At 39.4% G+C, this 72,089-nt stretch overlaps 2 protein-coding genes across 2 annotated transcripts; both read left to right on the forward strand.

Moving 5' to 3' along the window:
- The first annotated feature begins 1,111 nt into the window (after positions 1 to 1,111).
- bmp15 (bone morphogenetic protein 15) lies at positions 1,112 to 4,667 on the forward strand. Its single transcript, XM_043704698.1, has 2 exons — positions 1,112 to 1,562; positions 2,341 to 4,667. Exons 1-2 carry the CDS (start codon positions 1,226 to 1,228, stop codon positions 3,210 to 3,212), a joined length of 1,209 nt encoding a protein of 402 aa, XP_043560633.1. The 5' UTR covers positions 1,112 to 1,225; the 3' UTR covers positions 3,213 to 4,667.
- Positions 4,668 to 9,769: 5,102 nt separating this feature from the next.
- On the forward strand, positions 9,770 to 30,816 carry nek12 (NIMA-related kinase 12). Its single transcript, XM_043704697.1, has 4 exons — positions 9,770 to 9,781; positions 15,600 to 16,769; positions 25,108 to 25,308; positions 29,500 to 30,816. Exons 2-4 carry the CDS (start codon positions 15,629 to 15,631, stop codon positions 29,652 to 29,654), a joined length of 1,497 nt encoding a protein of 498 aa, XP_043560632.1. The 5' UTR covers positions 9,770 to 9,781; positions 15,600 to 15,628; the 3' UTR covers positions 29,655 to 30,816.
- The last annotated feature ends 41,273 nt before the right edge of the window (positions 30,817 to 72,089 follow it).

Below are 72,089 nucleotides of genomic sequence, written 5' to 3' on the forward strand. Positions count from 1 at the left end.
GGTAGTATGTGTATGGAATGAGCTGCCAGAGGATGTGGTGGAGGCTGGTACAATTGCAACATTTAAGAGGCATTTGGATGGGTATATGAATAGGAAGGGTTTGGAGGGATATGGGCCTGGTGCTGACAGGTGGGACTAGATTGGTTGGGATATCTGGTCGGCATGGACGGGTTGGACCGAAGGGTCTGTTTCCATGCTGTACATCTCTATTACTCTATGACCCGAAACGTTAACTCTGATTTCTCCCCACAGATGCTGTTAGACCTGCTGAGTTTTTCCAGCAATCGCTGTTTTTGACTCTGATTTACAGCATCCATAGTTCTTTCAGTTTTTATTTAGAATGCTGATGGTGTTGAGGAAATAAACTGTACAATATGTAATAGGATGAGGAATTAAACAGAATTCTTTCTACAAATACTTTAAGTACCCTTTTATCAAAGTAATGTATATAAATTGTTCCCATTGAAATTATAATTTACAATATTTAAATGTTAGATTTGTTATTGATGAGATAAATAATCAATATCAACTGACCAGCACCCAGCCAATAAACATCATCCAACCCTTCAGTCGGGATTTCAAACTGGTTTTATAGCGGAAATTAATTATCGATATTTAACATGTTTAAAGACAAGATTTCCTCGTTTGAAATATAGATCCTGGACCCAATACGGTTGGTGAAGGTGCAAAGGAAAATTCAACTAATAATACTGGAATCAATGGCCATTAATTTGTTTGGGATATATCGACAAATTTTAGAATGGTCAATAACATCGCACGTGAAAGTAACTTTGTCCCAAACTGATGCTCCAATGTAGGGAACCGCTAGGCGTTGTTGAAATGCCTCTTTTTAGATAATTAAGAATGTAATTATCTCTTAACTGAATACTTTCTGGCATCTGGGCACAGTAAATAATAAAATATTCAATACCGAACATATAACTGCTTTACAATTAAAAAAAAAACTCGCCTCACATTGAACAAAGATAATAGTGTCACCAATCTGATCAAACAATCATTAAATTTTGTTAAATGGAAATTAAATACGTCATGGACAATGGATCGGTTCAATCACATCACATGAGATTTCCCCTTAATGAGGAACTAATTTGCACAAACTGCTTTATGGGGGCTTCGGGTAGTCTGTTAGAGTTTAGTAGTGCCTTAGAGCTATGGTCTTACTTGATTTGCAGAAACTTGTACGGTGATACCGTTAGCAGCTAACATGTGCTGGGTGATGATTCGGAATCGTAACGTACTCCGAGTTTTGATCTGTTTCCTGGAGCTTGTAGCTTTACATGGAGGTGCTGGGGAGAAACAAGAGCCTGGCAAGAGGGAGACCGGGAATCTGGGTCCCCTCGTCGAGATGTTGGCCGGGAAAGTTAGCCCCCGTCCTTCACTGATTTCTAAACCGGGGATGGATGATCAACACATGGCATATATGGCCAATCTCTACAAGCAGTTAGCCGATAGAGATGGGAAGCCTAAAGTTAACCGGACCATTATGACTAACACCATTCGGCTGGTGAAACCCAGTGCAAGCGTCCTGCTCGCTGACTCTGGTAAATCAACAGCTAGCAACTTGGCTTTGAGCGTAATGAAAATATCATGAGCAATGTTTTTCATCGTGGGCAGCGGGTTTAGCTATTACATAATCAACTGCTTTTGGAAAACTTAGTTTTGATTTTAAACCCAGGCTTTGTAAAAGCACTTTGTAATTCAAGTTTAAAGCTGATATCAAACCAATACCACCAACTAAATGTCACTAGTGCAACAATGTTTCCTTGAGGATTAACAAATATTTTTTTTGGCACGGTAGTGTGGGTCCCACAAAGCTCTCCCCAATTGGATACTGCCTCTCTAGTGTCCTTTAATGTACACGCACATTCTGCCTTCAAAGTAGTGGACTGTTTTATTGTAATGTGGTCATTGGAAGTGAAATGAATCTTTGACATGTAGCCATCTTGATTGGTAGTTATATCTCTTTAGGAATAGCTAGTAATAGTTGACTCCTGGTGGCTACCACTGGAACTAAAATTTTAAGGTTTTGTGTCAATTCTTTTAAGAATGGGTGGTATTAAAGTGAACTTCTCAGACATTAATTCATTGCCTTGTAGTAGTGTGTAATCTATCTTGTGTTGCAATTAAATATCCTTTTTAGACTTTAATTTTGAATACTGAAGCAACTTGTTTAGTCTTAGAGTGCTAGCCTCTGGCTTAGACTTAGTCTGCAGTAGAAAGACTCTCTTCCACTCTATTAGAAAATAGTTAAGGTAATTTATCTTGCTGATAAGATGTAAACTTTCCATGCTAACACTTCAATACCTTTTTTCTCTTTAGGTCATTGGCATATGCATCATGTTCAATACAATCTGCACTATCTTCCGGAGCTAGAGCATTTGATTAAAGTTGCTGTTGTCTATTTACACAGTCCTCTTGCCAATCAACTTTTAGCTTCTTGTGAAATCAAATGTCTCCTTTCAAATTATGTCGAGCTAAATTTCATACAGAATGCCACTAATATAGAATTGCCCATCCAATTTTTGTTAAACCTGAATGAACGATGGGCAGAGGCTGATGTAACTCCTTGTGTCATTTTCCCAACTGGCAATTCTGTGAAGAAAGTCGATCTGCATATCAGTTATAAGTGTGCTGAATTTGGAAAAGACCATCCAAGAACTCTGGATAAAAGAAGAAACTATGGTGTCCATTTACAGGTGCCTTCTCTGCTATTATATTTAAATGACACTGATGAAACTGCACATCAAAGACCGGAAACATCAGAAAAACAATTTCAAGAGAGTTCATCCAAATCCCGTGTGTTGGTTAGGAAACCACGACAACTAAGCAACATTGGCTCAGGCATTCCTAACTATCTTAAGAAAAGTCCTCCAAGGAACAAGTGCAAGCTCCATTCGTTTTGGGTAAGCTTTGAGCAATTGGGTTGGGATCATTGGATTGTGGCTCCTCATAGGTACAATCCAAAATTCTGCAGGGGAGACTGTCCCAGAATTCTTCACTATAGTTACCACTCTCCGAATCATGCCATAGTGCAGAATTTTATCAATGAAATAGTTGATAAAAATGTGCCCCGTCCATCTTGTGTCCCTTTAAAATACAGTCCCATTAGTGTCCTTTTGAAGGAGCAAAATGATCACATAGTGTACAAGGAGTACAATGACATGATTGCTGTGTCTTGTACTTGCAAATAGAACTTTATCCTGAATTGGCACTAATTTGGGGCTAGATTAGGAAAATAGTGCACCACTATGAGGTGGTTATCATAAAATGTTTAAAGTAAATTTGTCTGATCATGTTTATGAAACCACATTGACCAAAGCAAGTCATAAAATGGCTGGCTTTGAATTTAACTGCAGTGAAGGCTTACTTGTGTTCTTCCTGTGATTTGTTATGGGAACATGTCTGAGTTCATGGTGCAATTGTAGCCCTTCAGTATCACACTTTAAAGACTAGCTTTTCAAAGTCTATTTGCAGTTGGGGGAGGGTAGGAGGCAAAATGTGTCTGAAGAACCTCCTGCAAAGGCAATGAAAATTGAGACCAATATACCTGATGTGGCAAGAAACATTGATTCTGTAGTCTAAATGTATTTATAATTGTGATTTTTGTAAATTTTCCAGTTTATGCTAAACTTTGTCAATCTTTTATATTAAAGTTGTCAAGTCTAATACTGTTGACCCATTGAAATAACAGTCCTTTGAAAAAAATGTAAAGACTCAAATTTTAACTCTCCCAGAATGAGGATTCCACTAAAGCTATTTAACTTGAGCTGCAGTAACCTTTTTAAAGCCAATAATGGTAACTTGCTATTGCTTCAGCTGTGATTTCACTTGAGGGTAATTTACTAGGTGATTCAGGAAGCCCTGATTAAATTACAAAAGTGAATGTCTGCACCTTCTTTGTAGATAGCTTTTCATCAAGATGCACAAGATAATACAGGGGTGTGGAGATTAGCAGGTGGGTGGGAGCTGAGGGAAGCACGGGGGGGGGGGGGGGGTAACTCATGTAAGTGAGCAGTTTATTGTTAGTTCACTAGGGATTGTATACAATAAAGTAAAATTTTAAATGGCTAATGCACTTTGGTTTTTAAACCCCAAACTTTGCATCTTTTTAAATAACTGTTCTATGGTGCCAAGAGGTTGGAACTGAAACTGCAGTATTTTTGGCTACTGTAATTCAAAGGGTTAACTTGATCTGAAGTGAATGTAAATAGAATAATACTGTACTATCAAATCTGAATTATTACTAGGCTTGCCTTGTCACTGTTTTTGCTGTATTTATTTTGCAAGTTTAATTGCATTACACTACACTATTTCCATGTACAACAGATTTCTATATGGCATTGCATATTCATTTGTCTGTTTTTACACATTCTCTAAAGTGAACAAGTTTTGAATATGGATGCACTAACCTAGGCAGTCTGAGTTATTAGCTTTTGCACTTTGCTTTCAGCCCTCCCATTTGTATTAAAATAGCCAGCTGTTTAAATTTCAATATTGCAGCTGTTTAAGCTACCAATGCAATTCTTTAAGCACTTCTGTATACATGCAAAAGCACTAAATTCTGTAGCTATTTTTAACTCAGTTCTAAGATTTTGTACTGTGTAAGTTGCATACTCCCAATAAAGAAATGGCTTGACTTGTTTAAATCAGGATTGATCTTTAATTTGGGACAGATTTAACACTTGACTGGGACTGTAACTTCAAATTATAAATTTTGTTCAAACTCAATGGTTAAAGCTGTAGTAGCCATATTCCTCAACTTCGTGAAATGTTATAACAATTGAGCAGGTAAACCTGGAGCTTTATCAGAAGTAGACTACCATTGTAAAGGGACTATGAATCCTCATTGTTTGAATTTCCTCCATTAATGATGACTTTCACTAAAGTGGGCCATGTCATATAACAATGTTTGCATTTCACTTGCTTAGCTGTCTACAACTAATGTCTCATGGGTTGCCCTCTTGTGGAAAACCAGAGGGAACTACTTCTGGCATGAAATGTCTTTGGGGTGAAAAGAAAAGGCTAAGACTGGAGTGCTTTGCAGCAAAGCAACACTTCTGGAGAAAGTTCTGAAATATTAAACAATTTTCTAATTTTGTATAGAACATCGGAGGTGGCAGTACTCATGCATTGGCAGCAAATGTAAAAGATTGTGGTTGGTGTTAATTTTGTATAACTTGTTCTGGAAGGGGTCAAGCTTTTTGAAATAGTGAGTACCTGTTACAGCATTTCTTTACCTCTAAGGCCATATAAATATAGTAATGACTATCTGTTGCACTCTTTTGGTCAATATTTCCAGATGTTGACAGTTGGAGGCTGAGACTTTTTTCACTGGAGCATAGGAGTTTTGAGGTGACCTTAGAAATTTGTAAAGTAATGAGGGGGTATATCTGGCTAAAAGTTTTCCTTCAGAATGGGGGATTATGACTAAGGTGAGAGGAGAGATTTTAAAGATGAGGGGCAATTTTTTTCTAAGTTTCATTGTGGCAGAACTTGCAGGAAGAGGTGGATGTGGGTACACTAGCACTATATATGCTACCTGAAGGCCCTACAAGATCCTTTAAGGTAACCTATTTTTCTAATCAACTTGTTCAGATGTTATCCTCCACTACAGCAGGTGGGATTTAAACCTGGTTCTTTGTCCAGGGACCACTGCCACAAGAGATCAAGTACATCTATACCTGTTCAGATGTTTCATATTTATGAAACAGGTGAGAATTCAACCCAGATAGAATCCTAGACCAAACCTTTCACCTGATGTGATAACCTTCCCTCTAAGCTTAGTGAAGAGGTGTAACTGCCACTGAACAAAGATATTAGTACAACTTTGAGCACCTGTGACTTTGAAGTTGCATGTAGCCACTATCAGCAAGACCTAGATAATCTTTTGCCTTGGACTGACAATGGGAAGTAACAACTGCTTATGGTAAAAATGACCATCTCTACAATCTAACCATTTCCCTTTTTTGACTTGCTCGTCCATTACAATCTCTGAATTCTCTCTCCATTCCCTAACCAATAGATTAATTGACCTAATTCTATCTAATGACAAAATTAGGTCACTAGCTGGGAATACTACCACAAAATACATTGGCACTGTCTCTAAAGGCACAAAATTGTGATAGAATATTCTGCACTTGTCTGGCATGTGTGGCTTTCGCATTATTCCAAAGTCTGACATCCTCCATTTGGGGGAGAGAGAACAATTAATTTGACTGGCATATCATCCTCTCCCTTAACATTCACTCTTCTCATCACTGACACAGCAGGAGTGTGGCTGAGTGTGGTCTTAAATGCAAAATCCCATCTGTATAGAAGTATGGGTTTGAATCCCATTGCTGCTAGCTTTGAGATTCCTGTAGTTGCACAGTGATTTGAGTCATCATTAAGTGACTGCAAGATTGCATATTTGCCCCACGTATGTGGTTTTCTGCCAGATGCTCTGCTTTCTTGGACAGAAGGTCATACTAAATTTCCCTGTAGTATTCAGTAACTTACAAATTAGGCTGGTAAACTATGGTGAATGTTGGGGTGAGGGGCTGATCCTGGTTGAGAATTTTTCAGAAGATCAGAAAAGACTCTAAGCCAAATGGCCTCTTTGCACTGTAGGGATTCTATTGTCATTCTAACTCACCAAGGCTGCTTGATAGCAAAGACTGCAGATGGGGTGATCCTCTGCTGTCCCCTGAAAGTTGCATAATATCCTACCTTGAAATGTGAAATACAGTGCAGTTACAAAATCCTGGAAATCCCTTTCCAGCAATGCATAAAGTGGTGAGTCAAGAAGAGTGGTTATTTTTCAGACTGGTAACCTGTGATCAGTAGTGTACAGCAAAAATCAGTGGTGAGTCTGTTGCTTTTAGTCATTTATAATTTGGATGTGAATATAGGTGGTGTGGTTAGTAATTTTGCAGATGACATCAAAATTAATAGTGCAGAGCACAAGATTATCTCCACTTACTATGGGACCTTGATCAGATGGCCAGTGGGCTGAGTAATAGCAGATGGAGTTTAATTTAGATTAATGTGAGGTGTTGCCTTTTAGTAAGGCAAACCAGGGTATGACTTAAGCAATTAATGGTTGGGGCCTGTTAATAAATAAAGCAACCTGGAGTTGCAGGTAGACAGGGTATTGAAGGCATTTAGCATGTTTGCCTTTATTGGTCAGGTCATTGAGTATAGGAGTTGGTACATGTTGTAGCTGTACTGGACATTGGTGAGGACACTTTAGAATATAGTATTGTTTAATTCTGGTCTCCCTGCTAGTGGAAGGATGTTAAATTTGAAAGGGTTCAGAAAGGATTTACAAAGATGTTGCTGAGATTGGAGGGTTTGTACTCTAGGGAGAAGTTGAATTATCTTGGGCTTTCGAGGCTGAGAAGTGTCTTTTATACAGACTTATAAAAATCACCAGGGGGCATGGATAGGGTGAATACCAAAGTCTTTTTCCTATTATGGGGAAGTTCAAAACTACAGGGCATAGATTTTTAAAGTGAGGGGAAAAATTTAAAAGGGACCTGAGGGGCAACTTTTTCATGTGGAGGGTGGTGTGTATATGGAGCAAACTGCCAGAGGAAGTGGAGGCAGGTACAATTAAACATTTTAAAAGACATCTGGATGGGTATATGAATAGAAAGGGTTTGGAAGGATATGGACTAAATGCTGGCAAATGGGACTAGTTCAGTTAGGACATCTGGTTGGCACAGATGAGTTGGGCTAAAGTGTCTGCTTCTGTACTGCATAACTGTTTGCTCACTGACAGCTTAAAGGGCAATTAAGGATGGGCAACATTGCTAAGCTATCTAGCCACATCTTATGAATTGATATTCTAACACTAACTCAAAAGTACAAGATCAGACATTACTGTCCAACATTGGTAGGAAATACCGGAGATCAACATTTTTAGGATGGTGATGCCATAAAAGTTTGGAAAATATTGAACCTAGTTTCCTTCCACAAAACGAAGGGAACGAAGAAGAATGTTTGAGATAAATGTTGCTAAAATATAAACAGCAGAACTTTAGGAATCAGTAATTATGTGACTCAAGTGTGCTATATATCTGATTTTTAAAACTTGACCATACATTTCAGTGTTAAATACATTTGCTATATCAGATTTAAAAGATTGCATTTAAGTGATTCATTATGGGTAAGTCATACCTAAAGAAATGCACAGCAAAACTAGTAAATACTAATGTATAAAATATCAAACAGGATTGAGGAATTAGAAAAGCAAAATGTAGAAGATGGAAATGTGAACTGGGGGATATAGGTAAAGTAGTATTACTTATGCAAGGTACATGAACTCACACCAGTGTATAATTGTTTCAGCCAAGAGCAGAGTCAACAGGAATGAAAACTATATGAAGGAAATATAATTGTTTTTTGTATTAGCTAAAATGTGCATACAAGAATGAAATGTGCCTGCAAACAATGGTGGATGTTACAGACAAATAAGGTGCTGTGAGGGGACAGGGTTAAGCTAGATACGCCTGTACAAACAGTAGTTATAAGCAAGAACAAACCACAATCAAGAACTCATGAGGTCATAAGTAAGGGAAACAGATGGTAGTGAAGGAGGATATACCTAACAATCGAACACAGCAGGATGTGGTCAAACGGCCTTGAGGCCAGAAATAAGCATTTTGTCACAGACAAGGTCGGATAAGGCAAAAGGAGAAAGTGAGGGCTGGAGATCAGCTCGGATAAGATGAACAAGAGTAATGTGTGCTGGTCTTAGAAGTGGGAGATGTAAACAGGGGAGGAGCAATGGGAGGAGAGAATAGGAATGAATTATATAAATATTGTGTACTCCATAAACAGTGTGTGTGTGACTATTTTGTAAATAGACACCGCACCCCTCTTGCAAGAGTGTAATAAACAATACAATTGATTCAGATCTTGTCTGACTGAAATTATTGAAGTGTGTGAGCTTTGTTTCTCACAGAACTAAAACAAAACATGGAAGTACTCAAACAGCATCTGCAGAAGAAACAGTTAAAAGATCACAAGCTAAAATATTATCAAAACTACAGCGCAAGGCACTTCTATTCATATGCCTTGAGGAATAACAGTACAAGTTTATCGTAAACTGTTTTTTGGGTGTAAGTAGGTAGGTGAAGGAACATAGAGACACTGTTCTGGTTTACAAAATATTATTACATGGAATCTAGACCAGGACTATCAAATACAGTAGTTGGGAGTAATAATGATGTGGAGTTGCCCGTGTAAAAATCACACAACATCAGGTTATACTCCAATAGTTTATTTAGAAGTACAAGCTTTTGGAGTGTTCCTCCTATACCTGATGAAGGAGCAGCACTCCAAAAGCTTGGACTATAATTTGGTGGTGTGTGATTTTTAACCAGGAGTAATGAGTTTACATAAATGGGACAGAAGTGTTATGGGCAAAGAAGTAACAAATATCCAGAATTTTGACATTGTTTTTGTTAGGAGTCTTAATATCTTCCTACAGAAAAACAATCAATAGGTTTACCTGAAGAATGAAAACATGACGTGCATCAGAGGAAGAATTAGAACTGCTGGAAATTTTAGGGGGAATCAGTTTTAACAGTGCGATTATATTAACAGTTGAGAGCACCTGGGCTGGATGTTCTGCTTGTGCAGTTACCTGTGTGCTGACCTGGTGACTGACCTCAGGAAGTGCTCCCGCTTCCGCCGCTGATTGGCTGCTAGTTTTCCGCCCACGGCCAGGTGAGTCCAACGTCACTTCCCGAGAGACGCCGGACGCCGGAAGCAGGTGAAGAGGGGGGTGGGGAGAGGGGGAACGGGGTGGGAGCCGGGACGAGTTGACAGAGGGAGGTGGGCGGGGGACCGGGACCGGGACCGGGAAGGGGGACGCCACCCTGACTGATCCCCCGAGGACAGCGCAATCGGCCCCCTCCGCAAGCACCGTGTCAACACCAGGGATTGACATTGACCCCCTGGTCACTGTCACAGCCTGGAGTGGACTGTTACCATGCTCCACTTCCTAACTGCTGGCGCACACACACACACACAAAACACAGAAACAAAAAAAACTTCGGGATGCTGGAAATCAGAAACAAAAAAAACCCTGAAATTGCTGGAAAAATCTCAGCATATGTGGAGAGAAAAACAGAGTTAATGTTTCTGGTGCAGCAATTTCTGATTTTGCTTCTGGAGTAGGCTATAGCTACCTTACCCTGAACTGCACTTAATTATTTTCAGTGCCAACTACCAACTCCATCTGTCTCCCTTGCTGCTCACAGCCCAAGACTCAGGTGATCTGCGTGCAGTCTTGGTGTCACGCTCGATCCCGAAATGAACTTCCGATCTCATCGTGCCATCACTAATATAGCCCATTTCCACCATTGACCTTGCTGAATCTCTGTGTTAGAATGCCGTCTGGGATAAAATCTGTAACAAACAAACAGGATTGCTCGACAAGTTCAGCAGGTCTGGCAGCACCTATGAATAGAAATCAGAGTTAATGTTACGGCACCAGTGACCCTTCCTCAGAACTTTGTTTCTGATTTTCAGCATCCGCAGTTCTTTCTGTGATAAAATCTATATGAAAAAGTTTCATCAGATTATGAATACGAGTAGAAGTAGGCCATTCATCCCATCTAGTCTGTTGTGCTATTCAGTGAGACAATATATATCTAATCCTTAACTCCACTTTTCTGCCTTATCTTCTTGATTCAAATACTGATTAAATGTCTCAGCCTTGAATATACTTAAGAATCTAGCCTCATTGTGGCAGCCCTTTATACCAAAGAAAGCCACAGATTCAATGCCTCTGAGAGAAGAAATTCCCCCTTAGGTTTATTAAATATGCTACCCCTTACTTTAAGATTGGGAGTCAGCTCAATTTGCTGGACAGCTGGTTTGCAATACAATCGTCTCTCACTTATGGTCCTCTTGGTCTATATCAACTTCGCTGTGAGATTATGCCCTCTGGTCCTAGACTCTCCCACAAGGGGAAATTTTCCATAACACATAATGTATCTGTGCTGCATCCGTTAATTGGCCAACATCCTTGTGAGATGCTGCCTTCCTATGCCAACTGGAAAACTAAAAGACTTATTACTGAATTGAATTGGTAGATGCATGTTTGTTGGCCAAACAGCCCCCCTCATCCCTTCCATATTCAAGGTGTTTACATCTGGTAAAGAGAAATGTTCCAGAAAAATAACAAGAAAACAGCCTTTTTTAAAGTCTGTACGATTTTGTCCTAGGTTTATATGCAGCAGTGTCATGGAAATTTAATTGCTGTATACTCTAGACCAATACTGGATGGCTGGAAACCTTGTTCAAGGAAATCGTGCTAGGCAATTTGTTGCTGGCACCCTCATTAATGGCTTTGTCATTAATAGGCTGGATTATTCTTAAGTATTTCTGGCCGGTCTCTCTCAGTCCAAGCTGTGTAAGCTTGAGGTCACCCAAAAGTCTTCCTTTATCTTAATTCACACCAATTCCTGTTCCTTTACTACCCCTGTGATGCTGACTCATACTGGCTCCTGGTCAAACAATATACTGACTATAAAATTCTCATCCTTGTTTTCAAATTTCTTTGTGGACCTGCCCTTTTCTATGTTTGTAATCTCCAATCCAATAACTCGCTGAGATACCTGTGGTTCTCTTATTCTGGTTTCTGGTGCATTTCCAATTACGATTGCGCTACAATACGTGAGTTTTGCCAGAAATTTCTATTTTTGTTTCAGATCTCCAGTGCCTGCTATTCTTTGTTTTATTCCTCTTTTAAGATGCTCTTAAAACCTGAATCTCTGACTAAGTATATGATCACCTGACATCATCTCTCCTTTTGTGGTGTGGTTTACTTTGCTTTATAACATGCATGCCAAGTGCCTTGGGGCATTTTGTTAAATTGAAGGTTTCATATAAATTTATTCCTGAATACTGCAATAAGCTAGAGCAGAATACACAGGATATGTGATAACCATAATATGCTGGTGTTAATTCCCGGTAAAAGCCTCCACCCCTCTTTTCTCATCGAAATCTACAAATGGAACAATCTATTTCCTTCTTATACACTTGTTTATCTTCCTCTGAAATGCATCAATACTATTCGCTTCAACCACACCTTGTGGTGGCAAATTCCACACTTTTGGTATTTTTCTGGGTAAATAAGTTATTTCTGAATTCCCACTTGGGCTTCTTCATGACTGTCAGCTGTGGCTAGTTGGTAGCAATCTCACCTCTGAATCATGAGGGTCTGGTTTCAAGTCTCATTCCACGACTTGAATATCAAAATAAGGGCTGACATTCCAGTGAGTACTGCGAGAGGTGATGTTTTTCAGCTAATGATGGGGAGGTGCTGGTGCTGGACTAGAATGCACAAAGTTAAAAATCACATCATCCCAGTTTATAGTCCAACAGGTTTACTTGAGCATACAAGCTTTCGGAGAACTGCTCATCCGTCAGCTGGGGCAGGATCATAGGACACAATTTATAGTAAAAGGTCAAAGTGTCATACAGCTGATGTGATGCATTGAACAAACCTATATTGCTGTTCGGCCTTTAATCACTTAGAATGGATTGCAGGTTTCAATTTATTAATATGTAAATCCCAGAACTTAAGATTTTATAAAAGAAGATAACATCTCAGTTCAGATGATGCATTAAAGGTGTGAGGTTAGAATCTGTCTGTATTCCAACCTTGAGTCAGACCAGTTCTTTTTCCAAAGTGGGAATTTATAAATATCACATGGACTGACTGCCCTCAAAGTGTGTGCTTTTTGAACAAAATAGAATATATCTGCAAATGCAAATTCACCCATAGACTTATATGTGTGCGTACGTGCGTATGAGAGTGAGAGTGTGTGTGTTTGTATGTGCACGGGAGTGTGATGGAGTATATGCCTGTGAGAGGGTGTGGTTGTGTGTGTCTGAGAGAGCATGTGTATGAGAGAGGGTCTGTGTGAGAGTGATTGTGTGCATGTGTGTATATAGTGTAGTGGGGTCACCTTTAGTGTGACATGAACACAAGATGCCGGTTGGAGCCATCCTCATGGGTACCAAACTCAGCTATCAGCCTTTGCTCAGCGAAACTGTGTCGTTGCGTATCATGAAGTCTGCCTTGGAGAACAGTCACCTGAAGATCCGAGGCCTAATGTCACTGGCGTGGTACATTAACAAGACCAAGCAGACACTACGACAATGGATGACTGGACACCATGCAACAATCGCCAGACAGAGATATTCACTCCTATTCGGGGAACACTTCAGCAGTCAAGGACATTTGGCATCGGATCTTTGGGTGATCTTCCTCCAAGGCAGATGTCAGGATAGGCAACAAAACAGGGTTGCCGAGCAGAGGCTGATAGCCAAGCTCGGTAAGCATGAGGATGGCCTTATCTGGGATCTTGGGTTCATGTCATACGATAGGTGCTCCACTACACTATACACACACTCTTACACACGTTTACACTCTCGCAGACCCTCTCTCATACACACGCTCTCTCTGAGATACACATACACACACACCACCCCCCACACTCATGTGCACACCCTCTCACAGGCATACACTCCATCACACTCCCGTGCACATACAAACATATAAGTCTATGGGGTGAATTTGCATTTGCAGATTTGTATTTGCAGATGCATTCTATTCTGTTCAAAAAGCACACACTCTGTAGGGAGTCAGTCCATGTGATATTTTATAAATTCGCACTTTGGAAATTGAACCGATCAGACTCAAGGTTGGAATACAGACAGACTCTAACTTTACACTTTTAATGCATTGTCTGAGCTCAGATCACACTTTGTTTATAAAACCTTAAATTATTTCAGGAATGTGACTTGAAAAAAATTCTGAAGTTTACATATTAATGAATTGAAACCTGCAACCCATTCTAAGTGATTAAAGACTTAACAGCAATATAGATTTGTTCAGTACATTGCATCAATTGTATGACACTTTGATCTTTTACTATAAATTCTGTGTCCTATGATCCTGCCCCACTAACTGCCTAACAAAGGAGCAGCGCTCTGAAAGCTTTTACTTCCAAATAAACCTGTTGGATTATAATCTGGTGTTGTGTGATTTTTAACACTTTAAGACAAAACAGAGACTCTACTTGCCTGCTTGGTTGAATATTTTTAAAACATCCTATGGCACTGTTTCAAAGATGATGTGTGGAATTATCACTAATGTCCTGGCTAATGTTTATTTCTCAAACAATTTAAAACAGATTATATGATAATTACCACATTGCTGTTTGTGGAAGCTTGCTATGTACGGATTGGCTGTCATGTTCTTTTGCTTTAACAACATCGACTGCACTTCAAAATGTGCTGAATTGGCTGTAGAGTGCTTTGTGTTATCTGGTGGTCATAAGAAGTACAGTATAAATGTCTTTTGTTTTGGATTTCTTGATGACAATTTATATTAATGGCCATGAATTATGCTCTTCTCTACAAGATGAAACATTCTCTTTTGTAATGAAAATTGTAAATCTTAATTTTAAAGATCAATATTGGAGGGGTTAATTGCCTTCACTTGAGAGAATAGACTCAGCCTATTAATCGTTTTTGCATATATCCACACATAGGAGAAAGTGAGGTCTGCAGATGCTGGAGATCAGAGCTGGAAATGTGTTGCTGGAAAAGCGCAGCAGGTCAGGCAGCATCCAGGGAACAGGAGAATCGACGTTTCGGGCATAAGCCCTTCTTCAGGAATCCTGAAGAAGGGCTTATGCCCGAAACGTCGATTCTCCTGTTCCCTGGATGCTGCCTGACCTGCTGCGCTTTTCCAGCAACACATTTCCAGCTCTATATCCACACATACCTGACATTGATTTGTGTTAAGTTTCATTCACCAATTATCTGTCAGTTCTGCAAATTTGTTAGTATCCCTCTTTAAATTGTATTGGTTCAGTGTTGGCTTTACCCTTGCCCATAGCCTGTCCTTGCTACCACCTGCAAATGTAGTAGTTGTCAGTTCGATTTACTAGCCCTAATCATGAATCTAAATTGCAAACAGCAGTTTTCCTATTTTGAACACTATTTCCCCTCCTTCTGCCATTCTGAATATCTACCCTTCGCTCACACTTTCTCTTCCTGTTTTGAAGAAAACTCACAATGCGTTGTGATACTGTCCTTAACTAAATGCAGGACACACTGGAAGCAGACCAGTGTGCATTACTGTTCTGCTCGATAAGCTCATTGCCTGTTTCTGTCTTGGCAACTTTCACTGCCTGCTCAGTTCTGATTGGATAATATGATTAATGAATATTAATAAATATTGACCAGTTTGCTTGAATACAAGTGTTTTTTTGCTTCTAGTAAAGGAAACTAAATAATTTTGTAGTATTTATTTATTTTGGTAAAGACCAAAAATGTATTCTCTTCTCTCCCTGCAAGAATGTTGATCTATAAGCCATAAATAACCATCAGGAATATGTATGTAGAAACTCACAATTCTCATCTGACTGCCATAAAAATAACACCTACCAACTAATATGAATAATTAATAATTCGGGATGAAATAAGTTACTGTTTTTTCACTGGTTATGCAAACTGAGCAAAAATAACCATTTTTATGTCATCTGTTTTATGTGTTTAACCCCAAGAAGTCTCAACTGTAACTGAAAAGCGTAAGATGGAGAAGTACGAGAAAGTCATTACAATAGGAAGGGGTGCAAGTGCAGAGGTCCTATTAATGAATAATTTAGAAACAAAAAAGTTGTATGCTGTCAAGAGAATAAAGATTGATCCTTCACTTAAGACTAGAACAAAAGAAGCTGTAATGCAGGAAGCAACTATTTTGACCAGACTCAAGCACCCTCACATTGTCACATGTCATGAATACTTCATCGACCAAGAAGAGTATGTCTTCATTGTACAAGATTACTGCGATGGTGGCACTTTGGATGATGTAATCCAATCTCAAAAAAAGAATGAGTACTTTGCTGAGAAAGATATTATGCGGTGGTTTGTTCAGTTAGTTATGGCTATTCAATACATTCACTCCCTGAAGATTCTTCATCGAGATATTAAAACATCCAATGTCTTCCTTACAAAGAAAGGGACAGTTAAACTCGGGGATTTTGGGATTTCGAAAGTGATGACACATACTTTGGATATGGCAAATACCTGTGTTGGCACACCGTGCTATTTGAGCCCTGAGCTCTGTCAAGATATTCCCTACAGCTCCAAGTCTGATATCTGGGCACTTGGTTGTCTTTTATTTGAACTTTGTGCTTTGGAACCTGCCTTTCATGCAAAGAACCTCTTAAGTTTGTTTTATAAAATTGTGAAGGGAGAATATGCCTGTGTACCGAACAACTACTCAGCAAACATGCATGTTTTGATCAAAAGCATTCTCAATAAGCATCCTGAAGAGAGGCCTAGTACCAGCACAATCCTCAAAATACCTTACGTCCAAGAACACCTCAAGTTCTTCATTAGAGATCAGGAATCTCAGCTTACAAAATATCATTCTGTGAAACATTTACATTTAGCGAAGAAGGAAGGTGATGAGATCACTGATGACTTCCATGGATCTCTAAGTCTCTCTGAAGAGGGCATGTGTGCTAGGAACAGTAAAGCAGTCTCAACTTCACATTGCCTTAGTGATAAAAAGGTAGAAGAGGTGGATTTGGAGGTGTGTGAAAATGTGGGGCCCAGTGATGAAGAAGATAAATGTAATTATTCTGACGATTTTGATCAGGATAGTTTGTCCTCAACGGAAGAAATATCAGTACCACCTTCAAGTGTTGCAACCTCCGAAGAAACTGAAGGTAGTTTGGTATTTAGAATCTTTTTGAAAGTTCTTTTAAAAAGTCCTCAATGTAACCGAATGCATAGTGCGGTTATCTGGTATTTGTAACATATTATCTGTATGCCAAAGCAAATATTCCCAGTACTTTTTAATATTGATCCAATATATTTCTGAGTAATGTTCTTGATTTATCAGCTTAGATGATTGTCACCAAAACAATAATTAGTAAACTTGAGAAACCTTTCTTTCACTATGGTGTTATGTTAATAAAAGACGTATAGCACTTTTTCAGTTAGAAGTGACCAATATTGTTTCTGTCACAATGCAACTTTGAAAGCATAAACAACAAGTCACTACTTTATATTTTCTTAATATGTCCACTAAAATTGACCATTTCACACAACTGTGCTTTACTGAAACCCTGGTGACAATGTAGTTGAAGCCTTGCATTTTGTAACACCTAATGTTAAAATCTCGAGTCTGCACATCTGTAATTTAGTTTACTGTCATTTGGTGTTCTGGCCAATATTTATCCTTTAAGCAACAGTACCAAATATGGATTGTAAGTTTGCTCACTGAACTGGTAGCTTTGTTCTCAGATACTTCATCACCATGCCCGGTAACATCATCAGAGAGCCTCCGGTGAAGTGCTGGTGTTCTGTTCTGTTTTCTATTTATGTGTCTTGGTCTGTTAAGGTGGGTGATATCATTTCTGGTTCTTTTTCTCAGAGATTGGTAAATGGGCTCCAAATCGATGTGTTTATTGATGGAGTTCCAGTTTGAATGCCAGGCCTCTAGGAATTCCCATGCATGTCTCTGTTTAGCCTGTACTAGGATGAATGTGTTGTCCCAGGCAAAGTGGTGTCCTCCTTCATCTGTGTGTAAGGATACTAGTGATAGCTGGTGATGTCTTTTGCTGGCTAGTTTCTGCCTGTCTGTCTGATGTAGTGTTTGTTGCAGCCTTGCAGGGTATTTTGTATATGACATTCACTGTGCTGGTTGTTGTACATGGTCCTTTAGGTTCATCAGTAGCTGTTTCAGTGTGTTGGTAGATTTGTGGGCTATCATGATGCCAAGAGGTCGGAATAGTCTGGGAGTAATCACCACGATGTCTTTGATGTATGGTAGTGTGGCTAGAGTCTCTGGGAGTGTTGAGTCTTCTTGTTTGGGTTTGTTGTTTAAGAATTGGTGGACTGTGTTTATCGGGTACCTGTTGCCCTTGTGCTGTATAGGTATTTTTCTTCAGCTGCTCTTAGTTCCTGGGTGCTGCAGTGTGTTGTGGCCCATTTAAATATTGTCGTGATGCAGCTTCATTTGTGGGTGTTGGGATGACTGTTCTTGTAGTTGAGTATCCGGTCTGTATGTGTTGTTTTCCTGTTGACTCTGATCTGCAGTTCTACATTGACTGTTTGTTCCACTGTAACATCTAGGAAGGGAGTCTTGTTCTTCTCTTTCTCTTTGGTGAAATTTATGCCAGTAAGGATGTTGTTAATGTTATTGTGGGTTTCCTCTAATTTGTTCTGTTTCGTTATGACAAAGGTGTCATCCACATAGCGGACACATAGTTTAAGTTGGATCATGGGGAGAGCTGTTTGTTCTAGTCTCTGCATCACTGCTTCTGCTAAGAATCCTGAAATTGGTGATCTCATGGGTGTCCCATTGATTTGTTTGTAGGTCTTGTCGTTGAAGGTGAAGTGGGTCGTAAGGCACAGGTCTGCTAGCTTGAATATGCTGTTTGATTAGATTACTTACAGTGTGGAAACAGGCCCTTCGAAGTGCAACGCACCCAGACCCATTCCCCTACATTTTACCCCTTCACCTGACACTATGGGCAATTTAGCATGGCCAATTCACCTAACCTGCGCATTTTTTTTGGACTGTGGGAGAAACCGGAGCACCTGGAGGAAGCCCACGCAGGCACGGGGAGAATGTGCAAACTCCACACAGTCAGTCGCCTGAGGTGGGAATTGAACCCTGGTCTCTGGCGCTGTGAGGCAACAGTGCTAACCACTGTGCCACGTGGGAGGAAACCGGAGCACCTGGAAGAAGCCCACGCAGGCACGGGGAGAATATGCAAACTCCACACAGTCAGTTGCCTGAGGCGGGAATTGAACCCTGGTCTCTGGCGCTGTGAGGCAACAGTGCTAACCACTGTGCCACCCACCATGGAGTTGGTGCTGTCTAGTGTTTGCATACTTTGTTCATCCAATAGTGCGGTCAGTGTTTCTTTGGCCAGGCTGATGTTAATTGATGTGAATAGGGCTGTTACGTTGAAGGAGACCATGACTTCGTCCTCTTCTGTCCTGGTGTCTTTGATGCTGTTCAGGAATTCTTGGGTCTTGCAAGGATTGCAACAAGCACTACATCGGATAGACAAGCAGAAAATTAGCCAACAGGATACATGAGCACCAACTAGCCACCAAAAGACATGACCAGCTATCACTAGTATCCTTACACACAGATGAAAAATGACACCACTTCAACAGGGACAACACATTCTTCCTAGGACAGGAAGACAGAGACACAGACGTGAATTCCTAGTGGCTTGGCATTCACACCCGGAACTCCATCGCGAAACACATCGATTTGGACCCCATTTACCAACCTCTGAAAAAAAGAACCGAAATGATATCACCCACCTTAACAGACCAAGACACACAAATAGAAAGCAGGACAGAACACCAGCACTTCAACGGAGGCTCACTGATGATGTCACCTAGCATGGTGATGAAACGTCTGAGAACAAACCTACCAGATCAGTGAGGAAGCTTACAACTGAACCTCAAACCTTCTCAAAAATCACAAACAACTATGGATGTAATACACTCAAACTAGCTCAAAGATGGGAAACCAACACCATCCGACTGAGTGCCACCCGCCAACAACTATATTTCCTACATGAATGCCTCAGGAAACAGGTATTACCACTATTTGTCAAATGCAAACGACTTCTCAACACTCCACAAGCCAGAAGAATAGCTGAACAGAACGGCTGCAGAATGTTGCGAGAAATGATTAATGATGACCACAACCGACTCCACAAATACGAACGGGAAATTCCGCATCAAGAAACTTGGTACACAAACGTGACTGACCAGGAATGAACAAACACATTAGAATGAGCCATCAGTATCAAACAACAGCAAACCAGGACAAGGAAAAAACTAGCCCTACAAGAAAAACTGGACAAGCTCGCATGAAAGAACAACATAGACAATTCAGAAGGTAGGATTAAGAACTTGTCCGACTGACTACTAACAGAGATGAGAAAAGCCATCCTAGTAAGAGGGATGATCTACAATTTTAGAGACATGGACAAACAGGACTTCCTAGCAGCATTGGAATCAACCCTGAAAGACAACGGACTCACGGAAGAAACCCAGCAGACGATCAGACAAATGATAGCACCAACAGTAAGCAGCAAGAAAGATGGGAACACCCTTAACACACAGGAAAGGAAAACTCCAGAAGGACAGAAAAGACAGAAATATTGTAATCCCTGCGGCAGACAAAGGGTGCATGACCATCATCAGAACACTACATTGAAAAGGCAAACCCACTACTCATCGATGCCGACACCTACCAACAGGTGGCGATGGACCCGACTCCACAGCTAGAAAACCATATTACAGCATTACTGAAGAAATTCCTCAGGTCAGGCAACATTAACAAGACAGATCGCCAAAGAATGAAACCTGTTGGATCCAACACACCCCATTTCTACGGATTACCTAAAGTACACAAACCAGGGCTCCTCCCCTCCCCCCGAGAACCCATAATCTCGCTTCCTGGCACACTGACATACAGACTAGCAAACAAACTTCACTGTAAACTGAATTATCTTGTAGAAAACTCATGACACTTCATCCATTCTACCCAAGAATAACTGAACAGCATCAAAGACACCAAGACAGAAGAGGACAAAGTCATGGTCTCATTTGATGTAACAGCCCTATTCACATCAATTAACATCAGCCTGGCCAATGAAACACTGACCTCACCACTAGATGAACCAAGGATGCAAACATTAGACAGCACCAACTCCATCGGCAAGGACAGCATCCTCGAGCTAGCAGACCTGTGCTTTACTACCCACTTTATCTTCAACGACATGACCTACAAACAAATCAACGGGATCACCATTATCAGGATTCTTAGCAGAAGCAGAGATGCAGAGACTTGAACAAACAGCCCTCCCTACGATCCAACCTAAACTTTGTATCTGCTATGTGGATGGCACCTTTGTTATAATGAAATGGAACAAATTAGAGGAAACCTACAATATCATTAACAACATCCTTACTGGCATAAATTTCACCAAAGAGAAAGAGAACAACAAGATTCCCCTTCCTAGATGTCACAGTGGAACCAACAGTCAATGCAGAACTGCAGATCAGAGTCAACAGGAAAACAACACATACAGACCGGATACTCAACTACAGGAACAGTCATCCCAACACCCACAAATGAATCTGCATCACGACAGTATTTAAATGGGCCACAACACACTGCAGCACCCAGGACCCCATTTACCAACCTCTGAGAAAAAGAACCAAAATGATATCACCCACCTTTACAGACCAAGACGCACAAATAGAAAGCAGGACAGAACACTAGCGCTTCAACGGAGGCTCACTGATGATGTTACCTAGCATGGTGATGAAAAATCTGAGAACAAACCTACTAGATCAGTGAGCAAACTTACAACCTGAACCTCAACCAGAACTACAAATCTTCGCAAAAATTGCAAAACACCAAATAAATGTAAATCATTGGCTCATCTCATTGCTATTTGTCGAATATTGTTAAAAACAAGATGGCTGATGCTTTCATCTATGTGACAATTGGATACTCTGTATGAAGAGCATTGAGACATTTATGGAATTTAAGGTTATTATACCTTTCCCAAATTAGAGATCTGCTGTCCTGTAGTTGAAGTCTTAACCATAAGATGGTTTTCTGGTTGGTTGAACTGTTGGTGCTGGGCATAAAAAGTATGATATCACACAGAGCCATTTCAGAGCATTCGGCTTTTAGTGTACAATACTTGTATCCTGCCTCACCACAAATTTCCGTTATATGTTTCATTACAACTAATGTCACTCCTTCTCATTCTTGGTTTCACTTGATGTCATGAATTGAACAGACAATAGTAATGGTTAGTCTGAGGCTTACCACTTGTGATATCAATGGAACAGTCTATTGGGAGAAAGAGGAGCTTTTAAAGAAAAAAAAGCAATACAACCTGAAAAAATATACTTGATGATTCCTTGTGATGTGTTAAAGTTTGTGATTTTTCAACAATATTTTGGGTGGCACAGTGGCTAGCGCTGCTGCCTCTCAGCGCCAGGGATCCGGGTTCAAATCCTGCCTCAGGCGACTGTCTGTGTGGAGTTTGCACATTCTCCCCATGTCTGCATGGGTTTCCTCCGGGTGCTCTGGTTTCCCCCTCCCACAGTCCAAAGATGTGCACGTCAGGTGAATTGGCCATGCTAAATTGCCCATAGTGTGAGGTGCATTAGTCAGAGGGAGATGATCCTGGGTGGGTAACTTCTTGGAGGGTCGGTTTGGACTTGTTGGGCTGAAGGGTCTGTTTACACACTGTAGGGAATCTAATCTAATTATTTATAGGTGAAGTTTAATTTGTGATGCTGCTCTTTAGGACACTACATATATACATAGGGACAGAATGGTCCTGATACATGGTCCTACATTCCCTACAAAGAGGATAAGCATGTATGGTACTTTTTAATCAAAAATATCAAAAACAATTGCAATATAAATCTCTTACTTGCTGTTTTTTTTTCTTAATCCGGGATGCCCCAGCTCTTAATAAAAACCAAAAAAAAACTGTGGATGCTGTAACTCAGAAACAAAAACAGAAATTGCTAAGAAAGCTCAGCAGGCCTGGCAGTATCTCTGAAGAGAAATCAATGTTTTGGGTCGAGTGACCCTTCCTCAGAACTGTGTCCGAAATATTAACTATGATTTATTTCACAGATGCTGCCTGACCTGCTGAGCTTTTCCAGCAATTTCAGTTTTTCTTTGCCCCAGGTCTTGTTGCCTGTCACTTATATTTGTCTATTTTTAACATTAGATTACTGGAGGAGACAGGATTGATGATATGAGCATTGTGTAATATTGAAAAATGCCACATCCCAGCAATACACAAACATTATAATATTTTACATGTCAGAAAAAAAAGTTTAACATGCATGTATTAAGAATTACTTTTTATTATTGAGAGATTTAAAGTAAGATTTGTGAATAGAGCAGATGGTTGGAAAGTGGTGGTGTTACTGGACTAGAATCTAAGGAAAGATGTAGTTGCTCAGAGCAAGTGCAGCAGAGGTCCACCAGACTAATTCATGTGTTGATAGGACTATCCTATGAGGAAGGATAGAGGAGACTGGACTAGTATTCTCATAATTTGTATCAGTGAGAGGTGATTTCATTGAAACCTACAAAGTTCTTACATGGTTAGCAGCATAGGTGCAGAAATTAGTTTAGGCCAGGAGACACAAAATTAGAATAGCCAGACAGGACTGGGAGGAGGAGAAAGTTCTTCACTCAGAGGATCATGATTCTCAAGAATTCTTTGCCTTGGAGGGCTCAGGAATTAAGTTTCTTCAAGACAAAAATCAGTAGTTTTCTAGGTATTAATGATATGGAATAGTACAGAAAAATGTTATTGAGATAAATGATTTAAATAGCCGAGTCAGCTCATAAAGCCAAATGCCCTACTCTTGCTCCTAAGTTCTTATGTACTCCAGAGACCCAGGTTAATATTCTGCAGTCACAGGTTCATATCACGACATGACAGCTAATAGGATTAAAATTCAATTAATAAATCTAAAATTAAAATCTATTGGGGAGCCATCAAACCATAGTCATCGTTGTAAATGTCCTTTAGAGGACGATATGCCATCCTTACCTGCTCTGGCCTACATGTGACTAAGACCACAGAAATATGGTTGACTCTTAACTACCCAGCACCCCACTCCATTCAAGGATGATTAGGATTGAGTAACAAAAGTTATCCCTATGTTCCATGAAGAACTCCACGAAAATGAGGTGATGCACTTATTTGAATAACTCTTTATTAATACGATTTAGATATGTAGCACTGGACTTGCCTAATTATCTCAGGAAATTCTGTAAGCTCATTATCTAAGTTAAATAGTAGAAAACTTACTAGCCCTCTTTACAGGTAATCTGTATGGTGTTAGATGATTAAACTCCAAAAGTATACTTAAAATTCAGAAAATACTACAAATGCTAGAAATCTGAAACAAAAAGAAAAAGTGCTGAAGAAACTCAGCAGTTCTGGCAGCATTGTCGAGAGAGATACAGAGTTAACATTTCAAATCCAATGTGGCTTCTTCAGAATGGAAGAAGGAGGTTTTGAAGAAGATACATAATGGACACAAAACAGTAACTCAGCGTAGCTCTCCACAGATGTTTCCAGACCTCCTGACATTTGCAGTGCAAATTTGGATTTATAAGTCTTGGCAGCAATTCCTACCTGAATTATTTGGGCCTATGTGGGATTTGTTTCTGTGGAGAAAAATGTACTCCATATTGCAAAGGCAGACTACTTAACATGGGATTCTTAGGTTTGTTATACAAACCTTCTAGGATGCATGATTTATTCTCTTTCCCTTTCCCCTTCCTCTCCACCAAAAATGTTTTAACAACATATCAATAAAAGAGAGAAAAGCTAAACTGAAATAGTTAATGTGAGGAAATCTAAATGTGTAATATTTATGGGGATGTGTGGTTGTCAGGAGTGGAAGAGAGGGTGGTGTAAAGGGTTGGGGAATTGTGGTTATCAGGAGTGGCAGAGGGAATGGTGTAAAGGGTTGGGGAATTGTGGTTGTCAGGAGTGGCAGAGGGAATGGTGTAAAGGGTTGGGGATGTGTGGTTTGGCATGGGGTGATGATCTTAATCACTACTCAGGAGCTGGACAATGTTTTTAATTGTTTAATTTTCTTGGGTACCTATTATTAGAAGTAGAACCCCTCTAAATTCTCTGATGTTAAGAGAGTTTTTGAAAGGGTTCTAGGCGTAGGGATTTTCCCATCCGAATTTTCAATTTGGTGGACCATTCCTGTGGAATTTATTCTATATGGATTTTATAGGTTCCCAACTATCAACTCCAGTCTCCTATGCTCCAACGCCTACCTGACACTTTGAACATGTGGGTCACACTATTTCGTAAAACTAGAGTCAAGTATGACTAAAACTACTTTGCATTGTACAATAGAAGAGGTGATTTGGGTTTTCAAAAACTGTATGAATGAGTTGTCATTGTGTTTGTATCTTTTCTAAATTTTGTTTATGTTTATGACTGGTAGCCACTGATGAGGTGGACTGCGTAGAGTACCCTGATGATTTTGAGGAGTGGGAGGATGATGTTGCTGAGATAGTATGTAATGCTCGCTGTGCTATGGAAGTTGAAGCAAATAATGAAGCATTTCGAGAAGAAAGACACTGTCAAGAAGAAGCTGCTGTCAATCTGTCCACTACCATTAAGACTCTGCGCGAGAAGTGTTTAGGTAGGAAAACACAACATACCAAATAGCATAATGTTTGTTATATTACTGTTTTATATGAATATATTAGAATACTGACTAACCTAAAGAAAAGCTTAAGTTTATGCAGTGGAAATTCCAGTATAATTTCCGATTTTATTTAATGGATTAATTGGTTGAAAAGCAGAATGAATACTTAGGAACACCATTCAGTCAATGTTAATATTCAAAGTTTGAGAGCTTATTTAAGGTATTGTTAATTATTTCTCATTTGAGACGCTCCTTATCATGTACTGGTCAGTTGAGAGCATATGCTTTACTAGCCTATTGCTGTAGGTTCCTAACAATTGGAAATGAGCAACAGAAGATGCCTGACTCTCCAATTCACCTTCATAACTTATGCTTGGTACTTCAATGTGATTACACAATGGAGTTGAGTTTGCAGTATAAATAGTCATGGATGAAAAGCTGCATCATGATATGGTATTTTGATGGTCCAACTCACCATGAATTCAAATCAATTTAAACCAACTCAGAATGGCCAGCCACATATGCCATAGGAGTGTGTCATAACAGGTTGAATTAATATAAACCAATTTAAAGCTAATGTGTTTGTAATTTGGTGGTGGCATCCACGTATCACACTTGCCATAGAGACGTGTCAGAACATGGCTGAGCAGGTTCTTTTTTCTTTAAATCAATTTAACCTTATTTGTTTCCTCTGTATAAACTACTGCACCATAGCAAGAAAAAATACCCAGATTCTCTGATCAAGTTATACTAGCTACTAAGTCTAAAATTAGTCTCAGCAGCTGGGAAGAGTAAAAAATGCTATTTACTACCCTGTGAACCAGAGGGAAATCTATGAGTTTATGGAATTTAGGTGAGGACAGGATGCAATATAAGATGGGCACTTGGTTGAAGCACCATTATGATCTTAGATACACAATTTTACAAAAACCAATATAATACAGAAAGTTTTTAAAAAATTGTTTAATGTCATAGAGTCATAGAGCCATAGAGATGTATAGCACGGAAACAGACCCTTCAGTCCAACTCATTCATGCTGACCAGATATCCTAACCTAACCTATTCCCATTTGCCAGCACTTCGCCCATATCCCTCTAAACCCTTCCTATTCATATACTGCAATTATACCGGCCTCCACCACTCCCTCTGGCAGCTCATTTCATACACGTACCACCCTCTGCATGAAACAGTTGCCCCTTAGGTCCCTTTTATATCTCTCACCCTGAACCTGTGCCCTCTCGTTCTGGACTCCCCCACCCCAGGGAAAAGACCTTGTCTAATTTATCCTATCCATGCCCCTCATGATTTTATAAACCTCCATCAAGTCACCCCTGAGCCTCTGACGTTCCAAGGAAAACAGCCCAGCCTATTCAACCTCTCCCTATTGCTCAAATCCTCCAAACCTGGCAACATCCTTGTACACCTTTTCTGAACCCTTTCAAGTTTCACAACATCCTTCTGATAGGAAGGAGACCAGAATTGCATGCAAATATTCCAACAGTGCCCTAACCAATGTCCCATACAGCCGCAACATGACCTCCCAACCCCTATACTCAATGCTCTGACCAATAAAGGAAAGCATACTAAACACCTTCTTCACTATCCTAACCACTTGCAACTCTACTTTCAAGGAACTACAAACTTGCACTCCAAGGTCTCTTTGTTCAGCAACACTCTCTATGACCTTACCATTAAGTGTATCAGTCCTGCTCTGATTTGCTTTTCCAAAATGCAACACCTCGCATTTATCTAAATTAAACTTCATCTGCCACTCCTCAGCCCATTGGCCCATCTGACCAAGATCCCGTTGTAATCTGAGGTAACTTTCTTCGCTGTCCACTACACCTCCATTTCTGGTGTCTTTTGCAAACTTACTAACTAAATCTCTTATGTTCACATCCAAATCATTTATATAAATAATGAAAAGTAGTGGACCCAGCACCAATCCTTGTGACATGCCACTGGTCACAGGCCTCCAGTCTGAAAAGCAACCCTTCACCACCACCCTCTGTCTTCTACCGTTGAGCCAGTTCTGTGTCCAAATTGCTAGTTCTCCCTGTATTCCATGAGATCTAACCTTTAGAACTTAAGTGTTTCTCTGTGATTAATCTTTGGAATGGAATGAATTTTCTAAGGCATAATGGAAATTTTTTAGACTTTTTAAGTTAGAACCACAATGTACTAGTCTGAATCAAAGATAATTTTGCTGTGTAAGGTTCTGTTGTTATATTGGGCCAAATCTTCATATTGTGCCTGTATCCAAGGTGGTGAAGGCTATTTGTGAAAGATTACAAAATTTCCTGCACCATTCTCATGAAAGTTGTTTTAACTGTGGTGCACAATACCTACTGCACTTCTATGTAGAAGATCAAAAAGTTAATTAATTATGGAAGATGTTTCATGTAGGAAAGAGAGAAACATCTATTTGAAAAGCTTAAAAGGCATAGATATCTATAATTTTTCACAAAGCAAACTATTTCAAAGTAAGTTACAAGATGCAATAGCTTGTAAAGAAATATGTCAGAAATGACTAAAGGTTAGGTCAAGGAGATCAAATCTGAAGATTGTGTAAGTCATAGCAAGATGAAAAGATTTAGGATGAGAATTCCAGAGTGCTCTAGTATTAAGATTCTGTCACTAATTATTAAAATGGTGGGCAGAGGGAGGGAAGAAAGAAGTCAGGATAGGAAATGTATAATATATAAAATTTGGAATAATATACCACTTATTTGCATGTGAGGTTAGAGACTTGATGGACTATGTGCAAACTGGGTGACCTTTTTAAAAAAATGTGATCAAATTCAAATGCTTTTGTTACACTGCTTTCAAATGATGATTCTTCCCACTTCTCCATGGTACCAATCATAATACTCTTTGAGAGTGATGGAAAAAGCTTTCAGTTGGGTATTTCTCAATTTTTGTTTTCATTTCTTCTGTTAGCTGTCTAATTCTTTTCTTTAAAATGTTTGCTTTGAGTAGACCTTGAAATTGTTAGTGCTGGCAACATTTCCCCAAAGTTGCATTTATCAAAAGACTTGCACCTAAACATTGTATATTAGATGATCTGATATAAGAAGCTATTGTTAAATTTTATTCTATAATGATTTTTGATCAAGCAAAGCTATTATTCTTATGTACTTATAAACTTATTGGTCAAAATGTTAACTCTTTGATCCATGCTTGGCTGATTGTATTGTCCAAAAATGTATCTAATTTCATCATCTTTCTTTATCCCAATGCTGTGTGAGTACCATCTTTTACAGCCATCTGAGCCCACCTAACACGTTTTGCCTTTTCAGGTATCTGTGTTGAACTTTAAAATAGGTCCACTGTTTTATTGGGGAAAAGGTATTTGAGACTGAGCCTTTTGAAGGCTGTTCATTTTAACCTTTCTGTGTGCTATATGTTCTGTGTTAGTTCTGTTCTACGTTAAGTACAGAAGCCATGACCCATTTTTGTTTCAGGGTAACAAACTGTTGAGTGTTTATTGTTAGAGATTCCATCTGCATTAAGTTTGGGCAGAGGAGAGAAACAATTTCAGCATGATAATCCCATTAGGGAAGGAATCTTTATATTCTGATGGGAAAAGAGGCAGTGGTTAATCTATTGGGCTCCACGATCAATGAAGCTTGCCCAGAGGATTTCCCAAAATGCTGCAGGCAGTGCCACCTACTGTGTTCTTTAAAAGGCACCAAGGAAAATTGTGCCAGTGGAAAGGTGGTTTGAGCTAAAGTAAGGATCTTAAAAATATTCCAGATGTTTACTAAGAAAAACTAACTGCTTCTGGAGGGAGTAAATTATTTTCTCCTAAATGAGTGCAGAGGAAAGTAAAAGCAAAATTTTGGGTGGGGGGGTTTGCCAGGCCTTCTCTTCACCATTCTGACTGATGTTTTGGAAGATGCTCATGAAGTACCCCTCCAATCATGATGCTCTGATTGTACTCATGCAATTGACTCTGTTCCCTGACTTTGAGTTGTCATCCTGGTCTTTGATCACGGACAGAAGGGCTTTAGTTCAGCCACACTTGAATTGATGAAGTGGGATTCAGCTGTTTCAGGGCTAATACATTTAAGATGTAATAGAAATCTTGAGATTGTTCTCAAATTGATAGCTGATCCATTTACATTTATCTTTAACAGCAATCAGACTAGTTTCAAACCAGATTATTTACAACTTTCTTTACAGATGATATTGGTCAGACCATTTTCCATGAAGTAGCTTCTCAATTTCTGAAGGGTCTGACACCTGAAGATCTCAAACCACAGTTCGAACATCGTTTGGAATCAGATCATTTAGAGACTTGCTACATTATCTTCAACATGGATCAAGAAAGTGCTTGAGTCAATGTGTAACTGAAAATATGAACTAAGTCATAAATTTTCGTTTGTTTTCCAAAAAAAATCACTATTTGAATTGTTTCTGCCAGTACAGATGTTTGATGAACACCTCTCTGTATATTACTATTGTTAAGTTTCTGACTCTCTGTCGCAATCTTTTGTCCATATGCAGTACTAACTAACAGGAACAGTATCTTTCCTTATCTTTTGAGCAGTGATGTTGTGGCTTGCCCATCCTTTTGTAATTATTTTGATACATTTGACAAAAATATTGTAAAAGTGTTCCAAAAGTAAGAGACACATTACATTTTAATTTTTTTGTTGTTGTATTTCTCTTGGATTTTGTTTGGAATTGTTTTCCTTCTCTTCTAAGTACATGTTGCTCCTAACTGTTGACATCTACCTTAACGTATCATGCAAAGAGACTGACATGGTAGGAAATCCATAGATGGTTCAACAGTATAATTTTTCCTTTGTTGTTTGAAAAAGCTACACACTATTGGCTTACTCTGCAAATGACACTGGACTTATTTGAAGACTAAAGTATTGCAATGAAAATAATTTAATGTTCTGGGCGGACACTTTAAAAATAGAATGAAGGCTTTCTTCCTTCCAATGTATTTTATGAAGGCAAATTTAGATGACATTTTTTTATCATATACTCTTAACTTTATAACAAAAAAACTTCTGATATGTCTATAACCTTTACTGTGGGCAGGGACTCAGTATCCCTTCCCTGCTGGGCTATTCTCTACGAATTCCAGTTTTGAAAAGTCTGGTGGCTGCTTTGGAGCCAAGCAATCCTGACAAATGATAATACAGCTTTGGAAACTTAGGTTTCCTGTGAATTGCTACAATTGGGGAAAGGGCAGAAATGCACTTTGGAGTGTCTTATTGGCCCATTTGAAGTTAGTACTATTAGATTAGTAATATTATTTGTGCAGACATTTTTAAAAAGTCAAATGACCGTATACCAAGAGTATTTTAAAAATCTTTCAGTACTTTAAATAAAAAGGTAAAATACTTTGAACAGAAAGTACTTTCCCCCACTTCCCTTGTTTTTTATTTTTCCTTTATTGTATAATGAGTCGTGTAGTATATTCCTGCATTATCCCTGACCTCTTGTACCTGGGTGCAAATTCGCCACAGACCTTTGACACAAAAGTCTTCTGACACTTTATATATCCCACAATAAAGTAGTTTGAGAAAGCAATATTTTAATATTTCAGGATGGTTTCCATAATGTACGTTAGCCCTTGTTTGAGAAATCTTAATTAGAAATGCTGCAGGCACCTGCAGAAAACTCAAGAAATAGATGACAATATCTTTTGATTATCTTTGCAGCTGGGATTTAACAGAAATATTGGTAAATTTGTATGGATAAGGCATGTTTGAATTAAGAATTAAGACTACATAGAACATATTCCTGTGCTGTACTGTTCTGTGCTCTATGTTCTAAAAGTTAGATGCAAATTAAAAAAGAAAATATAACATTCCAAGAAAAATGGCTTTATGTTCGTAGATTTAGTTTAGTTCACTTTTTGCCTGACTTTTAGCAGATAATGAAGTAACCATTAAAAAAAAATCTTTTGGCGTGATTGTCTCCATTTGCTTTATGTAATCATATGTTGACATAATAGGAATGATCTCATTTTGTAAATTATAAATGTTCTTTTTGAACATATAGTTACACATAGACCAGAATTTGCTGGAAAATAACAGTAAGCATGTTGAAAGTTTTCATTGTTATTAGCACATAAAAGAAATCCATAAATTTATGATGAGTAAGGTATACACTGTGAAGTGCACTTCTGCACAAACCTCTTCATTTGAATTGAGAAGTAAATGCTGTATTCCCACTGTAAAATAAATTAAGTTTGGCATCAAAATTTGGGGCTACTAATTAGCAGCATAAGACCCTGTATATTTATGTTGTCAAAATGATTTTCCACTTTGAAATTAGTTAAATATTTCACAATATCACATAAATCAGGACACTACATCAAGCAGTGTAATCAATTTAGCAAATTACTTTATTGAGAATTCTGGTTGGGAGTAATGCTGATGGTAAATTTATTTCAGCTTGCTAGGATTTAGTGGTACCCATCTGCTCTGCAAAATATGTGGGTCCACCAAATTGTAAGCAACTGATTATCATCATTCTGATACCATGAGTAATGTCATATTCTGTATTGCTATAAAATATGTAGATTATACTTTTGCACTTAAGCAACAGATGTGCTCATGTTTCTGAATTTCATAAATTAAAATAGAATATTAATCAGCACTCTGGGCTGGAGGTTTTTGTTTTACATTCCGCAGGCGTATAAACATATGAACATACATATTTTCCTGCATACAATTCGGTGATCAACATCGTTTCAATAATCAAATGTCCAAACTGCCACTTTTGACATTTGGTAATCTTTTTAATCCCTAACTTTCATTGCTTGAGGAAATAGATTGTTCATCCAGTTGCTCAGCAATATCCCAGAGGGCCTGCTGACCTCTTCACACTATTATCAACTTTCATTTCCAGAACTTGACAAATAATTAATTGAAACTGAAGAGTGGTGAAAAAAAAACTGGTTGTACTCACCCGCAAAATGCAATACTCCAGCAAATTCTGGGCTTTAGAAACTGCAGAAATTAATCTCCTTTTTTGGAAGAATATTTGAAGGCTGAATTAATGTGAAGATTTAGCTAGTTGCTTAAACTTAATCACAAATAATGTCTGTTATATCTGTAATAGCGTTTGATATTTTTACATAGTTAAATTATTTTAGAACATTTTGTTTTAGAGCCAAGTTGAAAATATGGAAGTTATGTAATTTAATAATTTTACTATATAGCCAAAGTTGACTGGCAAAAACATTTTAAACATTCTCTTTTCACCAGATACATAGAGATTGTATGGTTTTCTTTCAATGAAATCTTTGATAGCCTCAGGTAATTTTGACACTGTAAGTTCGATCAATTGAGCTTCATACGAAGTACCGATTATCCTGTTGTTGAACAGAATATGAATGCATCTGTTGTCCTGTATAGTGAAGTTTATGTAATAGATTTGATCAAGTCAGAAAATGTATATATTGTAGAAGATCAAATTCAACAAATACTGAAAATATTGTACTGTTTTTGGCTGCAGTAATTATAATAAACATTTTAAACTCGAAGAGAGAAACATATATCTTGCAATTCTAAGTTTTATTTTATAATTCTGAAAAAATTATTGGTAAGACTGATTAAAAGACTGTTGTCTCAATAACATGAATTGATAGGTTTTGGAGCTTCTCTAGCTGTTCTTTAAAATGAGCCAGCAGAAGAGCATATCCCTTGTTGATATGATATTCGGAAAAGGAGTGAGGTATTATGGTGAGATGGATTTTGAGCCCTACAGTTCAGTTTTAAGGACGAATATTATAATTTAAGTGCGGTAGAACTATTTAATTAATATTTGCTGACTAAATTATTGGATATAGTTGCTACTAAGCATGTTTGGCTAACTGGGATCCAGAAGTGACTATATTTCTAATTAGTAAATATAAAAAAAAGGCAATAATGTTATTGGACATATAATCTCAATACTCATAATTCACAATGCATAATATGTTGCTAAAACACTATGATAAAATGCACAAAAGTACAAATGTTTTTTGATCACTAAAATACTTGCTCTAACTGAGTAATGCTTAAGTCAAAATGCATGTATGAAGTTCATTTAGCTTTAATGTAAATGTCCGAAATTCATTTGTCTACCAAAATAGATGCATATGGCTAAAACAATGTCATTGTATCTCCTTGTGGCAAGCCAGTAATTTTAATTGTTAATTCTGCTCTAAGTATAAAATACTTCAGTAAATACAATATACGCTGCCATATTGAATCAAAAAGTCATCAATGCAATCCATTAAAGTTAAAATGATATTTGTAAAATAGTATTCTAAATTGTTGAGCAAATATTATCTAATTTCCTTTGGCAATGGATTGAACAGTTTGCAATTAAAATTGCTTCAATGCCATTTGCTGCATAATCCTATTTTAAAATGATAATATTTTCTAATATTTCTAAAATTTCAAAAATTTATGAAAACAGGAAGCTCCATGATTTACAATTCTGACCACTGGGATCTTTGCAGATTGTAAACTTCCTTAATTATTCCATTATTTCAGATCACTTGGTGCACTTAGCGTATTGGTATACCTAACATCTAAGACCAAAATGTTATCCAGTAAGGTCACTGAAAGAGTTGCAAAGTGCCTTGAAAATCTTTTTGGTTATTGCGTGCTTACCATCCATCAATTCCATCCTTCTCCCTGGCAACTGCCTGGGCTTGAACCAGATTATTTGTATCCTTGGTGTCCTAATTAATCCTGAGATGAGCTTCGAACCATATATCTCTTCTATCATTAAGATTGCTGTACTGCTGCTGAAACTGTCATTTGTGCCTTTGTTACTTTCAGATTTATTTATTCCAATGCATTCTTGGAAAACCTCTTGCATTCAATCTCAGACAAAACCTAGTGCTCATGACCAAACAAGCAGCAAATACCATTCACCTGTCACTCCTGTGTTTATTGGCCTACACTGGAACTCATCTGATAACACTTATAAAAGTATTCTGAACTTCATTTTAACATCCATTTATGGCATGGTGGCTCTCTGTTTCTGTAATCTCTTCTATCCTCACAAGCAATGACACAGTTGATGTGGTATATTTGGACTTTCAGAAAGTGTTTGACAATGTCCCACATAAGAGATTATCATGCCTGATTGAAGTGTATGGAATTGTGGGAAGTGTATTGAGATGGTTAGAAAACTGATTGGCAGAGAGGAAACAGAGTAGAAATTAATGGGTCTAGTAGAATGCCACAAGGATCAGTGCTGGGACCCTCAGCTACTCACAATATATGTTAATGATTTGGATGAGGTAACAAAATGTAACATTTCAAAGTTTGCAGATGATACCAAGTCGGGTGGGAGGGTGAACTGTGACGAGGATGCAGAGATCCTTTGGCATGATCTGGACAGGTCGGGTGAATGGACACATCAATGGCAGATGCAGTATAATTTGGATAGATGTGAGGTTATTCACTTTGGAAGCAAAAAACAAGAAGGCAGATTACTACATGAATAGGCTGTAAATTGGGAGAGGGGAGTGTGCACCAGTTGCTGAAGGTATGCATGCAGGTGCAGCAGGCAGTAAGGCAAATGGTATGTGGGCCTTCACTGCGACAGGTTTCAAGTACAGGAGCAGGGATGTATTGTAGGAGAAAGTGAGGACTGCAGATGCTGGAGATCAGAGTCAAAAGTGTGGTGCTGGAAAATCACATCAGGTCAGGCAGCATCCACGGAGCAGGAGAATCGACATTTCGGGCATAAGCCCTTCTTCAGGTTTTGTTGCAATTATGCAGGGCCTTGTGAGGTAACGCCTTGAATATTGTGAGAAGTTTTGGTCTCCTTTTCTGAGGAAGAATGCTCTTGCTCTTGAGGAGTTTAGTGACAGTTTACCAGGCTGATTCTGGGGATGGCAGGACTGACGTATGAAGAGAGAATCACTAGGATTGTTTTCACTGGAGTTCAGACGAATGAGAGGGGGATGTCATACAGACTTTTAAAATTCTAACAGGACTAGAGAGGGTAGATGCTGGGAGGATGTTCCAATAGTATGTGTGTCCAGAACTAGGGTCACAGTCTGAGTATTTGGGATTGACCATTTGGGACAGAGATGAGATATTTCTTCACCCAAAGAATGGTGAGCCTGTGGAATTCATTACCACAGGAAATAGTTGATGCTAAAACATCAAATGTATTCAAGAGACAGCTAGATATAGCACTTGGCATGAATTGTGTCAAAGACTATGGGGAGAAAGCAGGATTAGGCTATTGAGTTGGATGATCAGCTTTGATCATGATGAATATTGGAGCAGGCTCAAAGGGCCAAATGGCCTTCTCTTACTCCTATGTTATGTTTCTATGTTACTTATGTACGTATGCCTCTGAGATATCTGTGCGCTTTAATTGCACCCTTTTAAGCATCAGGATTTTGCTGCTTAATCATTAGTGACCGCACATTCAGCTGCCCTGACTGTAAAGACTATAGTAAAAACAAGGACTGCAAAGACCATAGGACCATATAGGAGCAGAATTAGGCCATTTGGCCCATCAAGTCTGCTCCTCCACTCAATTATGGCTGATATTTTCTCAATCTCATTCTCCTGCCTTCTTCCCATATCCTTGATCTCTCGACTAGTCAGAGACTCTCTAACTTCCCATATCCTTGATCTATCGCTGTCTTAAATTCACTCAATGACTTGGCCTCTACAGCCTTCTGGGGCAATGAGTTTCACAGATTCTGACTGAAGAGATTCCTTCTCATCTCGGTTCAAAAAGATCCTCCCTTCACTCTGAGGCTCTGCCATCATTTCTCCTGTTATGGAAACATCTTCTCCAAATTGACTCTATCCAGGCTTCTTAGTAGTCCGTAAGTTTCATGAGATTCTCCCCCTCATCCTCCTAAATTGCATTGATTACAGACCCATAATCCTCAACTGCATCTGATATGACAAGTCCTTAATCCCCAGGATCATTTTTGTAAACCTCCTCTGAACGTCTTCTAATACTAACTCACCTCCCTTAGAAACTCAGGAATTCCAGTCCTAAACACCTCTGACTCTCTAACTTCCCCCCCTTAAGATATTTTTATCTAAGCTTTTGTTCATCTGGCCTAATATTGCCACATGTATTATTCTCTTTCAGAGAAATATTTTGGAACATTTTGTTATGTTAAAGCTGTATATAAATAAAAAATGTTCTTGTTTCTAAAATAAAGAACTAAGGGTGCTGGAAATCTGAAAAAAAACACAAAGTGCTGGAGAAACTCAGCAGGTCTGAGAGCATCTGAGAGAGAAGAGTGTTAGCATTCTGAGTCCAGTGACGAAGGGTCAGACCTGCTATGTTTCTCCAGCTCTCACTGTTATTGTTTCAGACATTGTGCACTCATTCTCCAGGGCCATCCAGTTGGGTGTCTCAGTGGTTAGCACTGCTGCCTCACAGCGCCAGGGACCCAGATTCAATTCTCACCTTGGGCAACTGTCTGTGTGAAGTTTGCATATTCTCCCTGTATCTGCATGGGTTTCCTCTGGGTGCTCCGGTTTCCTCCCACAGTCCAAAGATGTGCAGGTTAGGTGAATTGGCCATACTAAATTACCCGTAGTGTTAGGTGCATTAGTCAGGGGTAAATGTAGGGGAATGGGTCTGGGTGGGTTACTCTTCACAGGGTCAGTGTGGAATTGTTGGGCCGAAGGGCCTGTTTTCACACTGTAGGGAATCTAATCTTTCTCATATCCAAGGAAGTGAGGCAGGCAGTTGGCTGAAACCATCCCCTTAACAGTTCACTGCTTGAACATGTAAATGGTCAATGGACTTGTCTGTCCTCCGAACTAGGTGACCAAAGATCAGGAGTGTGGGCTGAAGTATAGCCCTTTCAAAAAGTGAAACAGACGCCTCCAGTCTTTTATATAACTCCCTCTCACAACAGTCTACTGCTACGCCATTTGATAAAGTTTTCTACTTTTGCTCCATGCTGTGTAACTCACAGATGCTTCAGTTACCAGTATGTCACACTAGGTGGCAGGAGAAGATAACCAAACCTTAAATTTGTTTTTAAACATCATAACAGTTTTTAGTGTAAAAGAAAGTAGGGTAGATTCTCCAACTTCAGGAGTTTACAGTCCGGGCGGGGGGGCAGGGAGGGGGGAGGATCCAGTCATTTCGATCCATGTAGGTACTAATGCCCTAGGCATGTTAAAGGCAAAGGTTTTGTGCATTTAGTATGAAGGCTTTGGACTAGATTAAGAAGCAAAACCTCAAAGGTACTAATTTCATGATTATTTGGCACAGTGGTTAGCACTGCTGCCTCACAGTACCGGCGACCCGGGTTTGATTCCAGCCTTGGGTGACTGCCTGTGTTGAAATTACATGTTCTCTCTGTGTCTATGTGGGTTTCCACTGGATGCTCCAGTTTCCTCCAAAGATGTGTAGGTTTGATGGATTGACCATGCTGAATTGCCGTGTAATCTGCAGGCTAGCAGGATTAGCTATGGTAAATACTGGGGGCTGGGGAGGGGAGGGGATGGCTGTTGTTTGGATGCTCTTTGGAGAGTCACTGTAAGAACTTCATGGGCCTAATTCCCTCTATCTGCACTGTAGGGATTCTATTAGCTATGTACCAGTTGGTATAAGACATATAAAATTAGAGAAACCATTGTGGTTTCTCAAAGACTGTGGTCAGAGAGTAAGTTCTGATTCATGGGGCAATGACATTTATTTTAGGGGAAAATGGAGACTGTACCATTAAGATGTTTTATACCTGAGCTTTGCTGGGGCTGGTATTGGTGTTCCAACAAACCATATAACCATATTTCTCGGGAAAGCAGAGGCAATTTTAAACTATGTAAAGAGGTAAGGTAATTCACATCGTCCCAAATTTGGTAAGTTAAAGTGTAGATGCAAGACAAGAAACAAACATATTAATTTGGAAAAGACATAACACACTGTGGCAGGAAGAAAGAGCATATAAATATTAGAGTAAATCAGAAGATAAGGATAGAGATTACAAACTAATAAAAGAACAAAACTAATATTTCTGTATTTGATTGTGCATTACATTTTAAGCTAAACAATGCTAACCACTGTGCCAAATAATCCTGAGATTATTATCACGCATGAATCAATAAGAAAGATCTAACCATTACACAGACATAGCTGCAGGATTATATCGATTGGGACCGGAATATTGAAGGATTCATGTCATTGAGGAAGTATAGCTAGCTAGGAAAAGATGAAAGGGTGACTCTTAATTAATGAGTGATGACTTAAATTCAGGAGCCCAGGATCTAGAAGTGATTTGAGTTGAGATAAGAAACAATCAAAACAAGAAATTGCTTGTTGGACTGTCTACCTCCTAACATGGTCAAATGAAGTTTAAAAGAATAAATAATGGGAGCTTCTGAGAAAGGGACAGCGACAATCTTGGGAGATTTTAATTCACGTATTGACTGGAATAATCAGAGAGGTACGACTAGCCTAGATAATGAGTTCATGTAATGCTTTTAAAACTGTTTGTTAAAATACCACATTCTGGATCCAAATAGAGGGAAGGTTATATGAGATCTGATATTGTGCATTGAGATAAGATTAATTAATGACTTCTTAATAAAGATGCCCTTAGGTCGCAGTGATCATAATAGTACTGTATTTTGCATTCAGTTTGAGGGAGAGAAGAGTGAGTCCAGGACTAGTATTTCAAACTTAAATAAGAGTAATATTTAGTATCAAACTCAAAGAGAAAACACATAATTGTGCAAAGATGAATGGTAAGTCAGAAGACTGGACAGAATTTTAAAATAATGAATGCCTACTAGTGAATGTCTTTAAAAACTAAGGAAGGAAAAATTAGAGCGTGAGAAATGTAGAGTTGCTAGAAATATATAAACAGAAAGCAAGAATTAATAAAGTGAGGATTGATCTCGTAGTAAATTACTCTGGGGAATTAATAAGAGAAAATTAATAGATTCCATGTGCTCAAATCCAGATAAGTTATCAAACCTTTGAGTTCAGTAAACTAATTCTCCTCAGGCCTTTATGGTGAATTTGTAGGTCATCTTAGAATACTCACAAAACTGAAAGCTCAGAAACCTACAGATTTCTATAAAAACACTCTTGGTCTGGAAGTTGCAGTAACAAAACTTTTCTACTGAAAATATGCTTTTCTTGATATATTCTGTACTGTTCTAGGAGAGAAACTATAATTGTTTCTGACCTCAGTCAAATCTATTCTACACAATTCTGAGGAAGGGTCTCTAGACCACAAACATTAACTCTGATTTCTCTTCACAGATGCTGCCAGACCTGCTGAGCTTTTCCAGCAACTTTTTTATTATCATTCTGTGACTAGTTTGAACTAAATCAATCTAATTGGCGTCAATGTTTGTGCTACCTGTTGTCAACCAGCATAGTTAAAATAACTTGCCATTAGCATTCCAGGATGCCTGTCGTCCTTTACACACACAGGATTTGATCACTGTTCTTGAAGGACTGTCCAATCTTGTTATTTGAAAAAAAAGCCTTTCACAAAAGTAACCAACTCAATTTTATTTTAAAATCTTCCACTAAACTGATATATAGGAGGCATCTTTCATCACAGTACTATTTCAAATCTTTTTCTAGAGTTCTTTAAATGCACTATCATAAGCAATGTTGCCTCGAAGCTCTGGCAGCTTACCCCAGACGTCACACACCAGGCCTTGTTGTCATGTAGTCTGCTTTTACATATAATCTATCATTGGACAATAATAATCTACTAATAGTTATTCATTTTCCCATGCTGATCGCTATCCAGTCCTTTGTCTATCCAATTGTTCTTTTCTCTCTCTTTGGGCTCTTATCTTCACCTATTATTTCTCCTTAACTCCTTCCCCCACCCTCTCTTCTGCCTAAAAACCAACTCTTTCTTAGGTATCATCAGTTCTGAGGTAGGGTCACTGAACCCAAAATGTTAACTCTGATTTCTCTTCACAGATGCTGCCAAACCTGCTGAGCCTTTCCAGCAATTTCTGTTTTTGTTTCTGGCAGGGTACATGTCTGAGCATTGTATCAGAATAATTTTGATCCCTGTCTTTTTTTGTGTTCATTATATTCACTTTATATGCTTTAAATGAACATACTTTCCAGCAATTTCTGTTTTTGTTTCTGGCAGGGTACATGTCTGAGCAATGTATTGACATAAACATTGAAATAATGCAATTGCTCAATCTTTCAAATATAATTAATCACATTCTGGCTTTTTTCTGACTTAAAACAGGCAGAAATCTATCAGAATAATTTTGATCCCTGTCTTTTTTTGTGTTCATTACATTCACTTTATATGCTTTAAATGAACATAGCAATGATATATTGCACACCCCTCACTGTTATACTCTGATATACTCCACACCCCTTACTGTAACACTCTGATATTTCCCACACCCCTCACTATAACACTCTGATATATCCCACACCCCTCACTGTAACACTCTGATATACCCCACACCCCTCACTTTAACATTCTAATATATCCCAACACCCCTCACTGTAACACTCTGATAAACTCCACACTCCTCACTGTAACACTCTGGTATATCCCACATCCCTCACTGTAACACACTGGTATACCCCACAACCATCACTGTAACACACTGATATATCCCATACCCTCTCTGTAACACACTGATACACCCCAAACAAATTTGGAAAATGTGTTTTTTTTTCTGTTCCAAGTCCAAAATCAATGAGGTGATTTGTAATATTTTATTTCACCTCTCTTCTTCAATTAAGTCCATCTGAAATGTGACCAGTAATGGAGCTGGATTCCTCTCAAGATAATCACTAAGAAATCTAAAAGGGAATTCAGAAGGAATCTTTTCACAAGATTGACAACAATGTGGAATTTGTCACCTACATAATTTATTTTGATTTAGCATCTGTGCAATTAAGGAGAAGCTAGACAAGTATATAAGAGAGAAAGAAATCATGGCCATGGTGGTAGATTTAGATGTGGAAAGATGGGAGGAGCCTCAAGGGTAGCAGAAATACTAGCTTGGACTAGTTGGGCCAAATGACCTGTTTCTGTGATTCTTTTAATCCCATAATCTCACAAAGCTATACTGCCAATTCCTTCTACATTGTTGACCAAAGTTCCTTAAACTTCACATTTGAATATGTTCCTCCTACATCCATTTCCTGCATCCCTCCACTACTACTACCAACATTAAATGAACACTTAAGAGTTTCAGTCGCCTCATGGATCAGAGGGCTGCTTGATGTCTGGTAAAATTCTGGATTAATGTCTTGATTAATGCTAACAGCACATGGTTTGATCACCATAGGCTTTCCTCCTCACCCTAACCTTCCTAAAAATCACAGCACTTTGGTGAGTAGTCCCCAAGAACCTGCTTTCAGAGAATTCAAGAAAAAAGTAATCCTATGTTGCCAATCTTAGCATTGAGATATGGTCAAACACATTACTGACATTGTTGCATTTGATTAGACATGATGATGGGAGCCCTGCACATTATAGAGTTTGAATTTAATTTATTGATCATTCAGGGCCTCAAACACAACAAAGCCTCTGGAGTTTGCAGATGCATCTGATTCACTGGAGTAAATGTTGTTCAGATTGTGATGTTAAGTGGCATTTTAGAATACAAACAAGCAAAGTTTGCCTCAACTGCTTCTGATGGTCACAGATATGATTGTACAATAGACACACGTTTGGCAAAATTGAAATTCACTAGTCTTTCACCTTACTCATTTGTAAGAGTAAACTGAATTGATTCAAAGTTACAGGCACACCACATTTGCTGAAAATCTGTTTTGAACCCTTGAGCTCATCACCGCTCCCATGAGTACCTGGAAGAAGATATAAGTTTAATAAGTACATACTCTTCAGAATACTGTACAAAATAGACAGAATATATCAGTTTCCTAGCATTACTGAAAGGATGTAAATACTAATCATGTTTGTTAAGGCTCAAAATCCTAAACAATGTCTTGCATCAGGGCTATTCTATGGTATGCAGGAACAATTTTCTCTGTGAAATAATAGGACAAAGACCAGCATCTGAAATCCTGAATTCAGTGACTTCTTTATTTGTTCATGGGATGTGGGCATCACTGACTGGGCCAACATTTACTGTGCAATCCTAATTGCCCAGAGTACAGTGAAGAGTCAACCATATTGCTATGGATCTGGCATCACATGTCGGCCAGACCAAGTAAGGATGTAAAATTTTCTTCCCTAAAGGAGATTTGTGAACGAGATGTGTTTTTAGGACAGTGAACAGTGGTCACCCAAATGCTAGCTTTTTAGGCCAGGATCTTTCTTTGGAATTTTACTATAACTTCACCCTTCTGCCATGCTGGTATTCAAACACATGTGCCCAGACCAGTAGACTGAAGTTCTGGTTTATTAGTCCACTGATATTACCACATTTCCCAACCTTTTCTGTGGTAATTAAGACATGGAAAACCAAGCATTTCCTAACTGATGGAGAGAGAGAGAAGAAGGTAAACAGATACTGCCAAGCATTCTTGTAATGGACAGTGAAGTTCCCCCACTTAGAGTACATTCTTTGTCTTTGCCACCCTCAAAACTTCATCAAAATGATGTTCAACATGGAGGAGTATTGATTCGTTTGCTGAGGGAACAGTAAATGGTAATCAGCAGGAGGTTTCCTTGCCCATGTTTGATCTGATACCATAAGTCTTCTTGGGGTTGGAAGTTAATATTGAGGACTCCCAGGATAACTTCTTCTGGTGTGCCTGTACTATCTATAGTACAGGTGAGGCAATGGCATAGTGGTGACATCACCGGACTAGTAATCCAGACACCCAGGCTAATGCTCCGGGGACTTTGGAGATGGTGAAATTTAATTAAAAATCTGGAATTAAACTCTGGCCTAATGGTGACCTGTGGCCATTTTTGATTGTTGTAAATACCCATGGTTTACCAATGTAAATACTAATGTTGTAAATATCTGGTCACTAATGTCCTTTAGGGAAGAAGGTCTGCTGTCCTTACCTAGTCTGGTCTGGCCTACATATGACTCCAGACCCTCAACAAAATGGTTAACTCTCAAATGCCACATCCCATGAACAAATAACAAAATAGGAAAATACTCAGTGGTGATGATGCTGCACAATTTAGTTCCGACAAGCACTACACAACAGTAACTAGTAATCCTTTGCCGCATGATGACCCTTATGCTTTGGAAAAGAAAACTCTTATTTTCTTTGCATGGTGCTTCTTTAATTCTAAATGAAACTGGGCAGTATTCTAAAAATAATGTCATTGGACATCCTAGCAAGCATTTTATTCCAGGAAATACCCAGTAGACCTGCACTTGCTGAAGACATGAAAGCTAATAAAACAGAGAATAAATAGAAAGCTAACTGAAGAGTGAATTATACCCACTCCCATAACTACAGTTCAGAAAAAAACTAGAAACTTAGAAATTAGGAGCAAGAGTTGGCCATTCAACACTTTGAGCTGCTCCACCATTCAATGTGATCGTGGCTGATCAGCCAACTCAATGCCATGCTCCTGACCATACCCCTTGATGCCTTTAATAACTAAATAAATTATCAATCTATTTCTTAAACATATTCAGTGATGGAGAAATCCACAGGTTCACTGCCCTTTGAGTGACAAAATCTTTCCTCATCTCAGTCCTAAATGGACTTCACCTCTATCCTGAAATTGTGTTCCCTAGTTCTAGATTCCCAAACCAGGGAAAACATCCTCCCTACATCCAGTCTGTCCAGAAACAAAAAAAAAACATGAATTGCTGGAGAAACTCAGCAGGTCACTGGATTCGAAACATTGACTCTATTTCCTGTCCACAGATGCTGCCAGACCTGCTGAGTTTCTCCAGCAATTCATGTTTTTTTTTTGTTTCTGGACAGACTGGATGTAGGGAGGATGTTTTCCCTGGTTTGGGAATCTAGAGTTCTAGATTCCCAAACTAGGGAAAACATCCTCCCTGCATCCAGTCTGTCCAGAAACAAAAAAAACCATGAATTGCTGGAGAAACTCAGCAGGTCACTGGATTCGAAACATTGACTCTATTTTCTGTCCACAGATGCTGCCAGACCTGCTGAGTTTCTCCAGCAATTTCTCTCTTTGTTTCAGATTTCCAGCATCCACCGTTCTTCCTTTTTTGTCCAGTCTGCCCAGCCCTGTTAGATTTTTTTTATACATCTCAATCAAATCCTCTTTCATCCATCTAAACTCTAGTCAGCAGAGGCCCATTCAAACCAATTTCTCTTCATAGAACAGACCTACCAGTCTGGTATTAGCCCAGTGCAGCTGCACTCTTTTGCACTCATACTATGAAAAATATATCCTCTTTTAGGTAGGGGAAAGCAGGACTGAGAGTGGAGCAGTGACTACTACTGGATGTGTAATACAGTTAGAAAAGACAGACCTTAAAATAGCTCAAGGAGAATAAGGATTTTGAATTGGGCACAATCACCACTGCTTTACCAAAGTCAACTACATCATTTAAAGAGGTTACTCCAAAGGGAGGCTCTGGGTATTATTACAGCAGGACTGTTGTCATCGTGGCTGGGAAGGTTCTTCAGCTGCTTACTGAGAGTGGCTGGGAACTTCAGGTGGAATACTATGTTCACTGAAGGTGACGAGAGGGCTATATCCATTTATTAGGAAGTGAGAGATTCTATTACAGGAGGCTGAGTTGGAATCACTGCCAGATTACACATGGTACCATACTTGTGTAAGAAGTGATGTGAACATTTATAATTTTATGAGGCTTATAATTGACCAACTGTTAGAAAATGAAATTTACCTTTGATTTGAAGTATCATTTTGTGTGTTACTTAATGTTTGAATAATGTTGATTTGTATTTGATTGTTACAGTAATAGTTTTAATAAGTAATATCTCATCCATCTGTTTTATTTGTATTGGTGTCACAGGGAGCCATTTCTTATAAAAATGTTTATTAGTCTCTATGGGGATTGTAGCAACTGATCTCACACATTGTGGCTCTGGTGCTCCAAACATATCTTGAATGGTGGGACCAAAGCATAAGAAACCTTAGCCTGTACTCAATAAATTAAGAGATTAATTAATTTGTGCAATCACAGGTCAAACTAGAAATTCCTGTCATGACACTTATTATTGGTCCCACTAAATTAAGTGCTCAGATGTACCACTGTATGATTGCGTGGGTCTTGGAGATGGGTTTTATATTAGAGCAAAGAGGATAAAAAGGTATGATTCCTACAAGTTGGTGCCTGTTTCTTTGAGAAGTAAACAATTTCCTTCTTTTGGTGGAAGTCACAGCTGTAAACGCAGTAATGGATGGCACAAAATTAAAAGTGACTCAGCTGGTGTTCTCAAAATGTAATGATTCAATGTTATTGTTACACTTTTCTTATTTTAAAAGATTTATAGTTATATGAAATATTTAGAGGAAACAAATCTAAAATATTTATAAAACTGAACATTTTATTACATCCTCAGGACATGTAAAAGCTTTTTGTGGCTGAAGAATTGCTTCTGGAATGCAATAGCTGTTGCTCTGTAAACAAATTCAAGTAACAATTTGGACATAGCAATATCCCAAAATACTAAAAGAGCTGAATGACCAATTAACTTGTTCTTGGCATCATACTTTAAAGAACCCTAGGAATAGGATGAGTCACTGCTATTTTTTAAAACTGCCATGAAATCTTTTACATCTGTATGGAACAGGCCGGCAGAATCTTGGTTTGAAATCATCCCTAACCACGGTTCTTACAATGATGCTAAGTTCACTGATGACTGCACTGACATGTCAACTTAGATTATGTGATCATGAAACCATTTTTCCCTTGACAAAGAAGTATAGTTATTGCCTATCTTCACAGATTGAGTTAACTGTCAGAACAACAATAGTTTCTCATCCCTTGACACTGACGCCAATCCCGAATCACAATTTACAGTTGATTGTCTAATGGCTTAGCATTCGTAGAAAGTAGAGCTTTTTGAGTTCAGCAATTATTCTATAATTGTTGGATGCCATAGAAATTATATGTCCATCTGTCAGCTGTGTATGTTAACATCTTAGTCTAATCTCCAACCATCAAACAAAACCTTTTAAGAACTCTTGGTTTCTTGCAGAATTGAGTATATGTCCTCTGTTCTCTAACACTGGTGAAGGGAGAACTCTCTCAATTTTGAACTTTTTTTTACTTCATGGCAAATAAACAGAGAAACATTTGCTTTCATCACAGGGAGTACTATTCATATGAAACACATCACCCCATGGTTTCACAATGCCTTCTGGAACATTGACTGCCTCTACCTGCCATCTATGAAAGTGTCATAATTGCTGCACGACAACAAGATACATCAGGAAATTCACAGTTGTATTAATGAAAACTGTGCCCTTATTTTCACTGGCTACTGCTTCAAAAGCTGGTAAAGGAGTAAAAACATACACAAACAAAATAAATATTGCCTGTATTTCATCACCTCTTTCACAAATGTGACATAATCATTCAGAGTCTCTTTCGAGTGGTCCATAACATTTCAGGTTATTGGAGTTGGTGTTGGAGCATTTTTAAAAAATTATTTTATCAACTTTTATAAGACCATAAAACCATAAGAAATATAAAAAGGAGTAGGCCTTACAGCCCCTTAGGCATCCTTCACCATTCAGTAGGATCATTGCTGATCTGATGTTCCACATGTCTACTTTCCTGCCCTTTCCCTGTAACCCTTGATTCTCCTCCTGATCAAGAATCTCTCTATTTCATCCTTAAATATACATAAGGGTTCTGCCCTCACAGCTCTCTGTGGCAATGAGTTTCAAAGAATCACAACCTTCTGAGAGAAGAAATTTCTCCTCATCTCTGAATTAAAATGATGCCCCCTTATACTGAGACTATGCCCTCTGAACCTAAATGCTTCCATGCAGGGAAACATCCTCTCAGCATCTATTCTGTCAAGCTCCTTAAGAATACAATATGATTCAATGAGATCACCTCTCATTCTTGTAAACTCCAGTGAGCAAAGTCCCAACTGATTAACATTTGCTCATAAGACAATCCTTCCACACCAGAAATTATTATGAAGCAGTAGCCATAGGTAAGTGTGCAATTCTCTTGTCATTATCCACTATTATGGATTTAAACTGCCTGATGAAGCAATGATGATATTTTGATTGCCTTTGCATTCCCTGGAACATATTTAAGTGATGTCCTAAATGAAAATACAAATCATAACAAGACACTCTTTTGAAACAGCACCACAATATAAAAATATATTTAATATTATTAAAAGTGTCTGAATCTTTCTGGGTTTTGCATGGAGTGAAGGTTTTTTTTTAAACAGGAAGAGGAAATAGGAAATAGGAAATTCTCTTGGATTATTGATTTCATCTGGAAAATGCAATATATGTAATACATTCATTTTTAAAGTAGCATTTCAAAGCTAGATCACTTGGGAAGGTTGACAATTTTGATAGATTAATAGTCACCTTTTGAATGTTTTCCATGAATTCCCACTTTACCATTTAAAGTTACTTGCCTCCAACATATGGCAATCAATCAGATATATTGTCAGTTCAATTTTGTTCAAATGCGTTTTCAAATATTGCATTCTATTGCAACACAACAGCGGCACTCAAAAGTACAGCAAGAGAAAGTAGCTTCTCATCATTAGTTGTTTCTTCTATCATTAATACAACACTCAAGAGACTGTAACAAATTCCTCATGTTGGTAATATTCTGTGCATTAGTGTCGGGTAGGTAGATCTGGTGATGAACAGGCACATCTAGAATAACACTGATGTGCTTTAGCTTAACTTCAAATAAGTCATTATGCAGTTCTGCTGGATTGATACATTCTCTTCATTGGGAATACCAGTATTTGTGCAGTAATAAAAGATGCAATGCTTGAAACACATTGCTTTGTGAGGATGAGTAGTTAGAGCTAATGACTTGTCATTTGATTGCTGCATTTCTTTCCATTCACCTTAGCATTCTGTCACACATACCTGTCTGAAAATGCCTGTCTTAAGAGTTTCTCACATATTCTGTCACATGCTATTGTAAAATCTCAATCCTCTGGTGGTAAAATTAGCCCAAGGGAAACTGGAATTCACAAGCCCAGCAGCCGTAGACATATGCATTAACTAGGCTGTGCTCAGTTACTTCAATTTGCAGTGGAATTATTGCTTGATTTTAAAGAGAGGAAACTTCTATTTTGTAACTCTTCTATGAATCACAACTTACCTGTCATTGCAATATGTGGAAGAATTTAATTGTTGCAAGAATGAAATGATCACAGTATTTGACACTCTTGTGAATGTGATTTGACCGAATTGTTTGTGTACATATTTGACAAGAAAGGAGCCTCAAAAGAATACATGTGATAACATTTTCTGGAATTTTAGGAGAAATGAGTGGGAGCAGGAGAATTTCAGGAGAAATAAGCCCCCAGACAACTGGTTGGTGCAAAAAAGCAACATTCAAATGATTTTCTTTCCTAAATTCAATTCTGAATTTGACAGGAACAGATTCCCCCGCTGACTCACTGTCAGTATCAGAAGGTTCAGAAAGAGTTAATGGTGAAATTGTATTGTCTCCACATAACTTGATAATGTCACACAGTCTTTGGATGGAGAAAGAGTTCATCTTACATGTGGTCCTGATGGAGGCACACATGACATATCTCGCTCTTGATATTTATAATAACGCTAACTTAATTGTACCTTTTGCTATCATCCAATAAATTATGCCTTGTTATGCAAGACTATTAAGATCCTAAAATGATCTACACTCTACTCTTAGACTCAGCATTGAAAGGAACATTGATGCCAGCGAACAAACCCAACTGCAAGCCACCAGTGTTTGATAACCAGAAGATATCACATATGACAAAAGGAACAATGTCCACCAGTTATAAATGCATTTTTACTGTTAGGGGTAATTTTAAAAGCAACAGTATTGCTTATTGTTATTGAGGTAGGGGTAAGCGTTAATGTAATGTGATGGCCCACATCCACCTAACTCGTACCGTGATCATGTGTCCATGTTTCAATTCTGGACTGTCAACACCTGAGTTAGAAACATAATGGGGTATTATTTTGGTGAATAACACGGCTTAAGGATCTTCAAAATTGCAGTCAACAATAGGACCAACAAATCAACAGATTTTCCAAGCTCTGACCTTTCAGCTCCTTCACTACAAGTTTTACATATTTTTATATGCATTACTTAAAATGTACTTAACATGGGCAAGAAATCTGGGAGAATCACTTGAGAAGTCCAGCAAGCTTTTCTGGAAGTCAGGAGTATCTGGTTGCATTTTTCAACAAAGTTTAAAGCATTGAGGCAAGGTGCTAGGCAGCAGTGAGAAGCCTAGTTACAGGAGTTACTGTTTGTTATCACCCTCATTAATATGCAGCTTTCTATCCTACCACCCACTGTGAGAAAACTAGATGCCAAGAATTCTTGACATGGATGTTTGAGTGGGTATCTGGGTGACTCCAGCTTGCCACTTGCTCCTCCAACTTGGGCACCAGGCACCAACATTTCTGGGCACACTCCATGGCAGTGACCTCATGCACCCCATGACCACAGACATTGGCATCTGATACCTGCCAGTTGCTCAGGACTGTCATGGTATCTCTCCAATCAGTGTACTGATACTTCTGCATTTTGAAGCTGAGTTTTGGAGCACATCAACAATTAGCTTGCCGTTGCAAAGATACAACAAGGGAGAGATACTCAACTGGCAAATTAGATTTAGGCCGAATCTCAGGGCTGCTTGCTTGTTGTATGTTTCAGTAAAAGATCAATCTGACACCTACTGAATGTGCCAGCTGTCTGCATGGCAAACAGACTGCACGTTTATTCAACCAAATGGCAATGTTGGAAAGTCTGTCCTCAGCTCGCTCAAGTGGAATATCAGACCAGATTCCACACACAGTCCAGGGCTTGGCTACTGTCAGTGGTCTACCTGGGACAATTATAGTCAGGAACTTTATCTGACAACAGTATGGGGAGTGAGCCATGGTCAGTCCTACAGAGCCATTGCAAGAAGGGAAGGATATTGTGTAGTCAGTCCGGGAGCTGCAAGTAGAGCAGTCTGGCGTATTATCATAGGACAGTTACTGGTGAGCAGTCAAGCCTGTAGACCCATTTATTGAGAGGTTGGGGTGGAAAGGGTTTTCAACATTGAGAGGGGGCAGGCGGAGGCATGGTTGAAGAGGGGACAAGGGTAATAAGAGGGGAAACAGGTAACATGGTGGTTACTGGTAGAAAGTGGAAGCTCATGGATGGCTGTGGGGGTCAGGTGTTATGCAGAGACCACAATGAGCTATGTTCCCTACCATCACTTTTCAACTGTTAGAAGCATCCTGCAACAAGAAAAGGCCTGGAACAATGATCAGTGTGAGCAGAGTCAGTGCCAGTTTGATGGGCAAAAATGCAAGTTTCACTTCTGCTCAATAGGAGACTGTTGGAGGAGCGAATGCATTAATCATACATTAGCAGATTGCAGCTTCATGTCATTTGTAATCGTATCACAGCGCATGTGAAATACATGCAGAGTGGCGCAAACACTGATCACAAGTGATGCCCACCATGTTATTGGTTCTTGCAAAATAAACTTAGACATCTCAATGAAGCAAAAGTTAACACTGAGGTGGACCTGGCTCCTGAAGAAGGGCTTATGCCCGAAACGGCGATTCTCCTGTTCCCTGGATGCTGCCTGACCTGCTGCGCTGTTCCAGCAACACATTTTCAGCTACAACCAACACAGTTCAACACTAAGGTGTTGTGAGCTACAGAATTGAATACTTCTCTATCTGCACTCTAAGTGTTGTAACTAAGTATTGTACCTAAGTTGGTGCTGTGTGTGGCAACATTGTATATATTTCACTGTAGTCCTGTACTTCTGTACTTGAGGACATGTGACAATAAAGCTTAAATTAAATCAAATAAATCAATTCAAGTATGGCGATGTATGCTATTGTATGCACTGATAACTTTCTTGTTTGATGTAGGGCTTTGATAGAAAGGGTTCAGATTGCATGAAGTACTCCCACTATAATGCAATGTGTTTGTCACTCAGCTAGTGGATCTCCCCTACCAAGTAACTGCCTATCTCAACAAGCCATGGTAACTTCAATCAGTGCTTCTTGTCACAGCGCTACATGTCTCATTGTGTGAAGGAGTGTCTGGAGCCATCAACTGCAGAGTGTGCCAACATAGACTCACTCATCGTTATGTACATGTGTTGTTCCTTCCATTCCCAACACACATCATTGTCAGCAAAAGTGATGGATCGGGCCACAGGTGGGATACTCCTCACAGTGGATGGCTTGCTAAGAGGGCAAAAGAAGATGGAAGAGCAGCAATATGATGGCAGATCCAAGAGCAGCAGCAAGCTGCCACAGAGAGTGAAGAGTCTCTAGCATTGGGAGAGGTTGCAGCTGCAGATACCCTTGGGATGCATTGAAGATGCAGGAGTCTTTTGTCCTCAGAGTTATTTCCTGATGAGAAACAAGTATAGTGTCGACACAGGCTCAATTTGACCAGCACGCTGTTACTGAACTGTGCCAGCTGTTGGATTGGAATCTGTGATCTATGACCTGAAGGATGTTATGAAGGTGACATAAATGCTGAACTATTTTGAAACTAGCTTCTTCAGGGAGTGACTGGTGACCAATGTGGAATATCTCAATCATCCACAAATGGGTCAGGACAGTGACAGATGCCATTTGTAACATTGGTTCATTTTGGTATCATTGGCTTCTCCCAGATGCAGGGCATCATTAAGTGCACACACAATGCATTGAGATGGCTGTTTCACAATGCAGCAGAGCTTATCAATGGGAAGGGTTCCATTTTTATAATATGCAAATGATCTGTGATAACTGTTAGAACTTAGAGTCAAAGAGTCATAGAGGTGTACAGCATGGAAACAGACCCTTCAATCCAACTTGTCCATGCTAATCCAGTATCCTAAATTACCTGGTCCCATTTGCCCACATTTGGCCCAATTCCCTCTAAACCTTTCCCATTCATATACCTATCCAGATGGCTTTTAAATGTAATTGTATCAGTCTCCACCACTTCCTCTGGCAGTTCATTCCAGACATGCACCAACCTCTGTGTAAAAAAGTAACATTTTAGTCTCTTTTAAACCTTTCCCCTCTCAGCTTAAACCTATGTCCTCTAGTTTTGGATTCCCTTAGCCTGGAGAAAAGACATTGAGTATTCACCCTGTCCATGCCCCTCATGATTTACTAACTTATTGTAAGGGTCACCTCTCAGCCTCCGATGCTTGGGGAAAATAACCCCTACTTGGAGATACGAGTCTAGTATCTGGTATCTACCATGAATCCTACATCTTGGTGCACGTTTGTGTTCTTGTTGAGATTGAGAGTCTAGATGCTTTATAAAGCTGGTTACCGGAGGACAAGGACTACCCGCCAAAAACTATAGTTACCAGCATTGTGGAACCCCCCTGACTGAGGAGGAGGGTAAATGCAATGTTGCTCATGCTATCACAGGATCATGATGGAGCTGACGATAGGGCTGCTGATGATGTTGTTCCATTGCTTGGACCAGTATAGGGGAGCTATTCCATGTACCCTAAATAGGGTGTTTCGCATCATCTTAGTGTGCTGTGCTCTTTCCAATTGGAACTGGCACAGAGAGGATGTGATAGATACTGAGGAATTGGGAGAATGGGATTAGTCCCCAAAAAAGAGGATGAAGTCATTGAGGAGGAGGAAGCTCATTTTATGTTTGACAGAGCTCAGCTGCATTGGGTGCTACAAGTCAGACAGAATTTAATTGACACCTGGTTCCAGTAGATGAGAGCTGAGCACAGCAAATAATCATTGACTATAAAATAGTTGCCAATCAACACACAAGCAAATCTTTTTTATTCTGGAGGCAAAATGTGACCTTGTTTTGTTTAGTTCCTGTTTGTTTTTTTTGTTTGTAAATAAAAGATAACTTTTGGTATTGGTTGAATGCTTTTCTGCATATGATGGTCTCCCATTGAACAACAATAAGATGCTCCCCTGCAGTGAGCAAGGGGACACAGAAGTGGTGATGTAAAGTGGCCAGTAAGATGCGATGTGGCTAAGAACAGGTGAGCTACGTGGCCTGGTGATTAAACAGTGGCTGGGTAGGAAGGTGGTGTTGGATGTGCAAGGAAGTCTTAGCTATGTGCCATGAACAGTGTAGGTCAGTGGCTCCTGCATACAGTAAAACCAGTCTTCAATTAACAATCCCAGATGTCCCAAGTCTTTGAAACATATAGATTAGATCACTGTTCCAGAAGCACTGTGAGACCTAGTTATTATTGTTTTTCTCTTTTTTAAAATAAAAATTCTTCATAAAAGTAGCCCACCCATACACCCCTACCTTAGAATCCAATCTCTATAAAAAATAGCAACAAAATATTCATCAGACACCTCTTATCACACAGTGAAGAAGTCCCTCATTGTACTATATATGTTGAGTAGGCATTCAATAGGAATCTGGGTTGCGAGTGTGTTGCTGGAAAAATACAGCAGGCAGCATCCGAGGAGCAGGAAAATCAATGTTTTGGGCATAAGCCCTTCATCAGGAAAATTTCCTGATTCGATTCTCCTGATGAAGGGCTTGTGCCCGAAACATTGATTTTCCTGCTCCTCGGATGCTGCCTGACCTGCTGTGCTTTTCCTGCAACACACTCTCAACTCTGATCTCCAGCATTTGCAGACTTCACTGTGTCCTATTCATAGAACATAGAACATAGAACATTACAGCGCAGTACAGGCCCTTCGGCCCCCGATGTTGTGCAGACCTGTCATTCCAATCTGAAGCCCATCAAACCTACACTATTCCATGTACGATCATATGCTTGTCCAATGACGACTTAAATGCACGAAAAGTTGGCGAATCTACTACCGTTGCAGGCAAAGCATTCTCCTGTTCCCTGGATGCTGCCTGACCTGCTGCGCTTTTCCAGCAACACATTTCCAGCTCTGATCTCCAGCATCTGCAGACCTCACTTTCTCCTCAAAGCATTCCATACTCTTACTACTCTCTGAGTAAAGAAACTACCTCTGACATCTGTCCTATATCTATCACCCCTCAATTTAAAGCTATGCCCCCTCGTGCTCGCCGTCACTAATCTTGGAAGAAGGCTGTCCGTGTCCACCCTATCTAACCCTCTGATTATCTTATGTGTCTCTATTAAGTCACCTCTCAACCCTCTTCTCTCTAATGAAAACAGCCTCAAGTCCCTCAGCCTTTCCTCGTAAGACCTTCCCTCCATACCAGGCAACATCCTAGTAAATCTCCTCTGCACCTTTTCCAAAGCTTCCACATCCTTCTTATAATGCGGTGACCAGAACTGTACACAATACTCCAAGTGTGGCTGCACTAGAGTTTTGTACAGCTGTAGCATACCCTCATGGTTCCGGAACTCGATCCCTCTATTAATAAAAGCTAAAACACTGTAAGCCTTCTTAACAGCCCTATCAACTTGGGTGGTAACTTTCAAGGATCTGTGCACCTGGACACCGAGATCTCTCTGTTCAACTACACTACCAAGAATCTTACCATTAACCCAGTACTTTGCATTTCGGTTACTCCGACCAAAGTGAATCACCTCACACTTGTCCGCATTAAACTCCATTTGCCACCTCTCAGCCCAGCTCTGCAGCTTATCTATGTCTCTCTGTAACCTACAACATCCTTCGTCACCGACCTTAGTGTCGTCTGCAAGCTTACTAACCTACCCTTCTATGCCCTCATCCAGGTCGTTCATAAAAATAACGAACAGCAGCTGGATGCAACACCGACTCTTGCAGTACACCACTGGTAACTGGACTCCAGGATGAACATTTCCCATCAACCACCACCCTCTGTCTTCTTTCAGCAACCAATTACTGATCCAAACTGCTATATCTCCCACAATCCCATTCCTCCGCATTTTGTACAATAGCCTACTGTGGGGAACCTTATTGAATGCCTTGCTGAAATCCATATATACTACAACAATCGGTTTACTCTCATCTACCTGTTTGGTCACCTTTTCAAAGAACTCAATAAGGTTTGTGAGGCACGACCTACCCTTCACAAAACCATGCTGACTATCCCTAATCAAATTATTCTTTTCTGGATGATTATAAATCCTATCTCTTATAACCTTTTCCAACACTTTACCAACAACTGAAGGCAGGTTCACTGGTCTATAATTACCAGGATTGTCTCTACTCCCCTTCTTGAACAGGGGAACCACATTTGCTATCCTCCAGTCTTCTGGCACTATTCCTGTAGACAATGACGATTGAAAGCTCAATGCCAAAGGCTTGGCAATCTCCTCCCTGGCTTCCCAGAGGATCCTAGGATAAATCCCGTTCGGCCCAGGGGACTTATCTATTTTCACACTCTGCAGGATTTCTAATTCCTTCTCCTTGTGAACCTCAATCACACCCAGTCTAGTAGCCTGTATCTCATATTCTCCTCAACAACATTGTCATTTTCTAGAGTGAATACTGTTGAAAAATATTCATTTAGTGCTTTCCCTAACTCCTCTGACTCCACACACAACTTCCCACTACTATCCTTGATTGGCCCTAATCTTACTCTCATCATTCTTTTATTCCTTAAATATCTATAGAAAGCCTTAGGGTTTACCCTGATCCTATCCACCAACAATTTCTCATGTCTCCTCCTGGCTCTTCTGAGCTCTCTCTTTAGATCTTTCCTGGCTACCTTGTAACCCTCAAGTGCTCCAATTGAGCTTTCACATCTCATTCTAACATTAGCCTTCCTCTTCCTCTTGATCAGAGATTCCACTTCCTTCGTAAACCACGGCTCCCGTGCTCTACAGCTCCCTCCCTGCCTGACAGCTACATACTTATCTAGGACACACAGTAGCTTTTCCTTGAATAAGCTCCACATTTCTAATGTGCCTATCCCCTGCAGTTTCCTTATCCATTCTATGCTTCCTAAATCTTGCCTAATCGCTTCGTAATTGCCTTTCCCCCAACTGTGACTCTTGCCCAGTGGTATACACCTATCCCTTTCTATCACTCAAGTAAACATAACAGAATTGTGATCGCTATCACCAAAGTGCTCATCTACTTCCAAGTCTAACACTCAGGCCAGGCTCATTACCCAGTATCAAATCTAATGTGGCTTCACCCCTCGTTGGCCTATCTACATACTGCGTCAGGAAGCCCTCTTGCACACACTGGACAAAATCTACTCATACTATAGTGTTCCCAGTCAATATTTGGAAAGTTGAAGTCTCTGATGACAACTACCCTGTCTCTCTCACTCCTATCGAGAATCATCTTTGCTATCCTTTCCTCTACATCTCTGGAACTATTCGAAGGCCTATAGAAAACTCCCGACAGGGTGACCTTTCCTTTCCTGTTTCTAACTTCAGCCCATACTACCTCAGTTGACGAATCCCCAAATATCCTTTCTGCAACTGTAATACTGTCCTTGACCAACAATGCCACACCACCCCCTCTTTTACCATCTTCTCTGTTCTTACTGAAACATCTAAATCCTGTAAGCTGCAACAACCATTCCTGTCCCTGCTCTATCCATGTCTCCAAAATGGCCACAACATCAAAGTCCCAGGTACCAACCCATGCTGCAAGTTCCCCCATTTTCTTCCGGATGTTCCTGGCATTGAAGTATATACACTTCAAACCAACTTCTTGCTTGCCGGTGCCATCTTGCGTCCCTGAAACTTGATTTTGGACCTCTCTACTCTCAACCTTTTCTATACTTGAACTACATTTTTGGTTCCCAACCACCTGCTGGATTAGTTTAAACCCACCCCAGCCTGACCTGCTGTGCTTTTCCTGCAACACATTCTCAACTCTGATCTCCAGCATCTGCGGACTTCACTGTCTCCTATTCAATAGGAATCTGTTCTTCCAACTCAAAAAATAAGTATGGACATATGTAAAAGGAGTAGAAACAGGCCATTCAACCCCTTGAGCCTGCAATCCCAGCTATTAATGCCATGGCTATCTGATTATAAGTTCAAACCCACATTCCCATCTATTCCTATAACCCTTCACTCTCTTGCTTAATAAGAATCTATGTCAGTCTGCCATAAAAATATTGAAGGACACTGCCTCTAACAGGAAGAAGTTGCCAAAGATGGTCTGTGATTTGTTTTTGTCTAATCTATATTTTAAATGGGCAATCTCTGACTTTTTAGTGCGATTCCTAGTTCTAGATTCTTCCATAAAAGGAAATATCTTCTCCATATCTACCTTGTCAAGAGCCTTTATGTTCTTATATGCTTCAATCAAACCATTGTTTACTTTTCTAAACACCAACAAATACGAGCATAGCTTGTGTAACCTTTTCTCACAAGACAACTTGCCCATTTCAGATAATAGTGTAGTAAACCTTCTCTAAATGGCCTCCAGTGCATTTATGTCCTTCCTTGACTAAGATGACTATTATAGTGTCCAGTACTCTGGATATGGTCTGTCTAATGTCCCATGTAAGTGAGGGCATAACCTCTTTATTTTTGTATTCTTTTTCTCTTACTGTTAGTGATATCATTCTGTTAGCTATTTGAATTATTCTCTGCAACCCATGCAAACGTCTTGTGATTCCCAACTCTAACCCAGATCTCTCTGCATCTCACAGTTCTGTAATCACTCACCATTTAGATGATTTTTTAAACTTATTTGGTAAAATGGAAAGTCCTACATTTTCTCACATTTGTTTTCCTACTCACTTAACCATCTATATCTTTTTGTAGCCTTCTTATGTCATCTTCACAAAATACTTTCCTACTTTTCTTTGTGTTATCAGTAGTTAATTACCCCATCTTTCATCCCTCATCTAAGACATTTATATAAATTAGACACAGTTGAGAAACAGGGGCAAATGACTGGCAAATAAATCGTTATGTCTCATCAACCTGAGAAAGATCCATTTATACCTATTTACTGCTTTTTATCAGTCAACCAATCTCAAAAATTGCCAATATGCCGTTCTTACATTGTGATCATTTATTTTCTGCAATAACCTTTGATAAGGCATTTTTTCAAATGTCTTCTGAAAATCATAATATAGTACATCTAAAGATTCTTCTCTGTGCATGGCACTTGCTAACTCCTCAAAGAACTCCAATAGATGAGTTAGACAAGATTACCCTTCCACAAAACCACATTCAAACCCACATTCCCATCTATACCTATTACCCTTCACTCTCTTGCTTAATAAGAATCTATGTCTGTCTGCCATAAAAATATTCAAGGACACTGCCTCTAACAGGAAGAGGTTGCCAAAGATGGTCTGTGATTCGTTTTTGTATAATCTACATTTTAAATGGGCAACCTCTGACATTTAAGCGAGATTCCTAGTGATTCTGCCTGATTGTCTTAAACTTATATGAGTGTCTTACAATAACATCTTTAATAATAGATTCTAGCAATTTTCTGATGACAAATGTTAAGCTAACCAGTCTGTACTTTCTTGCTGTCTACCTCCCCATCAGTTACCTGTCACTCAGTAGCCACCTTTGCAGCCTTTTGATGTTTATTTTGTAAAGGGATGGCAGTTCCAGAAAATTCTGTGCTCAATACAGTCCATGTTTAATATGATAGGTTTTTACTGTGCTTGAGAGCAACTCAGCAAATGTTGTGCCACCCAGTTACTTGCTTTACAATCTTATCAGAATAAAAGTTAAGAAGTGTATTATTTTTAAAAGTGAATGTAAAACTGAATGAAAGATGAAAAAATACTTAATGTCCTCCTTCAATACAAATATTTCTAAAATTATGTGAAAGAGCTGTTGGAAAAATGACGAAATTTAAATCAATAGTGAGAATATCAAACTAATACATATTTGTGGGTCAGACAAAGCTCTCAGTCTGGGTCAACTCACATCTTCTATTATATCTTTCATAGAACTATGAATATTGGTGAAAGATGAAGAATGACATTTATGATCAGATTGTAAACCTATTTAGTTGTGTTACTCTTTAAGAGCAACATAAATCAAAACTGGTCATAGTTTTAAATCAGAGTAAGTTGCTGTCACTTGTAATAAATGACCCTTGGTAGATCAGCCTTGGGCATATCCAGCCCATCATGTTTGACATTGTTATTCATAACATGTTGTGTGCATCTTCGTACATTTTTATTTTCGTCAATGTCCAACCCAGGTGAAGCTTCCTGCCTGAATGATCTCAAGTTGCGTAACATGTATTAAGGGCATTCCTGTCAGGCAGATCTCTCCATGTCACTTAATTTTAAATCCTTTCTTTTCAAACCCAGTCCAAAGAAGTGCAGTGATACATAAAACAAATGTCTCTTATACACTTCACTGCCGCTGTTGAAGTGTGCTTGTCCCAACCAAGCTTACATACAAACATTGGGCATTCTAGGCTGTCATCTATCTGTTCAGTGGAATATACTCTATCTACAGACATGAATGTACATTGCCACCAGCATCATTTGTGTCATCTCAGTTTTGTGCTTACAATACATGGCCATGAATTTGGACAGGATCAGAAGTCACAAAACAGAATAAACCTAAACCCATTGCTGCCAATGGAGGCAGCATTCAAACTTTGTGTTGTCTGTTACTTTAAATGATAGCAGTATGCAGTCCTGGTTTGCTGTGGCTGCATACCTGGGGAGGGTATAGAAACTTGTGAAAGAATAATGCAAGTTAAAAACCTGCCTTTGTGACTTAAGCTGAAAATGTGTTGCTGGAAAAGCGCAGCAGGTCAGGCAGCATCCAAGAAGCAGGAGAATCAACGTTTCGGGCATGAGCCCTTCTGAAGAAGGGCTCATGCCCGAAACGTTGATTCTCCTGCTTCTTGGATGCTGTCTGACCTGCTGCGCTTTTCCAGCAACACATTTTCAGCTCTGATCTCCAGCATCTGCAGTCCTTTCTTTCTCCTTTGTGACTTAAAGACAGCCTTCATCTCTTTAAAAGTGTGGACTATTGTGGTTGAAGTAGGTGTGAAGCCATTTGATAACTCACTCTGAATGGCAAAATGTGGCAGATGGCAAGATTCAAGATTTTATGATGTCTTGGTGAAGGAGGTGAGGGGCTGTCCTCTAATCACTGGAAATCAGGAAACCCTCCAGATGAGAGAGTATATATCCATTATGTCTAATATGGAATCAAGTTCAATCTGAAGTCATATATTTCTTATCTCACGATGAAAGTTGTGAAAAGGAACACCTAATTCTGGTGAGATTGTAATTTAATGAGCATACATAGCATATAACGGAGTCAAAAAGCTTCTCAATGCTTGCTGTCAAACACCTAAGGCATAATGCTGAAGTTGCATCTTGCTATCAGGAAGCTAATGTAGGTGGCACAGTGGTTAGCACTGCTGCCTCACAGCACCAGGGTCCCAGGTTCAATTCTAGCCATGGGCGACTGTCTGTGTGGAGATTGCACATTCTCTCTGTGTCTGCGTGGGTTTCCTTTGGGTGCTCTGGTTTCCTCCTGCAGGCCAGGTGAATTGGCCATGCTAAACTGCCCATAGTGTTAGGTGCATTAGTCAGAGGGAGATGGGTCTGGGTGGGTTACTCTTCAGAGGGTTGTTGTGGACTTGTTGGGCCAAAGGGCCTGTTTCCACCCTATAGAGAATCTAATCTAATTGTGGAACCTTCTGCCCTGACCTTACCTCACACTCTGGATGCAGTACAAGATTTTGCATATAATTGCAAGGTTTCCAGATGACCTAAAACCTGAAAATGTAGTGAACAGTGAGGAAGTCAGTAACAGACTTCAGAAGGGCATACACAGACAGGTTAAATTGGCAGGCATATAAGAGTTGAAATTAAACTTGGGCATTTTTGAAGGGACATAGTTTGGTGGGAAAAATGAGGAGAAGCAACCTGAACAAAATGATAAATTTTAAAAGAAATGCACTGATAGAGACTCTTGGTGGTGCATGCACACACATGTTTGAAGGTGACAAGACAAACTGAGATGATTGTTAAAATACATATTCAATCCTATTATGATCTTTTATTAAACAGTGGTTAAACTCCAGCTAGTATACTTTGCAAATTCTGATTTGGAGATGCTGGTGTTGGACTGGGGTGTACAAAGTTAAAAATCACACAGCATCAGGTTATAGTCCAGCAGGTTTAATTGGAAACGCTAGCTTTTGGAGCACTGCTCCTTCATCAGGTGGTTGTCACCTGATGAAGGAGCAGCGCTCCAAAAGTTAGCGCTTCCAATTAAACCTGTTGGACTATAACCTGGTGTTGTGTGCTTTTTAACTTAGCAAATTCTGAGCATTATATTTGTGGAAAGGTGTCATCATAGCTTTAGAAATGGTGCAGAGGATATTTACAGGAATAGTACTAGAGATTAATGACTTCAATTATGCAGAGAGGCCAATGAAACTGGGATAGTTTTCCATGAAAGGGACAAAGCGAAGTGTTGAAAAGTTTTGAATAGACTGATGAAGGAGACATAATTTCCAGTGGCAATAGGATTGATAAACAGAAGAAACAGATTTATGATAATTGTCAAAAGAGGACAAATAAGAAAAATATTTTGTGGATAAGTCATTACATTTTGGAATGCATTGCTTGAGAAAGTAATGGAAGCATGTTCAACACTAAATATCACAAGAAATTAAATAAATATTTGAAAAGTCAAAAATATTGCAGGGTTGTGGGTAAAAAAAACAGGGGCATGTAACTAATTTTGTTAATATTTTAAGGGGGTGCATGATGAACTGATTGGCTAACTATGCTGTATCATCCAATTGATTCATAAACCCAAAAACCACAATCTCGCAACGTCTAATTCTGAATCATTACCACCATTTCTTTCTTTACATTTCATGCCAGAATTAATGAATATTTTCAACATGTTCTCATTTTATTAAAATCAAAAATCTTCTTTAACTGGTCAATTATCTCATTACTCTGTATAGCTTATTGCTAGTGCCAAAGGGATGCTTTTACAAAATAAAATTTACTGTACCTCAACTGTAATTATTTGTATGAAGGAGATTTATATTACTGGCTTTATTATTTATGAATTAAGGGGGAACACTGATCATAAAACAATGATAAGAAATTTTACAATTAGAGATAGATATTGAAGACTAGGCAGGAGAGGTGCATCAATAATTTGTATCAAATTATTCCCTGTTTTGCATTATAAGACACGCCAAATCAATTTTACAATATTATTTTACCTTTTGGTAGATTTGTGCTTTATGACAAAGTACTGTGCAAGGGAATACTTTAACTATAGTTTTTTAAAATGTTTTAGTTGTTTTGTTTCTATTGCAGAAGCAAATAGAACATGGTGAAGGCTGTAGGTTTCTGCTGACAATAAGATTGTTTCATCACTATTATTTTATTATTTGTATTTATTGTATTACTAGGTTTTGATTATATTTTTTCAGAAATACTGAAGTTCTGTATTACTAAATAACTAGAAGAAGATTATGATTAAGCAGTGTAATAATAATCTGTACTCTCTCTTCACAAATCACTTGATTGATGCAGTGAAACTCCACCATGAGAAAAATATATCCTAATCCAGCTTATTTTTCAAGACCGTGAGTTTTCATTGGCTACAATAGACTGTAATGCATGATTTATCTTGGTCGGAGTGGTTAAATAAATCTCTCGGCAAATATCTATTTCTGATGCAAATAAGATTCCTGCATTGTTTCCATTTGAAGCAGAACTCTACATATTTCTCCATATTGCCACAATATTTAGCTGCTAAAGACTCATGGGATACAGTTACAGTATTCAGCATGTAGTGCATAGATATTCTAAGACTCTGTCACTTTCAGTACATTAACCCAGTACAATAGTCTGAGCAAATATTCATAAATATTATAAAGCAATAGAAAGCTCATAGCTAGAACCAGACTGAAACTGATTGCTTACTGAAAAATAAAATAATTCTCACTCTTAATGACATGAGATACTTGTAAGAAGAAAATGATGAAGAATTTTTGATATCTATTCTTGAGTGTATGATTGATTAATTTCTGAAACCTCAGTACGTACAGTCAGGGCCCTGTTTTTATATGTATACATTCAAAGGGATAATTTCCTAAATTTCCAGTTTATAGCAACAACATTTACATTTTGAACTTCCAGTTTGCTTCGGAGGGATTTAGTTTAACACTCTGTCACGTATACCATTTTCCAAATGTACTGTGGAGGTCCAATTCTAAATTCCAATGTGTGTAGGGCAAATCCAGTTCTATAGGCACAGTGTATTTGGTCATGTGGAGAGATTTTCCACAGTTCTGTATTGATGACAAATGTAAATATCCACCTCAAAGGGAACATTGTAAAAAGTGCACAAGGTGTGTTGGTTGAAAGATCTAACTGGGCACCCCAGAACCATAAGCATTTGAAGAGACTTGAACATGACTTGTTGCACTTCTGAACTGTAGCAACATCACTGTTTACATTAGGCACTCTTCCAAAGTCTCTTTCTGCCCAGACACAAAAAAGTTGCATGTGCTTTAGTCATAATTTTCTAGATTTATGGATTGTGCTTTAGATTAGAAAATGGCAAATGCCATTGCAATTCTTCGAAGTGTCATTTTAATGTAGGTAAACACAATCAATTTGTGTATGCAACATTCCTTAAACAACAGATGAAAAGATTGACTTCTAATCTGTTCATGGACATGTGGACTGAAGGAAGAGCTGCCAGGACATGAAGAGCTTTGTTTTCATTGAATAATAGCACGAGATTTTTTTGTGTCCGCAAACCAGGGTATAGACCTCAGTTTCTTATCAAAGCGACAGCATCTGATAATGCAATACTGGTTCAGGACTATTGTCAAATTATATGCTTGAACTCAAAGGTATGAGTCACACTAAGTGAGTCAAACTGACAGGTTGTTGAACTGATAAATCATTGAGTCTCTTATGAGCATTCGAGCACCCTGCAGGATGTACATCTCACATTGCAAACATTTGACAAATGCACTGAAGTACAGTTCACATTTGAGTAATTGATATCTCCAGGGCATCTGCAGCAATGCTCTCTCGTACAGTGTCTAGATAAATACTCCTGCAAAATGTCACAACAACTGATCTAAATTTAGTTAGTCTGTTGTACCTAGAGTCATCAAACTGAGAAACTATCTGGACAGTACTATAAAATAGAGGTTCAACATTATTTTTCTTTAATTCATAATCACATTTGCAACCCTGAAATGCCCTTCCATGCAGATAACAAGACTTGACGAGGTCCTGGTCAGCTGCAAGGCCAAGCTCAGACTAATCATGGAGTATATCACTCAGCAGCATATACCCATGCCCCCTAGCTACCATACTCAAAAAGATGCAGGGAAAGCCAGAAAACAGGCAAAACTAAAGAGCTGTTACAGCAGCAGATGTGGAACTCACTTTTGTATGGCTATCTTATGACTCTGTGGAAGGAGGTACAATGACACACAACATCTAACTATCTCACTCTCTCACAAAGCACCATGTGAAAGAAACATTTGTATGGGCAGTGTGATACATGCAGTGTAAATACGCAAGAACACCAGTGTAAGAGGTATTACTGAGCTGGATATTCAATTAAATTATCATTTGTTTTGACAGTGAAGCTTGAACAAAATTGGGTGGAAATGTTAGCAATATTAAAACTACTGGTCTAACACTGCACCTGCACTTTCATGTTGAAAAATACTTGTATCTTTTAAAATCTATTGGGAGCTCACCCTGCAGCATTTATATGTGTAACATTAGCCTGAATCATCCACTTTTCTTAAAACGTATTTTAGTTTATGTTGTCATGACATAATTATCAATAAGAACACATTTAAGACCACCCCCCCTTGAGCTGAATCCTGCTTGAAGGATAAAATTTTGTCTGCTTCACTTCAGGCTGGTGTTCTGAATCTTAATGGACACATTGTCTAACATAATTAATAGATTCCTGGAAAATATGTTGTTATACAAAACAGTGTTATGCGGATCAGTCTATTTGAGAATGATTGCACCTTCTCAAGATTGTCTGCTCCACATCATTTCTGTAAGTAATCTAATCTAAGTAATCTAATCTAATCTAATCTAATTTCTCAGGCCTGAGATCCATCTCTGATTAGTGTAACATGGGAGTTTTGCAGAAATGTCTAGGCATATGGTCATACTAATGTGGTAAAGCAACGTGATACAGCGTCCTAATTGGACATTAACATGAAACAAAGTTGTACAGGATGAGATTAATTGAGGATCTCCGGCAGCATTTTACAAGTTCTGTCAGAATTTCCCTGAGATTCCATTGGGTGATCAATTTGTTTCAAGTAGTAGAGAGAAGCTGACAAAACATTTCTCTCTACACTTTAATAAAGGAACTGATGGTATCTAGATGCAATGGGCTGACACTGCCCTGTGTCCTTATGAGGACAGGGCACCTGCAATGTTTGCCATGTTCACCATCCCTCTGTTGTTATGCCTTCGGTCATGAGGACAAGTAGTTGGCAGATGGAGGGCTGGCTCTCAATCAGCACTTGAGGCTACTGGACCTGGCTCCCCATGGGAATTGCCAACCTGACCATGGAGACAGAAAGATAATTGCATGCTTGAGGTAGTTGGTTTCCCATAGCATAACTGCACTCCTGCAGCCTCTCTGCTCTTAAAGCCATTGCATCGCACATATCTGCCTGCCATTCCTGTTCCTCTTTGTACAGATGGATGATGTCCTTGAGTTCTGACATGTTAGAGTCCTCTTCTGCCTGGGTTGAACAAGCATCTGGTCTCCAGCAGTTCTTTGAGTGCTAGCGATCTGCAACATTTCATCCTGGTTACCTGCAAAGCTGCCACAGAGAGGTGCTCACCAGTTTGCGCTCCCACATTTTCTAAGTATGACATTCCTACTGAGGTATCAGTTTCTGAGCTGGTGGTGCAAGAGGTAGCCTTACCAATGCTTCCTCTGAAGCCTCAGAACACTCTTCTTCAGAGGTCAAAGAAGTGTCTTCTGTTTGAGCAGCCACTTTCTCTAGAGAAGCTGTGGATATCCTGCTACCTGCTGGACAAAAGGGAGAGAGAAGGTATTCTGGCCAGTGGTTAGAAGTGAAGTGCAACGAATGAGACTGATATTGGGGTTACGGTGAGAATTTCAGTAGAATAAAGGATGGTACTTACAGACAAAAACATAAAATGCTGGAAAAGCTCAGCAGCTCTGGCAGCATCTGTGAAGAGAAATCAGAGTTAATATTTTGAGTCAAGTGACCCTTTGTCAGAACAGTTCTGAGGAAGGGCAACATTAGAGTGGAGCTGGAAAAACACAGCAGGTCAGGCAGCATCCAATGAGCAGGAAAATCGACGTTTCAGGCAGGAGCTCTTCATCAGAAATGAAGGGTTCCTGCACGAAATGTCAGTTTTCCTGCTTCTCAGATGCTGCCTGACATGCTGTGATTTTCCAGCACGGCTCTAATCTTAACTCTGATCTCCAGCATCTGCAGTCTTCACTTTCGCCTATGAGGAAGGGCACTCAATCCGAAATGTCACTTGCTGGGCCAGAATTAATTGCTGAAACCTATTTTGCCTCAGAAAATGTGGTTGTGAGTCACTTTTCCTGAACTGCTCCAGTTGGTATGGTGTAAGTACACCCACAGTGCTGTTAGGAAGAGTTTTCCAGCATTTTGCCCAATGACAATAATGTGCCAATGTGTGTGGTATTGAGGGAATTTGTAGGCTTTGGTGTTCCCATGTATCTGTTGCTTTTGTTCTCCGGGTTTGTAAAATTCATGGGCTTGGAAGATAATGTGAAAGAAACCTTGGTGAATTGCTGGAATGTATCTTGTAGATGGCACACAAGCTATCATTGTTTGTCAGCGGTGGAAGAAATGGATTTGAAAGTAGTGGATGGAATGCTAATCAAGTGGGCTGCATTGTTCTGAATGGTGTTGAGCATCTTTAGTGCTGTTTGAGCTGCATCCAGAGAAGAGGGGAGCATTACAGTCCAGACTTGTGCCATATAGATGTGGACAAAAACTGAGGGGGAAGGAGGTGAAATACTAATTTCAAAATTAATAATGCCATTGCACTTCAAGTGGAAAAGGCTAGATCCTCTCCTGCTTGAGATGGTCATTGTCTGGCACTTGAGCAGCACAATAGTTACTTGGATTTTGACTGAAGCAGTGCTGCAGTTTAGGATAACAGAGGGAGGGGAGTGCGAGGACGTCTAGCATTAGGAGATCGGCGACTCCAAATTCCTGGGGAAGCTAGAGGTCAAAAAGACCCAAAGTGCCACTGATGTCACTGACCACATTGTAAATGAGGTACTCTTTCATTGACTTTTGTGAATTCTGATGAGGTCAATGTAGGAGGTCAATGGTATGTGTACAAAATCCAGAATGACCATCTAGGGAACTTTTACAGCTGTTACTAATTGACTTGTATTCAGATGCCTTTAAAGAAACTGCTGATTGTAAAGTTTACACCACTATATATCTTCATGGCTTTTATCATTCATTTATTTCACTGTCAACGTGCATCCTGATGACGTTCAGTGCAGCAGTGCTTGAAAGATAATGACACAATATCATGACGAGGCACACTGCTCAGAGAATATCAAAGCTGTGAGGAAGCAATGAAGCGACAATGCTGAGTAAAAAATAAGATGAAACAATAAATATAGATGGGTTCTTAGTCATTACCTCTCATTATTCATTCAAAAATGGAATGAAGAGGACTGATAGAACTGGCAGCATTGCTGACTGTATAGCCAGCTAGTTCTCTGAGTGACACAGTGGCTTGGTGGTTAGCACTACTGCCTCACAGTGCCAGGGACCCAGGTTCAATTCCCGCCTTGGGCAACTGTCAATGTGGAGTTTGCACATTCCCTCTGTGTCTGTGTGGGTTTCCTCCCACTGTCCAAAGATGTGCAGGTTAGGTGAATTGGCCATGCTAAATTGCCCATAGTGATATGTGCAGTAGTCAGGGTGGGTTGCTCTTCAGAGGGTCGGTGTGGACTTGTTGGGCAGAAGGGCCTGTTTCCACACTGTAGGAAATCTTAAAAAAATTAGCAACATATTGTGTTTTTGCAAGGTTTGTAGCTCAGGTTGAGGTTTAGGGTATAGGTTTGCTCACTGAGCTGTAGGTTTGATATCCAGACGTTTCATTACCTGGCTAGGTAACATCATCAGTGGCGACCTCCAAGTGAAGCAAAGCTGTTGTCTCCTGCTTTCTATTTATATGTTTGTCCTGGATGGGGTTCCAGGGATTTGTGGTGATGTCATTTCCTGTTTGTTTTCTGAGGGGTTGATAGATGGTATCTAGATCTATGCATTTGTTTATGGCGTTGTGGTTGGATGGCCAGACCTCTAGGAATTCTCTGGCATGTCTTTGCTTAGCCTGTCCCAGGATAGATGTGTTGTCCCAGTCGAAATGGTGGGTTTTTTTCCTCCATGTGTAGGGCTACGAGAGAGAGAGGGTCGTGTCTTTTTGTGGCTAGCTGGTGTTCGTGTATCCTGGTGGCTAACATTCTTCCTGTTTGTCCTACGTAGTGTTTCTGGCAGTCCTTGCATGGAATATTGTGTGTATTCATATTGGTGAGTTCAAATAATTGGTTGAGGATCGATATCACTGCAACAAAAACAATTGTCTTATTAAACTTAACCTGATTGTTGCTGAGAGCATGGAAAAAGCTTGGAGCAACAATAAAAAGGAAACAATAGACAAAAGGCAGGAAGCGGAATCTTGGGTTGCTCTTGGGAATGAGAAACAGTGTGGGTAGGCGAACATAATTGTGCAGGGCCCACAGTTCAGAATTCAGACTGTGGGATGAACGTTTACAATTAAGTTCGAAGAAGTTGGCTTACATTTCCCCAGAATAAGCATTGGGAAGCTGTTTTGCATGCATTTCCATCTCAGGCATGTTCATTCAAAAGCCAGCCAGCCAGAATTAATTTCGTCCTCGCAATTAAACTTTGCGCAAGTGAGAAATACATGCCTTCAGATCTCTTTCTGTGTAACAAATGAATGCAGTCGGTGAAGTCATCATATTTTAGGACTTTGCAGAGAGAAACCTCTATTTTGTCCTCTCTGAGGAGTATTCATCTATTCCATATAATTGAGATCAGATGGTCGCAACTGAGGTTGGATTGGGCATGGAGAGTTGCCAGGGAGGAAGGCCGGAGTGTAATATACACAGGGCAAGGAAACAAGTCAAGAGTTGAAGTCTGCTTGGGAAGAATGGTATGGTTATTTTGAAAGTGTGGAAGGAATAATGGTAGCATATAATGCTTAAAAATGGGGTCATTGGTGTCGACAGTGTGGTCCCAGGGATTAAATTGTGGGTATTGTGAACAATCTTGGCATAGTGACAATGATACAGGTGAGTGGAACATGATAAAGTTGGAATCCCTGGGTCCTAGCCAAAAAGTAGATGGTCTTAAGGGAAAGGTCACGAAAGATGAAGTGTTGAGTGGGCATGAGGACAGCGAAGGGTGTGAGCTTAGGAGGGAGAGCTCGAATATGAATGACTATTGTTGTGAGGTCCAATGCGTTGCAGTAAGGTCCGTAGGCAAAAGGATGACAGAAGGGATGTTGATCATAAGAAAAGTTGTTAAGTGATGAGGTAGAGTGGTGAATCATCTATATCTACCCCCCCTTAATTTAAAGCTATGCCCCCTTGTAATACCCGATGCGTTGCAGTAGGGTCCGTAGGCAAAAGGATGACAGAAGGGATGTTGATCATAAGAAAAGTTGTTAAGTGATGAGGTAGAGTGGTGAATCATCTTCTGAAAGTAATGTATCCCATTTACCTTCTTCTAGCTTGAAACACATTCCTCTCCAGTAGTAGCTGATGGTCTGTGTAGGTAGAAGTTGCGATTGTATTTTGTGGCCTGACTAAAGGTAAAAGAATGTGGTGATTAGTCAACTGAATCAGAACCATCTTTCTCAATGGAAAGCCCATAGGATAACACTTAATCCATGACACAGATATTCCTTGACATTGAGAAATCAACAAGGTTGAAAAATGGAGTGAAATTTGTGATGAATTGCACTTGCTCTTGCCCAAGGCAGGGACAGGGGAGAGATGAAAATAAAATACTGAACAGAATGATTCCTACCATTTCTTCACATCCATTCCATCACAGAACCATCATGTGGCAGAAAAAAAAATCTAACCCATTGTGTCTGGGGATTTAACATGCCGTTGATCTCCTGCTGTTCCCCGTGATCCTGTAGATTTGTTTCTATATAATCATCAAATACCCTCTTGCATGCCTCAACTGCATCTATCTCTACCACACGTCCAGGCAGTGTACTCCACACCCTAACTACTCACTGTGGGAAAAAGTTATGTCTCACTTTCATTTGCTTTTTTTTCAAACGCTTTAAAATAGTGCCCTCTGTTGCTTGATCAAATAATCAGTTGCTCTCTATTCACTGTGTCCTAACACCTCAAGATTTTGAAGACCTTTATCAAATCTCCTCTTAAACTTCTACCTTCCAAACAAGACAGTCTCAACTTCTCTAATTAAACTTTATAACTAAACCGTCTCCTACCTGGAACCATTCTCTGGAACCTCTTCTGCATTCACAATACAATCATATCCTCCCACAGTGTGGTGCCCAGCATTCTATGCTTCAGCTGAAGTCTACATCCATCATGAACATCCTGCTCTTGTACTGTATACCCATGAAGCCTAGAATACTGTGTGCTTTATTGACAGCTCACTCCACATACCTTAAGACCGCAAGACAATAAGACGGAGGAGCAGAAGTAGGTGGTTCGGCTCATCAAGTCTGCTCCATCATTCAATGATATTATACCTGATTTGATAATCCTCAACTCCACTTTTCTGCTTTTTTCCCATAACACCTGATTGTTTACTGAATAAGATCTTCTGTTTCAGCCTTGAATACACTTAACAACCCAACCTTGACAGTTTTCTGCAGAAAAAATTCCACAGATTCAGTACGATCTGAAAAGGGGAATACCTCCTCCTCTCTCTCATAAGAAGTGATCCCTAGTAAGTTGGTTTAAAACCTCCCCAGCAATATTTGCAAAATGGCCCACAAGGAATTCAATCCTGCCTTTGTTCAAGTTGCAAACCTGTCCAGCTTTCATTGGTGCTATCTCCTCTCAGAGTCAGTCCTGGTCTCCCAAGAATCTAAAGTCCTCCCTCCTGTATCATCTTTGCAAACATGCATTCTCTATCTTATTCTCCTATTTCTGCACTGACTTGCTCTTGGCCCTGGAAGTAATCTAGAGATTCCTCCTTCAGATGTTCTGCTTGCTATTATTCTAACTAGCTTCCTAAATTCTGATTGCAAGACTATAGCTCAAATCCTATTTTGTCAGTACCAATGTGGAGCATAACCTTCCCATAGGAAAACATCTTGCAGCCAATCTAGATACTCCTGTCCCTAGCCATGGAGGCAAAAAACTATCATGGGCTCACATTGATAGCTGCAGAAACATCTATCTGTTCTCCTATAAGGAATCCTCTGATAAGATTACTGGAGTTGGAACATGGTCCCTAATAGCAGTTATTCAACAACCAATCAATTAATGACCCAGCACCAAGCATTGTGGCACACCATTGGTCACAGGTCTCCAGTCTGAAAAGCAACCCTCCACCATCACCCTCTGTTTTCTACCTTCAAGCTAGTTCTGTATCCAAATGGCTAGTTCTCCCTGTATTCCATGAGATCTAACCTTGCTAACCAGTCTCCCATGAGGAACCTTGTTGAACACCTTACTGAAGTCCATATAGATTAGAATTAGAATTAGAATTAGAATCCCGACAGTTTGCAAACAGGCCCTTCGATCCAACAAGTCCATACCAACCCTCTAAAGAGTATTCCCACCCAGACCCATTCCCCTACCCT

The sequence above is a fragment of the Chiloscyllium plagiosum genome, chromosome 15, assembly GCF_004010195.1.
Source record: "Chiloscyllium plagiosum isolate BGI_BamShark_2017 chromosome 15, ASM401019v2, whole genome shotgun sequence".
Taxonomy (NCBI): Eukaryota; Metazoa; Chordata; class Chondrichthyes; order Orectolobiformes; family Hemiscylliidae; genus Chiloscyllium; species Chiloscyllium plagiosum.

What these genes read in the sequence shown, in the direction of transcription:
- nek12 (XM_043704697.1), top strand. Translation starts at nt 15,629, where the DNA reads ATGGAGAAGTACGAGAAAGTCATTACAATAGGAAGGGGTGCAAGTGCA. An exon ending in AACCTCCGAAGAAACTGAAG is followed by an intron (nt 16,770 to 25,107) that starts GTAGTTTGGTAT and finishes TATGACTGGTAG; the next exon opens with CCACTGATGAGGTGGACTGC. An exon ending in TCTGCGCGAGAAGTGTTTAG is followed by an intron (nt 25,309 to 29,499) that starts GTAGGAAAACAC and finishes CTTTCTTTACAG; the next exon opens with ATGATATTGGTCAGACCATT.
- bmp15 (XM_043704698.1), top strand. Translation starts at nt 1,226, where the DNA reads ATGTGCTGGGTGATGATTCGGAATCGTAACGTACTCCGAGTTTTGATC. An exon ending in CGTCCTGCTCGCTGACTCTG is followed by an intron (nt 1,563 to 2,340) that starts GTAAATCAACAG and finishes TTTTCTCTTTAG; the next exon opens with GTCATTGGCATATGCATCAT.